Below are 72,089 nucleotides of genomic sequence, written 5' to 3'. Positions count from 1 at the left end.
GTACTCTTTACAATAGGTAGGACGTGGAAACAATCTAGATATCCACTGACAGATGAATGAATAAAGTTGTGGTACATATACACAATGGAATATTGCTCCGCTAAAAAAGGAATGCATTTCAGTCAGTTCTAATGACATAGATGAGCCTAGAGCCTATTATACAGAGTGAAGTAAGTCAGAAAGAGAAAGACAAATACTGCATATTAATGCATATGTATGGAATCTAGGACGGAGAAGGCAATGGCAAGCCACTCCACTACTATTGCCTAGAAAATCCCATGGATGGAGGAGCCTGGTAGGCTGCAGTCTGCGGGGTCGCTAAGGGTCGGACACGACTGAGCGACTTCACTTTACCTTTTCACTTTCCACTTTCACACATTGGAAAAGGAAATGGCAACCCACTCCAGTGTTCTTGCCTGGAGAATCCCAGGGACGGGGGAGCCTGGTGGGCTTCCGTCTATGGGGTCACACAGAGTCGGACATGACTGAAGTGACTTAGCAGCAGCAGCAGCAGCAGCAGCATGGAATCTAGGAAGATGGTACTAATGATCCCATTTGCAGGCCAGCCAAGGAGATAGACATAAAGGAGATAGACTTTTGGGCACAGTACGGAAAAGAGAGGATGGAATGATTTGAGAGAGTAACACTGAAATATATACATTACCATAAGTAAAATAGATAGTGGGAATTTGATGTATGACACAGGGAACCCAAAGCCAGGGCTCTATGACAACCTAGAGGGGAGGGACGGGGAGGGAGCTTCCAGAGGGAGGGGTCATATGTCTACCTATGGCTGAGTCATGTTGATTTATGGCAGAAACCATTACAGTATTGTAAAGCAACTGGATAAATTAAAAATAAAATAAATATATTTTAAAGGATGCTTTTTGCTTGGCTATTGTTTAAGACTAGTCATTTGTATTCTTTAGTTGTCTGAGCAGTTATCTCAAAATAAAGTCCTCTTATCTGAAAACACAGTACAAGGTGCATATCAGGAGACCCATTATCTCAGACCTGGGCTACCTAACCTCTTTGGCAATATGTCATCTCAAAATTATCACCATGCCTTGTAAATTAATCTGCCTTCTTCATGGTACATCTGAAGTCATTGAGAATAGGATTGCTTATGTCTGAAAATTTCCCCAGAAACTATTTTTTTTTTCTCCTGTGAAGGCTCTTGCTTTGGGATGGCAAAAATTTTGTTGAGGTCTTTATTTGGAATTTTAAGTAGAACTTCCTAGAAATGATAAAGATTTTTTATGACATCTTCTCTTCATATATTATGAAATAAACTCCAATAAGAGTTGACATTAAATGGCTTGCTATGTATCAACCACCGTGCTAAGCATTTTATATATCTCTCATTCAATTCTTACAATAAACTGATGAGGTCGGTGCTATTGTTACCATTTTGCAGGTGATGAACCTTAGAGATTCAGCATCTTGTGCAAGGTCCTAAAAATAAATGACCTGAAAAATAAATCCAGACCATCTGAAGACAGAGTTAATATTTCTAATCATAAAAATACATTATTCTTGACACATATATACAATGGAATGCTACTCAGCCATAAAAAAGAATGAAATAATGCCATTTGCAGCAACACAGATAGGCTTAGAGATTATCATACTTAGCAAAGTAAGTCAAACAGAAAGACATACAATATGATATCACATATGTGGAATCTAAAATACAACACAAATGAAATTATATATGAAAGAGAAATAGAGTCACAGACAAGAACAGATTTGTTATTGTCAAGGGGGAGTAGAGGTGGGAGGGATAGAATGGGAGTTTGGGGCTACCAGATGCAAACTATTATATATAGAATCAATCAACCACAAGATCATATTCTATAGCACAAGGAACTGTATTCAATATCCTGTGATAAACCATAATGGAAAACAATAAGAAAAAGGTGTAATATATATGCAAGAATAGCAAGGAGAGATAAGAAAGCCTTCCTCAGTGATCAATGCAAACAAATAGAAGAAAATGATACAATGGGAAAGACTAGAGGTATCTTCAAGAAACTTAGAGATACCAAGGGAACATTTCCTTCAAAGATGGGCAAAATAAAGGCGAGAAATGTTATGGACCTAACAGAAGCCAAAGATATTAAGAAGAGGTGGCAAGAATACAAATAAGAACTATACAAAAAATATCTTAATGACCCAGATAATCACAACGGTGTGATCACTCATCTAGAGTCAGACATCCTGGAGTCCAAAGTGAAGTGGGCCTTAGGAAGCATCACTCTGAACAAAGCTAGTGGAGGTGATGGAATTCCAGTTGAGCTATTCCAAATCCTAAAAGATGACGCTGTGAAAGCACTGCATTCAATATTCTAACAAATTTGGAAAACTCAGCAGTGGCCCACACGACTGGAAAAAGTCAGTTTTCATTCCAATCACAAAGAAAGGCAATGCCAAAAATGTTCAAATTACCACACAATTGCACTCATTTCACACATTAGCAAAGCAGTGCTAGAAATTCTCCAAGCAAGGTTTCAAGAGTATTTGAACTGAGAACTTCCAGATGTTCAAGCTTTATTTAGAAAAGGCAGAGAAACCAGAGACCAAATTGCCAATATCCATTGGATCACAGAAAAAACAAGAGAGTTCCAGAAAAACATCTACTTCTGTTTTATTGAATACGCCAAAGCCTTTGACTATGTGGATCACAACAAACTGGAAAATTCTTCAAGAGATGGGAATACCAGTCCACCTTACCTGCCTCCTGAGAAATCTGTATGCAGGTCAAAAATCAACAGAACCAGAAAAATGAGCTTGTTACAAATCGGGAAAGGAGTACATCAAGGCTGTATATTGTCATCCTGCTTCTTTAATTTATATGCAGAGTACATCATGAGAAATGCCAGGCTGGATGAAGCACAAGCTGGAATCAAGATTGCTGGGAGAAATATCAATAATCTCAGATACACAGATGACACCACCCTTATGGCCGAAAGTGAAGAACTGAAGAGCCTCTTGATGAAAGTGAAAGAGGAGAGTGAAAAAGTTGAGTTAAAACTCAACATTCAGAAAACTAAGATCATGGCATCCAGTCCCATCACTCCATGGCAAGTAGATGGTGAAACAATGGAAACAGTGAGAGATTTTATTTTCTTGGGCTCCAAAATCACTGCAGATGGTGACTGCAGCCACGAAATCAAAAGACACTTGCTTGTTGAAAGAAAAGCTATGATCAACCAAGACAGCATATTAAAAAGCAGAGACATTACCTTGCTGATGAAACTCCAGTAGTCAGTGTGGATTTGAGAGTTGGACTATAAAGAAAGCTGAGCGCCAAAGAATTGATGCTTTTGAACTTAGGGGTTGGAGAAAACTCTTGAGAGTCACTTGAACTGAAGGATATCAAACCAGTCAATCCTAAAGGAAATTAGTCCTGAATATTCATTGGAAAGACTGATGCCAAAGCTGAAACTCCGATACTTTGGCCAACAGCTGACAGCTGACTCACTGGAAAAGACCCTGATGCTGGGAAAGATTGAAGGGAGGAGGAGAAGGGGCCGACAGAGGATGAGGTGGTTGGATGGCATCACCGATTCGATGGACATGAGTTTGAGCAAGCTCTGGGAGTTGGTGATGGACAGGAAAGCCTGGCGTGCTACTGTCCATGGGGTCGCAAAGAGTCGGACACTACTGAGTGACTGAACTGAACTGAATATACATATATAGGTAAATAACTGAATCACTTTGCCCTACAGCAGAAATTAACACAGCATTGTAAATCAACTATACTTCAGTAATTTTTTAGAAAAGAAGAACATACATCACCTTTTGGCGTAAAACCAAGCATTGTTAAAGCTTCATTTTCCAACAAGAATAGAAAAGCAGTTCAAAATTCTTCTCTTAAGGGATACCAGTGGTTTTGATTTTGAGCACTTAAAATTATGTTATTTTGCCAATACACATTAGAAATTTTATTCCTAAAGACAGACCTGCTATTTTATACAATAAGCTCAACAAAGTAATTTACTTGTCTTTATGGGTTAGATGGACAGTACTGAGGATGTCAAACTGAGTTAATAGAAGACCAGATGTTGGCTGGCACAAATCGTGCCAGCCAGCAGCAGAAGTGAGGAAATTCTAGGTTCAGTAGGAACATTAGCCCAAAGATTAGTGCATAGAATCCCTTACACTTGGGGAAACTTCTGTCATAAATGAAGTTTAGGGAAGTTCATATTTCTCCATATCCCAGAAATATACAGTATAAGTAGTTACCTCAGAATGCAAATAAATATACCAGAAAATAAAGGAAAGATATATTTTGTTTAGGGCTTTCCTGTGGCTCAGATGGTAAAGAATCTGCCTGCAATGCAGGAGATCTGGGTGGGGAAGATCCCCTGGAGAAGGGCATGGCAACCCACTCCAGTATTCTTGCCTGGAGAATCCCATGGACAGTGGAGCCTGGCGGGCTACAGTCCATGGAGTTGCAAAGTCCGATGTAGCTGAGCAACTATGCACATACATTGTGTAACACAACGCTTATTAAGAAAACACTGCTGGGACTTCCCTGATGGTCCAGTAGTTAAAACTCTGGACTTCTAATGCAGGGCAGGGGGGTGTGGGTTCAATCCCTGGTTAAGGAACTAAGATCACTCATGCCTTTAAAAAAAGTGCTGATTAAATCCAGAAAAAATTACTGATCTCATAAAAACAGTCATTGCTTACTGCCATCTGGGTGGAAGAGATACAGAGAGTTTGATTTTGATTTCCCTCTGCCACAAACATATAAAAGTTACCTAAAACTTAAATGTTAAGAAAAATAACAAAGATATTTGGATAAAATTATTAAGGGAAAAAATAGTGTCTTCTCCCAAACTTTAATGTTCTCTGTATGTCGCTAAATAGAAAATTCTCTAATGATCTCATACACTCCTAACCCTGCTATGTTATTAAATTGGGGGATATGCTTTATAAGCACAGCCTCAGCCCCAAGATTATAACTGAGGATTCTTACCCTCTCCTCTGACCAGCCACCTGCTCAGCTCTTAGAGAATGAAGGAAACAGGTTTCAAAGGTGAAGATCTCACCATAGAACCTTTTCCTGAATTTCTAGCTGGGCCACCTCTTTCTCCTACTGTTTCTCCCGCCACACCTCCGTACAACTGAAATTTAAGAGACCCAGGAGAAAGAAGAAATAAGACTTTAAATAATTTATTTGGAGAAACAGTCAGTGAAGAGGAACAAATCATGTTTCGCTAAAAGAACGGGGACCTTTGACACTCCCCTTTTCGCTCCAGTACCTGGAGCTCTAGCCGGATTGCATTAGTGAAATTTTCATTTGATGGCATTTTAATATTCTGCCTTGATGACTTTTTAGCAACATTTACTTTCAGAGGTCTCGAGTGTTCCCTCGGAGGAAATGAAACATGTCAGAGCCCATTACAAAAATCAAAATTTAAATACCTTGACCACGTTAGGGCTCACACACAATCCCATCAGCGCTTAAGTTGAAATTCACAACTATTCATTCTCTTGCTCAATCAGTAATGAGTACATTTGATGAAGCATTCCAGGGTCAGGGAACACACGTTAGTGATCTAACTTAACCCGTTGATTGCTGGGCCACAAAGGATCAAGGCAGAACTTGATTAAATTGTAACAATAATTTCCAATATCACCAAAGTAAAAGTTTTTTCTTTTTTTATTTAACTATTGCAATTCTCATAAGCTATGGGAAAGGGATGACAATAAAATAGTTTTATATTATGTTCAACATTCTTTGGGAATTGCTACTATACGTCTCTATGTCCTACAAAATAACCTGTTTAATTCTCCTCCAACTATGGCCATAGTTACTCTGTTATTAAGAATTGTTGTCTTCTCTAATTGGAGGGACACTGTATTATTTTTGTTTGAGCAACTACCTTAATTATGCTATACTTTCCTGACTTGTGAACATATTCCCGGCAAAGAGGCGTCCCCAGGTTGTGATTTGACTGTCTATAGTATAGTCTATTCTAGTTGTTGGCTGCCCCCAGAGTCTCTTGGATATTGATGTGTGTATGTGCATGTGTGTTTGCGCACTTCGATGCTCAGTTGTGTCTGACTCATTGCAACCCCATGGATGGTAGCCCACCAGCCTTTCTGTCCATAGGGATTCTCTAGGCAAGAATACTGGAATGGTTGTGATGCCCTCCTGCAGGGGATCTTCCCAACCCAGGGATCAAACCCAAAGCTCCCCCACTGCAGGTGGAGTCTTTCTTTACCATCTGAGCCACCCGGGAAGCCCAAGAATACTGGAGTGCGTAGCTTGTCCCTTCTTCAGTGGATCTTCCTGGCTCAGGAATCAAACCAGGGTCTTCTGCATTGCAAGCAGATTCTTTAGCAGCTGAGCTACCAGGGAAGCCCCATTTATCTTGTACGTTAAAGCAGTGCAACACATGTTACCATCTGACATCACAGTAAAAGCTTCAGAAATCCAATTCAGTGCACTGTGGTTGTTCAGTCACTGAGTTGTGTCTGGCCCTTTGCTACGTCATGGACTGTAACACGTCAGGTTCCTCTGTCCCCATTCAGCTCTAACAACTGGTATTTTTTTTAACATAAGAAAGAGTCTCTCTTTCTCTCTCCTTTTCTCCTCTTCTTTCATTCACCCAAACTGAATGACATATAATCAAGTGGGGAAATACAACTACTTGGTATATAACTATGGTGAACTTCGAGAACTTTGTCACCGCATCTATAGTTCAGCCAAAGTCAATAGGTTAATATTGTTGTCTCATCTCTTCCTCAGAATTTCAGACCATGTCTTTCAGTGTAATCCCACCAGGGAATGAAGATTCCCTGTCTTGGCTTTCTCCTTAAAGGGAATTAAGGAATCTCCTTTTCAAGAGATAATTAAAAGTGGCCAAGGGTCTGAGAAGGGTCTGATGGCAAACTGGTGTGATTCTGCCTGGACAGATTTGACAAACTTTTCCCCAAAGTTAGCTAAGTACTCTATTTTCCTATCTATTGGAGTTCTGCAGCAGCAACCTAATGTTTTTGATCATTAAGGGAGGCCAGGTCTAGCTAAGAGAGGTGGGTATTTCTGTAGCCAAACCCACTGGGAACCATGGGAGATGTCTCTGCTATATCCCTCACTTGACATGACTGCATAATAAAGTTTCAGGCAATAACACTGCTCAGAAATGGTGTGGTTATAATTTGCAGGGGTTTTATCAGCCTGATCCGGGACCTGTATAAGCATGTTCAGACCCACTTCCTTCTCTTATCGATCTCCACTGTGCTCCTCATATACATTATAAATCCACCCAGTGGCATGCCACGCTGCTCTTCTGTAACATGAATTTATGCTAATGGCTGTCTGCATATGCTTATATCACAGATCTATATTAAACTTAATAGTCTGTTACATTGCTTCTTAACCCTGTGTCCACACTTGATTAACTTTCCTGATTTCTTTCAAAACCGCTATTAACAGTGTAGCATTTCCCTCAACATGTCACCGAGTTTCTCTGCCTAATGCTAGAGTTCCGGTGGTTATAAAACTCGTCAGCTTTTGCAAATAAAGAGGCATAGAAAGACTTAAGCGCACTTGAAGATAGGCTCTTTCTGGTGTGTGGGTGTGTGTACGACTTGAAGCTGGCAAGGAGATAAAGTCTAAGCTCTTTAGAAAGAAAGAGAACTCTGACTAGTTTTCCCCAAGTTAACAGAAGAGGGTATAGTGAGAATTTCAGTAAAAAAGAAAAAACTTACCCAGAAATAGAACACTGGGATAGTGCAGGTAGATTCATGGAAGAAGCTGCATCATACTTAGAGTCCTCCTTCCCTGAGGGATTTTTAAAGAATTTCATAATTCAGTACTAAACTGAATAGTTGATAGTAAATGATTAATTCTCAAACGTTTGGAAAATTCTTCCTGATTACTGTAGCATTTAGGATGAGTGCAGAGAGTATTCAAAGTATGAAAATTCTCAGGGGTAAAATCATCTTTGAAGTGTGTATCAAGAAATATTCCAGATGCATTTTCTTAATTCAATAAGCTTAAAATCTCCTTGAAGAGTACTTGAAAATCCTTAAAAGGTCAGTACTGAAACCATTTTTATAACCCCAAAGGCCTATAAGCAGTCAGGAATTCAAATTTTAGAGATTCAAGCATCGTAGGAAGTTGCCAGACATCAAACAAGCTATGGCTTATGATTTAAGCTAAATGTACTTTGTGTAGCGAGCATGCTTGGTCTGTTGAAATTAGTAAACTTTGGGCTGAAAAAAATTATGTATGAATGATGAAAGGACAAAAATGACTATGTTTTGTGTGTGTGCATGTGTATTAAAAAAAAAAAAAAAAAGAACCTTACGGGAATAACTTATTTGTACTTGTACTTTTTCCTGCCCTCATATACACATATGAGGATAATTTTCAAACATCGTCCAAAGGATAATTTTTAAATACTCAACAGTATGAGGAAATGGTACAGTAAGTTGCTGTATCCAAGTGTCTCTCTGGTGTCTAGTTCCACCATTTCTCTTTGTATACAGATGACATGTGCTCAGTCATCATGCTCAGTCACTAGATCATGTCCGACGTTTTGCAACCCCGTGGACTGTAGCCTACCAGGCTTCTCTGTCCATGGGATTTCCCAGGCAAGAATTCTGGAATGGGTTGCCCTTTCCTTCTTCAGGGAATCTTCCCTACTCAAGGATCAAACCCACATCTCCTGCATCACCTTCACTGGCAAGCAGATACTTTACCACTATGCAACCTGGTAGATAGATGACATAATGATCATTAACAATTGTGCCATAAGAATAAAACATGAAGAATAGCCAGTAAGTGATTAGGCAGATCTTGTATGAATCCAGCCTCTGACACTTGCTAGCTTGGTGATCTTGGACAAGTCACTTAACATGTTTAAGCCTTATTTCCTCGTCTGCAAAATGAAAATATCATCTCCCTTAATCTTGAATGCAAAGATCTCCCACACTATCATAAGCACAGTACCTTCCCCCCCGCTCACCCTCACCACTGCCCCGATAAATGGAAGAGCCACATAAGCCTCTGCCTCCTGAAGAACCCAGCTCCAAGCACTGTCAAGTTCTGGTCCACATGAGGACCACACTGCAACGACTCCTTGGCTCCATTCATGGCTCTCATTCCTGCCTGGTCCCACTCTCTTTTAAAGGGATATAGACTCTTTCCATTCATTCCCACAGGCCCCAAAAGGCATTCAAAAGGCTCTCATGTATTAACAGTCCTCAGCTCTGAGAGAGGACTGTTTTGGCATAAAACCAATTTGCATATCACACTTGTCCAAGTTTTCCAAAGCTTTTGCTGCTCAGGAAACATATCAGTTGGGTTTTTTTCTCCTTAGAATTTTGTCTACCCCCCTGGAAACCTTGGCCCTACAGAAACTCTTCTTGATCTACACTCAGCCTGATAGTCTAGTTTTTAAATTTTATTTTATTTAAGTATAGTTGATTTATGATGTTTTGTTAATTTCTGCTGTATAGCAAAGTGATTCAGTTATATATATATATATATATATAAAATGTGGGGCCAGGTAGGAATGAGAGCCGTGAATGGAACCAAGGAGTAGTTGTAGTGTGGTCATCATGTGGACCAGAACTTGCCAATAATATGTATATATATACAGAGAGGACCCTGCACTATATAGTAAGACCTTGTTGCTAATCCATTCTGTATGTAATAGTTTCTATCCGTTAACCCCAAACCCCAGCTCCATCCCTCCTCCACCCTCACATTCCCCTTGGCAACCACAGTCTGTTCTCTATGTTTATGAGTCTGTTTTTATTATGTAGATAAGTTCGTTTGCGTTTTATTTTAGATTCCATATGGAAGTGATATCATATGGTATTTGTCTTTCTCTGTCGGACTTATTTCATTTAGTAAGATAATCTCTAGGTCCATAAATGTTGCTACAAATGGCATCATTTCATTCTTTTTTATGACTGAGCAGTACTCCATTATATATGTACCACATCTTTATCCATTCCTCTGTTGATGGACACTTAGGTTTTTCCCAGATTTTGGCTCTTGTAAATAGTGCTGCTGTGAACATAGAAGTACATGCATCCTTTTAAGTTGTGATTTTGTCTGGGTTTATGCCCAAGAATGGGATTGCTGGATATGGCAACTCTATTTTGGTTTTTTGAGGGTCAAGTTGCTACTCTAAAACTCCACAATTCTCTGATCTTAATCCAAGAGCAATTTAACCCTCAACCTTTAAACCAGGCTAGGCATATTTCAAAAGCCCAAATTCAGTCATTAATTTTTCTCATATTACATTTTCTCTTCCTATTAGAAGAGCTGTTATTAATGACAGTCCTCAGATGGGCATATGCAGCCACATGAAGGGATATTCAGACATTTATTGTTATTAAGGGAATACTCAGTCTGTATTTAACTTCCCAAGTTGTTTAGTTGCTAAGTTGTATCCAGCTCTTTTGCGACTCCATGAACTATAGCCCACCAGGCTCCTCTGTCCATGGGATTTCCCAAGCAATAATATTGGAGTTGGTTGCCATTTTTTTCACCAGGGAATCTTCCCAACCCAGAGATCGAACCCACATCTCCTGCTTGGCAGGTGGATTCTTTACCATGCAGCAACAACAGAAGCCTGAATTTCTCAGGAGAAGACCTTGAATTGCATTTGTTCCATAAATATGTGTGCAATAATCATTGTAATGTCTTTTCCAGATTTTTTTTCGAGTATAACTCAGTGAACTTAGCCCAGAATGTGTAAGCACACATTTTTGCAGGAGTCAGATAGGTAACAGGAATATGATGAAATGAACAGCCATGTCTTTTCAGATGGGCCAGCTTATATGTAGTTTTTCTACAAGTGGTAGTCATGCCAATTGCTGCCAAAAGTACTGATGTTTTCCCAAAAGGGCCTGAAATTCTTTTTACATGAAGTGTTCTAATTTTTAAAAATGATATTTTACAACCAAAGGTAAAATAAAGCACTTTGAAGATGGGCTTCATCTCAAGGGCTGCCTTCAGCTCAACAGCTGCCTTGACTCATGTTGTCTAATGAAATCTCGAGATTGTTTTTGGTTGTCATTTGCAGAAGACCTCATGGGTCCCTCTTGTCTGCAGCAGATTTAATTTGAGATTAAATTCTATGTTAAACTGGAGTTTGAGAGAAAGGAGATCTAATGTCTGAGCTTCTTACGATATTTGAGGGACTGTATGATCTGCTGAGGGGCTTCCCAGGTGGCACAGTGGTAAAGGATCCACCTGCTGATACAGGAGACACAAGAGATGTGAGTTTGATCGCAGGGTTGGGAAGATCCCCTCAAGTAGGAAATGGCAAGCCACTCCAGTATTCTTACCTGGAAAATTCCAGGAACAGAAGAGCCTGGCAGGCTATAGTCCATGAAGTCACAAATAATCAGACATGATTGAGCAACTCGGCACACGTATGTGCGCGCTCACACACACACACACACAAGCTGCTAAATATCCCAAAGAGCTTTCATCAGCCTGAGGATCATAGATGGAATTTCCCATTTGTGTCTACTACAAGCAGCAATTCTTCATATGATGCTTGGTTCATTCATAGTTTTCAACTTCTGTTTCATGTTGTTTTATACCAAGAAATGTTCTGTTCTATAGATTTTTGTTCTTGATGACCATATTCTTATCCCTGAGACTGCTGAATATCAAGACTTGTCTACTGATGAAACATATCATAACACTGGTTATAAAGGGATACTATCACAGTCTACACTCTAAAATAAAAGTGTGAAAGTTCAAAGACTCTATGAATCTTTTAATAAAAAAATATGATTATGAACTTTGCATTTATCTTCATTGATACCATTTATGGTACAGAATACATACAACCTCCCGTGGTCATGTATGGATGTGAGAGTTGGACTGTGAAGAAAGCTGATCACTAAAGAATTGATGCTTTTGAACTGTGGTGCTGGAGAAGACTCTTGAGAGTCCCTTGAACTGCAAGGAGATCCAACCAGTCCATTCTAAAGGAGATCAATCCTGGGTGTTCATTGGAAGGACTGATGCTGAAGCTGAAACTCCAATAGTTTGGCCACTCATGTGAAGAGTTGACTCACTGGAAAAGACTCTGATGCTGGGAGGGATTGGGGGTGGGAGGAGACGGGGACGACAGAGAATGAGATGGCTGGATGGCATCACCGACTCGATGGACATGAGTTTGAGTGAACTCCGGGAGTTGGTGATGGACAGGGAGGCCTGGCGTGCTGTGATTCATGGGGTCGCAAAGAGTCGGACACGACTGAGCAACTGAACTGAACTGAAAACAGAACTTAAAATATATTTCATATTAAACAGGCTGATATAGACTTCTTATATGTTTAAAATATAAAATATAATGCAAAACACAGAACATGGTAAATCTGTTATTTAATACCTGCTGCTGCTGCTGCTGAGTCACTTCAGTCGTGTTCAACTCTGTGTGACCCCATAGACGGCAGCCCACCAGGCTCCCCCGTCCCTGGGATTCTCCAGGCAAGAACACTGGAGTGGGTTGCCATTTCCTTCTCCAATTTAATACCTAGTTAGATAGTATTTAGGGTTTCCCTGGTGGCTCAGGTAATAAAGAATCTGCCTGCGATGTAGGAGACCCACGTTCTGGGTCTGGAAGATCACCTGGGGAAGGGAATGGCAACCCACTCTAGTATTCTTGCCTGGAGAATTCCATGGACAGAGGAGCTTGGTGGGCTATAGTTTATGGGGTCAAAAGTGTAGGACACAACTAAGCAACTAAACACACACACACAATCTAGATAGTATTTATTTTGTTATGCATTTATATTTATGTCAAAAACATTTTTAATGCATACATGCTAAATAAATAAAAGAAAACATGTTTGTTATTAGATCAAAACTATCCTTGGTAAGGAAACATGCTTTCACTTTACCAAAGATGTTTTATGATACTTCAGAACTGAATTAATGATTCATGAAATCCTTCAGTTCAGTTCAGTTCAGTCGCTCAGTCGTGTCCGACTCTTTGCGACCCCATGAATCACAGCACACCAGGCCTCCTGTCTATCACCAACTCCCAGAGTTCACTCAAACTCATGTCCTTCGAGTCGGTGATGCCATCCAGCCATCTCATTCTTTATCGTCCCCGTCTCCTCCTGTCCCCAACCCCTCCCAGCATCAGACTCTTTTCCAGTGAGTCAACTCATCACATGAGGTGGCCAAAGTATTGGAGTTTCAGCTTTAGTATCAGTCCTTCCAATGAACACCCAGGATTGATCTCCTTTAGAATGGACTTGAGAGTCCAAGGGACTCTCAAGAGTCTTCTCTAGCACCACAGTTCAAAAGCATCAATTCTTTAGCGATCAGCTTTCTTCACAGTCCAATTGAGATATTCTCCAGTGAGCGAGTTAGCTTAGTTTCACATCTTCTTTTGTCACTGAAAGATCCACATGTACACAGCAAGACTGTATGTGAGACAAAACACATGGGAGGGTCTTTTTCACACCATGTTGTATTAATGAAATTATACAATTTTTAAAGCCGAGTTTTCAAATGATTGTTGCTAATTTCAAAGTGCCTTTCCCATTACCCATTTGCCTCATTTGTGACTCAGCTGCAAATTTGCCAGAATAAGAACAGTAGGAACAACTCCAATAAAAAGAATTTTGATGGCCCAGCAATGGGCTCAGTCAATCCTAGCAGGTATCTGGGCAATTTCAAATATAATCAGTGAATTAAAATGTAGGAAACATTTTGTTCAAAAATTAGAAGATTACTTTTATTTATTGTTAAATCAAAATGAACTCCTGATCTTTCCAACACATTCAGCTATGTATATATATTATTATTATTGCCCATATGGCACCATAGTTCCTCCATCAGGGATTGAATGTGTGCTCCCTTCAGTGGAAGCAAGGAGTCTTAACCACTGGACTGACAGGGAAGTCCCACATTATGCTATGTTTTTAATAGCTGAATATATTTTACATATGATGAAGAGTAATTCTGATAAACATGATATTAACCTAATATCCATTTTTGTTACAAGTTACAAAGGTCAAGAAAATACATTGATTTTATTACTAAAACACTATAAACATTTGTGAAATATTTGAAGGTAAGTTATCAATTAAAACTTGGTAGAGACAACAGATACAATAAGAGACAAGTACAAATTGCCATAAGGAGTAGTGAACTTTGACTCCTTTACCAGTAAACTCTTATGCTTCAACTTGTTCTTTAATTTACCCTTTTAACTAATATTTTCTTGATTAGACAGACACTCTGCTCAAGTGTGACGAGTCATTTAGAGCAACTCTTCCTAAAATAAGATCTCTAGGGAAGGGAAAGATTCTTAAATTCATTTAGTGATGATAAATACATACAGTTGGAATATCTCAATGGTTATTAGCATGTTAAGAGATGTGGAGAGAGCTATTTAATGTTACTTAAATCAGTGTGTCTTAAATATTTGACCAAGGAAATATAATTTTAAGTAACACTATTGGGCAGGAAAAGATTATCTCAATGACTTTGGGTTGCTCAAATTCACAACATTCTCAACATTGCAGTAATTCAAATCTATGCCCAAACTGCTGATGCCAAAGAAGCTGAAGTTGATCAGCTCTGTAAAGACCTTCTAGAACTAATATCAAAAAAAGATGTCCTTTTGATCTTAGGGGATTGGAATGCAAAAGTAGGAAGTCAAGAGATACCTGGAGTAATAGGCAATTTGGGCCATGGAGAACAAAATAAAGTGGTTTAAAGGCTAACAGATATTTGTCAAGACAACACACTGGTCATAGCAAATCCTCTTTTAAAACAATAAAAGAGATGGCTCTACACATGGACATCACCAAATGGTCAATAGTGAAATCAGATTGATTATATTCTTTGCACCCAAAGATGGAGAAGTCATCCAAAACAAGACTTGGAGCTGACTGTGGCTCAGATAATGAGCTCCTTATTGCAAAATTCAGACTTAAATTGAAGAAAGTAGGGAAAACCTCTAGGTCATGCAGGTATGACCTAAATCAAATCCTTTATGATTATACAGTGGAGGTGATGAATAGATTCAAGGGATTAGACCTGGTGGAGTGCCTGAAGAATTATGGACAGAGGTTCATAACACTGTGTAGGAGGCAGTGACCAAAACCATCTCAAAGAAAAAGAAAAGGAAGAAGGCAAAGTGGTTGTCTGAGGAAGCTTTCAAATAGCTGAAGAAAAAAGAGAAGCAAAAGACAAGGGAGAAAGGGAAAGATATACTCAACCAAATGCAGAGTTCCAGAGATTAGCAAGGAGAAATGAGAAGGCCTTCTCAAATGAACAATGAAAAGAACTAGAAGAAAACAATAGAATAGGAAAGACTAAAGATCTCTTCAAGAAAATTGGAGATATCAAGAGAACATTTCCTGCAAGGATAGACATGATAAAGGACAAAAACTGTAAGGACTTAACAGAAGCATAAGAGATTAAGAGGTGACAAGAATACACATAAGAACTATCCATATCAAAAAATTTAAAAAAAAATCTTAATAACCTGAATAAATACGAAGGTATGGTCACTCACCTAGAACCAGACATCCAGATGTATGAAGTCAAGTGGGCCTTAGGAAGGATTACTACTATGAATAAAGCTAGTGGAGATGATGAAATTCCAGCTGAGCTATTTAAAATTCTAAAAAACAATGCTATTAAAGTGCTGTACTCAATGTGTCAGCAAATTTGGAAAATTTCTCAGTGACCACAGGACTAGAAAAGGTCAGTTTGCATTCTAAGCCAAGGAATGCTCAAGCTACCATATAATTGCACTCAGTTCATATGCTAACAAGGTTATGCTCTAAATCCTTCAAGTTAGTCCTCAGCATTATGTGAACCGAGAATCTCCAGATGTATAAGCTGGGCTTAGAAAAGGTAGAGGAATCAGAGATCAAATGCCAACATTTGTTGGATCATAGAGAAAGCAATGGAATTCCAGAACAGCATCTACTTCTGCTTCATTGACTATGTTAAAGCCTTTGACTGTGTGGATCAAAACAAACCGTGGAAAGTTCTTAAAGAGATGAGAATACCAGACCACCTTATCTGTCTTCTGGGAAACCTGTATGTGGTTCAAGAAGCAAGAGTTAGAACTGGACGTAGACCAACAGACTAGTTCAAAACTGGGAAAGGATCACATCAAGGCTGTGTAAGTTCACCCTGCTTTTTTAACCTTTATGCAGAGTACATAATGAGAAATGCCAAGCTGTATGAAACAAATGTTGGAATCAAGATTGCCAGGAGAAATATCAATAACCTCAGATACACAGATGATACCACTTTTATGGCAGAAAGTGAAGAGGAACTAAAGAGCCTCTTGATAAAAATTAAAGAGGAGAGTGAAAAAGTTGGCTTAAAACTCAGCATTCAAAAAACGAAGATCATGGCATCCAGTCCCATCACTTCATGGCAAATAGATGGGGAAACAATGGAAACAGTGACAGACTTTATTTTCTTGGGTTCCAAGATCACTGCATATGATCTTGGATCATTACTTGCAGATAAAAAGATGCTTGTTCCTTAGAAGAAAATCTATCACCAACCTAGACAGCATATTATAAAACAGAGACATTACTTTACTGACAAAGGTCCATTGAGTCCAAGCTATGGTTTTTCCAGTAGTCATTATGGACGTGAGAGTTGGACTATAAAGAAAGCTGAGTGCAGAAGAATTGATGCTTTTGAAATGTGGTGTTGGAGAAGACCCTTGAGAGTCCCTTGGTCTGCAAGATCCAGCCAGTCTATCCTAAAGGAAATTAGTCCTGAATATTCATTGGAATGACTGATGCTGAAGCTGAAGCTCCAATACTTTGGCCACCTGAACTGACTCATTAGAAAAGACCCTGATGCAAGGGAAGATTGAAAGCAGGAGAAGAAAGGGACAACAGAGGATGAGGTGGTTGGATAGCATCACCGACTTGATGGACATGAGTTTGAGTGAACTCTGGGAGTTGGTGATAGACAAGGAAGCCTGGCGTGCTGCAGTCCATGGGGCTGCAAAGAGTCAGACATGACTCAGCTACTAAACTTAACTGAAGAGCAGAAAGTAAAGAGGAACTAAACAGCCTCTTGATGAAGGTAAAAGGAGAGTGAAAAAACTAGCTTGAAACTCAACTTTCAAAAAACTAAGATTATGGTATCCAGTCCCATCACTTCATAGCAAATAGAAGGGGAAAAAGTGGAAGGTGTGACAGATTTCATTTTCTTGGACTCCAAAATCACTGCAGATGGTGACGGCAGCCATGGTATTAAAAGACATTTGCTCCTTGGAAGGAAAGCTATGATAAACCTAGACAGCATATTAAAAAGCATAAGCCATTTTGCCAACTATGGTCCAGATATTCAAAGCTATGGTTTTTCCAGTAGTCTTGTATGGATGCAAGAGCTGGACCATAAATAAGACTAGGCACTGAAGAACTGATGCTGGAGAAGACTCTTAAGAGTTCCTTGGACAGAGATCAAATCAGTCAATACTAAAGTAAATCAACCCTGAATATTCATTGGAAGCACTGATTGAAGATGAAGCTCCAAAACTTTGGCCACCTGATACAAACAGCCAACTCAGTGGAAAGGACCCTGTTGCTGGGAAAGATTGAAGACCAAAGGAAAAGGGGTTGGCAGATGGTTAGATGGTTAGATAGCATCACCAACTCAACAAATTTGAGCAAACTCTGGGAGAGATAGTAAAGCACAGAGGAGCCTGGCATGCTGCAGTGCATGAGGTCACAAAGAGTTGGATAGGACTTAATGACTGAACAACAACAAAAATTGGGCAGGGAAAGATTAGCTCATGGATTTAGGTTGCTCAAATTCACAACATTCTCAAGAGAGATCTGTCTTCAGGACTGGCCATGGTTCACTCATGAGAAATAATCTCTGAGCCCTTGGATTATTCAACATGATGAGTGGTGTATACCTGAAGCCTTGAACCATCCTATACCAGTTTGATCAGATGTATTCATCCTAACACTAATTTATGACGTAGGCCTGTCTTATCCTTATGAAACTAGAATCTGAGCAATGAGGCTGCCCCATATGCATGGATTCCAATAAAAACCCCAGATGTCAAGGCTTGAGTTAGCTTGTCTGGTTGCTAACACTGCACACGCGTTGTCATACATCATTCCTAGAAGAATTAAGTGTGTCTTTGGCTCCACTGAGAGGAAACACTTGGAACCTTGCATCTTGTTTCTCCTGAACTTTGCCGTATATGTCTGCTGTAGGTTAAATGTCTGCACCCCTCTTCCCTCACCAGATCCATACGCTGAAATTGTAATGCCAATATGTTGGTACTAGGAGGTAAGACCTTTCGGAAGTGACCAGGCTGTTAGGGTAGAACCCTTTTAAAAGAAGCCCTAGAGAGATTCTTTACCCCTCCCATGTGAGAATATAAAGAGATCTCTGCACCCACAAAAGGTCCCTCATTGTCCCATGCTGATCTTGCACTTCCAGCCTGTAGAGTTGTCAGAAATAATTTCTGTTGTATAAAAGCCACCTAGTCGTTATCACTTTGTTACAGCCACCCAGATGGATTAAGACAGTGCCTTTTACCTTTGCTGATTTTAATCTATATCCTTTAGTTGTAATAAATTACAACCATAACTACTTTTCTAAGTCCTTAGAGTTGTTCTGAAAATTTATCAAACCTAAAGACTGTCTTCAAGACCCCTGACACACCTATTCATGGATATTGCACAGGAAAAAAAATCTGTAGGGATGGGAATGTTGAAGCCATTTGCAACTAATCGATCTCCTAAAATAATTTTTAAAGATAATAATGTTAATATTGAGTCCCTTCTGACGCAAACTTAGAAGAAAAAAATTAAAAGCTATCAAATGGCATTGATGAGCAGGCAGTCGATGATAGCTCTGACTGTGGCTTGTGGAAATTCCATTGATCAAATTGAAAGAAAGAAATCTAATCTTGAGTGTGTGCATTTGCACATGACATATACACACACAGATATACACACAACAAATATTCTTTCAATACATTTTTTTTTGCAATTTGGTGAACAAAAGCATATATACCAAAATGAAGCTTTTAATGTTTGATATCTGAATTACTATTATTTTGAGTTGACTGGTAAGATGGCAAATCGTTCTTGTTAAATTATACTAATTCCTCTCATTTAGCATCTGATCTAAAGACAAACACAAAGCTGGGAAATATGTCCCCATTGCTTGATATATACTGTTAAAATGGTAACTGAGGTATGTCAGATTTATTACAAACAAAAGAGTAAGTCAATTTTTTGACTGTTCACACAGTGGCTGAACAATCAGGAAAACCTTTTATCATTCAAACATGGAACAGGTAGGCCGCTCAACTGCTGTAACTCTTTTATTGGGCATTCTCTGGGATAAAAAGAACATTGGTGATGAAACCAGATAAGAACTAGATGAACTAATACAGCGGAATGTTAGACCCTTATGGGCACTGAGTGAACTGCACAGAAGAATAAAAAATGGAAAAGGAAATTAGACTTTTCACTAGTGGAAAAAAATGACTCGGCAACTCTGGGATATGTTACAACAAGCTCCTGAATAAAATAAATAGGAAGTATTTTTCAGGCTGTGGGGATTGAATGAATGCAATCAATCTTCCTTGTGCGGTAACGGCATTACTCCAACCCACAAGCTCCCTCTAGTGAATTAAAATCTCACAGCGACTCAACCGATAAAAAGTAGGCATGTGCAGTGGCCACGTAAATATGATGAGATCCTGCACATAACCAGTCAAACCTACAAATAACTGCATTTTCTCACAAGCTTCGCCTGCAGTAAACCACTTCAACCACACTGTTCCTTCTTTCCTATGTTAATTATATTAGACATATATACATGCTTAATGTCCCTACTTTGACCATACGAACACTGCATTATTTTTAGTATTAAAAAATTAACCTCATGTCTGCTTGTATCTGTATAGTACAGTTATCTGTATCTCTGGAAAGCTGACCTTAGTTAAGCATGGTATACATGAGGTTTATTTAATAGACCCAACACAAGTGACTGACTTTTGGGACAACTCTGTATCATTTCCACTCAACAAATGTATATTAGGCAAATAGTGCATATAAAGTAGTCCATTATGCCAAAAGATGAGCTATAAATTCCACTGGCTCCCAATAAAGTAGTAATCTTGCCATGAAGGAGCAATACATTTCATTATAATTAAAGACAAAATGTATAAGAAAATAGCAGACAAAAGTTGCAAATCTAGAAACAATCATAAGCATTTACAATAATCCATCTTCTTTCTGCTGAAAAAGAAGACATATCTGAATCAATGGGCTATAGGTTTTGAGCTGAGCAGTACAATGGAATATTTCCTCAATAGGAGAAATCCATGGAGGTCAAGTTGCTGAATGAGAAGGTATGAACAAAGATATCAAGATGCAAAAATAGGGGAGCAAAGGGAAGGCAAGGGTTACTTGAGAGGGGCAGGAGGTGAGGGAGCATGATGGAGAAAGGGAAAAAGTGGGGAAATAAGAATGATCTAGGCATTTTGCATAAAATAAGAAGCTAGAAAAGAGTATCTAAAGAGTATTTTAAAGATGGTTTGCTATGAAACTTCAATCACACTCCTGATTAATACTCACTAAACCTCTATGCTTCTTCAACAAAGTTGTCGGATATTTTTAATTTATTTTATATGCATTTATTATACCATATGTAATAGCTGCTCAATAACTGTTTACTGAATTGAATTCTCTTTGTATTCAAAGTCATGAAAAGCAGTTCAATTCTAAGTTTCTTGTGCTTAGCCTAGAAATAAAGGTAGGAAAATGCACTGGGGTGTTGTTCTTTGTTCAGTGAGGCACTTGGTGAATTTTTAATATTGCTTGGGTCAGCAGTTAACCTGGTGAATAAGAATACTTGTGGAATATTATCAGATGGTAGCCAGCTGGAAGCCATGTTCAAAATCACTTGGGCTATCTACTATATATGATATATATGTGCCAACTCAGGATTAACCATTTACTCAAGACTGATTCAGAGCAGAGGATTTGGAAGAATTTCTAGAAAGCTTTCTATATCAGGGATAAACAACTATTTTTTTCACTCCTAGAATCTCAGGTGTCTTTCTGGTAGTCCTGTCCAAGAACAGTTCCCTTTAAGCAATGCTGTGCTAGTAAGCCTGTCCTCTAAAAAAGAACAAAGAAAGAATTTAATAGTAAACAAACCATCTGAGCCACCAGGAAAGCCCAAGAATACTGGAGTGGGTAGCCATTCCCTTCTCCAGGGTATCTTCCCAACCCAGGGATCAAACCTGGGTCTCCTGCACTGCAGGCAGATTCTTTACCATCTGAGCTACCATGGAAGCCCAATAAACAAACAGGCAAACATAAATAAACATCCTGATTTGTGGAATTTTCCCACTTCTATGATGTAAATATTTCCACTCGGGCTAATTTCAAGCTATGGTTGGCTTAACAGCCACTTGCAGTCACAGACTAGCTCGAACCCACAACAAAAGGTAATCCCTGATGCTCAGAGTTGGTAAGAGGTACCCAAGCTGACTTGGAGCTCAGGTCTGGAGCCTCAGACAAAGCCTACAACTTTTCTTCACTGTGGTCCAACTTCTGTGACCCAACTCCTTCTTGGATGAAAGTCCTGGCCATGAGGACATTACTGTGGGCAAATACATTTTGCCATGACCAAGACAGACATTTAGACAAGGCTATAAGCAGAAGGCAAACATCTGTGGTCTGTTTACCACTGTCTTCAGATACTTTACAAATTTCTTAACTTCTCTGGTCATGTCATGGTGTACAAAACCAAAATAATGCTCTGTGGAAATTATGAGGTGGGCACATTAAGTTAGACTTAAAAAATAGCACCTTCAATCAGAAGATGTATTACAGTTTAATATCTGTAAAACCAAACTGTGCACAGATAATTGAAAACAAACTTATGGCTACCAAAGGGGAAATGTTTGGGTGAGGGATAAATCAGGAGGTTGGGATTAACATATACACACTGTGCGAGTGTGTGCTTAGTCATGTCCAACTCTTTTTGACCCCATGGACTCTAGCGCGCCAAACTCCTCTGTCCATGGGATTTCCCAGGCAAGAATACTGGAGGGGGTTGCCATTTCCTTTTCCAGGGGATCTCCCCCAACCTAGGGATCGAAACAACATCTCTTGTGTCTCCTGCAGGCGAAATCTTTACCACTGAGCCACCAGGGAAGTCCAACCTATGCACACTAATATATATATAAAATAGATAACCAGCAAAGACCTACTGTATAACACAGGGAATCCTATCAATATTCTGTAATAATCTATATGGGAAAAAATCTGAAAAAGAATGAATTTATATATATATATGTGTGTGTGTGTGTATGTATATATATTACTGAATAACTGTGCTGTATACCTGAAGCTAACAACACTGTAAATCAACTTTATTCCAATAAAATTTTTAAACATAATAATAAAATGTATAGACACATTTTAGCAGCAGTTCTGTGTCATAAGTGTCGGAGGATCACGGTTCCTTTAATCCAAGCTCCTACATCCCAAGACACCCATTAAGAAAATAAAGTCATGCCTTCCGGAGGAATAAACAAAACAAAAACCTGTGAATAAGTTAGAATGCCTCAAAAGGGGGATGAACTAGACATTTTCTCTGTCTTATCAGATAAAATAAAAAGATCTGAAAGACAGAAAGTTTTCTGAGGGCTGCAGGGAGGACTGGAGAGCTTGGGACTCATCGCACAGCTCAAGTGCAGGATCAGACATTTCAGTGGAAAGACGCCTTAGCTCTCCTCTTTCCAGTCCTTCTCATCTTCTCCCCCTTCAGCTGTGAACAGTGAGAAAAATGACTGGAAACAACACGCCACTTTACAGCATTTTACACTGAAGCTCTTTCTTCTTTGCCTTTGACTTGTGAATGACTGAGAATTGTTTTATTGAAAAGTTTCTCGGAGAACAGGACTTTTATCTTACCTAACTGTGCCACCCGGCAAACAGTCGGTGCCTTGTTTCCAGCCGCCACTCAGACATTAGAATTGTTAACAGGGTCCCTGGGCTGAGCAGTCTCTGCCTCTCCAGCTTGTCTGCTACTGGCTGCACATACATGAGGTGGAAACACTTCATAGATAAGCCCCTTGCTTCTTTCATTCCACCTTTGGTTGGTCAGGCAAAAATACCAGGAGCTTTTAGCATCAAAATGAGAGCCTCTTCTGAAAGCTTGATTCACAGTGGGGTTGGAACAGAGGGGAAAATAAAAAGTCCTGCAATTTACCCTCTTACATAATGAAGTGCAGAGACAGAAGAAAGGGGAGGAACGGAGAGTCACCAGGGGAAATCTCAGACACCGAACTCATTTGCACAAATGTTTTAACTGCCGATTTATACTTGATAGCAGAATGTCAGCCATTTACAGCTTAATCAGGCCTTAAAGAGATGGGAATACCAGACCACCTGCCTCTTGAGAAACCTGTGTGCAGGTCAGGAAGCAACAGTCAGAACTGTACATGGAACAACAGACTGGTTCCAAATAGGAAAAGGAGTACGTCAAGGCTGTATATTGTCACCTTGCTTATTTAACTTATATGCAGAGCACATCATGAGGAACGCTGGGCTGGAAGAAGCACAAGCTGGAATCAAGATTGCTGGGAGAAATATCAACCTCAGATATGCAGATACACCACCCTTACGGCAGAAAGTGAAGAGGAACTAAAAAGCCTCTTGATGAAAGTGAAAGAGGAGAGTGAAAAGGTTGGCTTGAACCTCAACATTCAGAAAACGAAGATCATGGCATCTGGTCCCATCATTTCATGGGAAATAGATGGAAAAACAGTGGAAACAGTGTCAGACTTTATTTTTGGGGGCTCCAAAATCATTGCAGATGCTGATTGCAGCCATGAAATTAAAAGACGCTTACTCCTTGGAAGGAAAGTTATGACCAACCTAGATAGTATATTAAAAAGCAGAGACATTACTTTGCCAACAAAGGTCCTTCTAGCCAAGGCTATAGTTTTTCCCGTGGTCATGTATGGATGTGAGAGTTGGACTGTGAAGAAAGCTGATTGCCGAAGAATTGATGCTTTTGAACTGTGGTGTTGGACAAGACTCTTGAGAGTCCCTTGGACTGCAAGGAGATCCAACCAGTCCATTCTAAAGGAGATCAATCCTGGGTGTTCATTGGAAGGACTGATGCTAAAGCTGAAACTGCAATACTTTGGCCACCTCATGCGATGCGTTGACTCACTGGAAAAGACTCTGATGCTGGGAAGGATTGGGGGTGGGAGGAGAAGGGGACAACAGAGAATGAGATAGCTGGATGGCATCACCGACTCTGTGGACATGAGTTTGAGTGAACTCCGGGAGTTGGTGATGGACAGGGAAGCCTGGCATGCTGTGATTCATGGGGTCGTGGAAAGTCAGACACGACTGAGCGACTGAACTGAACTGAACCCTTCCCTGCCAAAAGAGGCACTGGGGCGATAAACTAGAGCATAGAGGGAAATGTAGAATGAGCAATAGAGTCAACCCTATAGGAAAAGGTCAGTTAGGATCTTTAAAAGAGAAGAAAATGTGAAAATATTATGTCAAATGCTATGGTAACATTTGGTGTCTTCAGCAACCAAGGATAAAGATTTTCCCTAGAGAGTTTTCTTGCTTAGGTAACTAGAAAGAGTAAGTCCCTTTTAAGGTCGCCTTCACAAAATTCACTTGTTTTAATTAAGATGTGTTGATGCTGTTTGCGTATTTTAAGTGTATAGTATTTCCTAATGGATCTCATATAGAAAAAATGAGGAGATTCAAAAAATATAATTTGTTAAAAAGTAAAAAGACAATATTTCTAGAATCCCATTTAATATACTAAAGTGACAGGCAAAATTTTAAAATTTAAATAGTAAAAAAGTAAAGTATATAACCATAGACATCAAAAAAAGATATTTAATTTAATTAAGCTGATTTAGATAACTTGTGAACTTCTTTAATCTATTGCATGTGTGTATATGTATGGGTATACATTTAATTTATAAATAGACCTTTATGTTCAGTTCCATAGGAAGCTACAATCAAGCTTTTAGAAAAAATAAGTAAATAAATAAATTGACCATTTTAGTAGAGGGAGAAAACAGAAATATTATAAAATTGTTTAGAATAGGATCCTAAATCTAAGGAAGGAATTTTTTTTTTTATATTAAGGCTTATCTTCTATATTCGTGAAAGCAAATGTAGCCCTGCCTCTTTTTTTCTCGTGTACAGAAGATGCTTATTTTCCAAAATCATGACGATATACACACAAGGACACTTCCCATAGATATAAGCTCTTAAATAGCATTTACCATAAATTAAATGAAGATTTTTAAGTTTTTCTCACTGTAAACCAGGTCTCAGTGGACTGGTTGGGCAACTGACAGCAAGAGAGGGGTGGATGCAGATAACTAGGCTTCCCTGCTGGACAGGAGAGAATCCACCTGCAATGCAGGACATCTGGGTTTGATCCCTGGGTCAGGAAGATCCCCTGGAGCAGGGAATGGCTGCCCACTCCAGTATTCTTGCCTGGAGAATTCCATGGACAGAGGAGCCTGGTGGGCTACAGTCCATGGGGTTGCAAAGAGCCAGACATGACTGAGCAACTAATAATAATTAAAGCAAAAAGGAGTCAAGGTAAAGTGAGTGGCACCAACATCACAATTTTATGTAGAGGCAGAAATGATCTGTACAACATTCAGCCACCCTTTTATTTCTTTTTTTGTCGTTGTGTTCCCCAGCAGGAGCAAACATGTCATCACTATGGTTATTATATAGATATATTTTTGCACTATGCAAAACATGGAAAAATTTAAGAAAACCTGAAAATGACTACTTCTGAACTAGTCACATTAATATGCAAGTTATTTGCATAGAGATTCATTCTTCTTTAATTAAAAAAAATAATTCATCAGAAAACTATTTCATGCTAGGACTGTCTCAGATTCTGGAGAAACAGAAGTAAAAAATAAACAATCACTGCTTAGAGTCTCACGGAGGAAATATTATGTTCTAATTTTTATGATAGACACATGAATGAAGTGTCACAGGAGACCGGAGGAGGAAAAACTTTACTCTGAAGGCAAAGATTAAAATATACTCCATGTGCAGGAAAGATTCCATTAGTGACTCACATACTCCAAAACTTTGGATGAATATGAGGAAATTGCTAAATGAAAATTACTCCTGTTGTATTCTACTTCCAGTAATAGCAGAGAAAGGGACCACCAGACAGATGCAAATGCAAAAAATAAGTATAAAACTCTCATATAAGATTAAAACAAAACAAAACAGCAGACAGAGCCCAGGGAAGACTGTAGGAGACAGTAAGAGGAGGAGTGAATGAAATAAGTTTCACTTTTTCTCAGCCTTTGGGAAGATGAAGCAAAAGGGTTGCTACTTGGCTAACCAGAAATTGGAAACCAAAGAATCCATGACTAATATAAAGATTGGGGAAATAATGGAATGGAAAGAACTAGAAATGGAATCCCCAAATTCTCTCTACCCACATTTCTGACTGACCTTAAATAACGCATCCATGGAACAGACTGAAAGTAATAGAGAAAGCCAAAAGATCTGAGTAGAGACCAGCTCTAATTCCCAAAACTTTTGTAGTTGAAATCCAACCAAGACAATTCCCTGCTAAAACAATGGATACAACATTCATCAGAGAAAATTATGAACTTAAAATCTCCACATCTTAACACTCATAATTCTCAGAACACGGTCTAAAATTGTCTGGCATATAAAGAACCATGAAAATAGAAAGTGTGTTTAAGAGAAAAGAAAATTAACTGAAACTAGCCTGGAAATGACCCAGGTGTTGGAACCACCAAGCAGGAATTTTAAAATGTATGAAACTTTCCACAGTTAAGTAAAATTATACATGCTCACTGCAAATAAGAAATTTTAAAAAGAAAAGAATACAAAATGATTTCAGAGAAAAATAAAAGGTTAAAAAGAAAAACCAAGATCAAAATATAAGCTGCCTACAAGAGACACACTTGAAATATAAAGATGTAGATGGACTGAAAGTAAATGGCTAGATAGACAAAGAAAACAGTATATATAAGAAGAAAGCAGTGGCTATATTAATTTCAGAAAAAATAGATTTTAGGATATAAAGTATGTAGCAGAAAGAAGAAGGACATATACTAATGAAGAATAGATCAACTAAGAGGCCATAACAATTACATATGTAATGTGTATCAAATAAAATAAATTAAAAAACTAATACAACTTAAAAATAGAAATAAATAATTCTACAATTATAGTTGAAGATATTAATATCATTCCCTTATCAATTGACAAAACAAGGATACAAGTTCAACAAAGATTCGAAAAATGTTATCAACTACTTTTACTTGAGTAATATTTATAAAATACCAAAAACCTACAAACCTTGTATCTTTACAGGGGCACACACTATGTTTACTAAGAAAGACCATATGTTATACCTTAAAACGAATCTTCGTAAATAGTAAAACACTGAAATAATTTAGAACACATTTTTGACCAACAGGTTTTATACTAGAAATTAATAATAACAATAATAAGAAAGCAAGAGAAACACTAAATATATAAAAATTAAAAAGCACAATTTCAACAACATAAAAAAGATAAGAAATTACAAGTTTATCTATAATCTAGAGAAGAATTACAAGAGAAGTTAGAAAATATTTTGAACGGCTGTCCAGTGTGTATGGTCAATCCACTCGAGGTGATCTCTTCCTCTCTGTACCTCCCAGGCTTGACCAGTACCCGCTTCACCTAACTCTCCTTACAGGACTGGACATACTTGCCCCAGGCCCCAGTTTAGTTGTCGTTCTTATCAAAGGGGCAGTGAGTGGAAAGCACTTCTGCCAATTTCCCTGGTAACCAATGAGCTAATTTGAACTCAATTCCCCCTATAACTGGCAATCTCCTCTTCTCCCCAGAAATAGGTTGCAGCAATGCCCTGCCTACCCTCTGCCACGCATGGTGGGATATTGCCCCGGGGTTTTGCTTCAAGCATATAAGATCCCCATTCAGTAAACCACTGATGATGCTGATTCTGAGCTCTTTCTTTGAAGCTAATCAAAAGCAGGGCTTTTTGGCTTATGGGGTACAGCCTAACACAGTGTATCAAAATTTCAGGGATGAAGTTAATGCAGTACTTGAGAAATTGTTATAGCTTTGTTTGTATTAGAAAAGAAAGAAATATCTAAATCCAATCTGCTGAATTTCCATCTTAAGAAATGAGCAAAAAAAAAAAGAAAAAAGAACAACAACAAATTACTCCAGAGAATGGGGGTAAAAAGAAAAAAAGAAAAAAACTATAAGAACAGAAATCAATGAAATAGAGAAGAAATAATAGAAAAGTTATAAAAAACCAAAAGCTTGTTTAAAAATTTTTTTTTATATTAAAAAAACTAATCCTAGTTGGAAAAATAGAATTATCAAATTAAGAATGAAATAAGGTACATCACTACAAATCATGCAGATGTTACAAGGATAAGGAAACACTATGAATAACTTTATGTCAATAAATGTGACGATCCAGATTAAATAGACAAATTCACCAGAGAAAATTAAAGTTTTGTTTAAAACAAAAGCTACCAACAGAATTAAATTCTAAATTATAAATAAAGGGCTTTTCCCACTGCAGAATTTGGGGAGGAGGTGACACCAAACCACCCTCACTCTGAAATTCTGGTGTCATCAACTTCACCCTCAAATTTGATAATTGCTAGAAAGACTCACAGAGCTCACTGAAGCTGTTATATTTAAGATTATGACATACCGCATTGAAAGGATATAGGTGAAGTCATCCAAAGGGAGAGACCAACAGGACAGAATACAGAAAATTCCCGAAAGCAAGGCTTCAGATTTTCCTCTGCCAGTCATAGGCAGTGCTAATTTTTTCCAGCAGTGACATACATTGATATACATGGAGTATTGCCATCCAGGGAAGTTCACCTGAGCCTTCCGAATCCAATTTTATTGAGCTCAATCACTCAGATAGATGTGGTTGACCACTCAAGTGGTCATGTGGCTGACCTTTACTATAGCTCTTATAGAGTTGGAGCTGTTACCATGTAACACACAGCCTCACCATAAATTTCATTGTTAGAATGTCTGGTGTGACCCAAGACTTCCAGGTAAACAATGGTGCTCTTATCAGGCAGGACATTCCAAAGTTTAAAGATCACTTCCCAGGAGACAAGATCAAAGGCCAGACCTTTAGATAAGGCAAATCCTTTACTACACACCCATGAAGAAAACTTCAGATCCAGATATCTTCCTTAGTGAATTCCACCAAACACTTAAGGAAGAAATAATATTAATGCTACAAAATACTTTTTCAGAAAATAGAGAAGAAAATATTTACTATGCCATTTTATGAGGACAGTAGAACTCTGATAAAATGAAACAAAGATATCAGTTTTGGATATAGACACAAAAATTCTTAACAATATACTAGAAAATTAAACCCATCAAGACATAGAGGGTAATACACAATAGCCAAGTGGGCTGTATCCCAGGAATTCAGTATTGTTTCAACATCTGAAAAACCAATCAGTGTAACTATGCAGAATAAAGGGAAAAGTCATATGATCATTGAAATAGATGACCAAAAAAAAAAAATCATTTGACATAATTTGACATCCATTCATGGGGGGCGTGTAGGGGGGACAAGCAAACTAAAAATAGAAGGAAACTTACTTAATCTGAGTAAAAAGATATAAAAGAAACATACAGTTAAATGAAATGTGTAAGAAACACACATTCCTCAACAGTGAATGGACCCATGCAATAAGGTAGGGAAAAGGAAAAGGCACACAGTTTGGAAAGGGAGAAATAAAACTGACTTTATTTTCAGAGGGCATAATAATTTGAAGATAAAATCCTAAGAAATCTAGAAAAAATATTTTGAAATGAGTAAACTTAGTAAGGCTGAAGGATACAGAAATCTATATAAAAATAAAAACTAAAAATAAATTATATGTCTGAATACTAGCAATAAAAAATTTGAAAACAAAATTTTAAAAATATCTTCACTTATAATGGTGTTGAAAAAAATAACAAAAGATGTGCAATTCATGTACATTGAAAATTGCATAACACTGCAAAAAGAAATTTTAATAAACCTAAGATAATGGAGAAATAAACCAATTCATAATTAGCAAGGGTTGAATTAAAACAAGTGATTTTTGACAAAGATGGCAATAGGGGAAAAAAAGTCTTTTCAAGAAATAGTGCCGGAACAAATGAATATCTGCATAAAAAAAAATGTCAACTCTTTCCTCATATAGTGAACAGAATGAATCATACATTATAAAACTATCAAATATATAACTGAAAATATATAGAAGGGATAAATAGCAGGACAAAAAAACTTTGTAATATTGGGCTAGAGCTATATTTCATAAATAGGAAACAAAACGGAGAAGGCAATGGCAAGCCACTCCAGTACTCTTGCCTAGAAAATCCCATGGATGGAGGAGCCTGGTGGGCTGCAGTCCATGGGGTCGCTACGAGTCGGATGTGACTGAGCGACTTCACTTTCACTTTTCACTTTCACACATTGGAAAAGGAAATGGCAACCCACTCCAGTGTTCTTGCCTGGAGAATCCCAGGGACGGGGGAGCCTGGTGGGCTTCCGTCTATGGGGTCACACAGAGTCGGACACGACTGAAGTGACTTAGCAGCAGCAGTAGCAGCAGCAGCAGGAAACAAAAAGCACAACCCAAAAAGGTGAAGTTAATAATGATGATAATTGATAACCACATGATGAAAACCATTTGCTTTTTGAAAAAAAATGCAGTCAAGAAAACCTAAAAGGGAAACCACAGAATGGTGAAAATATTTGCAAAGCATTTATCTGTCAAAGACTTACAATGTCAAGAATTTGTGAAAAATAAATAAATAAATAAGATTTTTAAAGCTTTTAAAGCTGAATTAAAAAAGCAAACAACCAACCAAAATTGATCAAATGATTAGTGCAAACAGTTCACAAAAGAAGATAATTGACAAAAAACATGAAAAGACAGTGTTGCTACTCATCAACTCATCAAGGTGAAGCATACACATACATTCAATGGAATATTATCTATACAGTCTATGGAATTCTCCAGGCTAAAATACTGGAGTTGGCAGCCGTTCCCCTCTCCAGGGCATCTTTCCAACTCAAGGATCAAACCCAGATCTCCCTCACTGCAGGCGGATTCCTTGCCAACTGAGCCACCAGGGAAGCCCAGTGGGATATTCAGTTCAGTTCAGTCGCTCAATCATGTCCGACTCTCCGCGACCCCATGAATCACAGCACGCCAGGCCTCCCTGTCCATCACCAACTCCCAGAGTACACTCAAACTCATGTCCACAGAGTCGGTGATGCCATCCAGCCATCTCATTCTCCGTCGTCCCCTTCTCCTCCCGCCCCCAACCTTTCCCAGCATCAGAGTCTTTTCCAGTGAGTCAACTCGTCGCATGAGGTGGCCAAAGTATTGCAGTTTCAGCTTTAACATCAGTCCCTCCAATGAACATCCAGGATTGATCTCCCTTAGAATGGACTGGTTGGATCTCCTTGCAGTATAAGGGACTCTCAAGAGTCTTCTCCAGCACCACAGTTCAAAAGCATCGATTCTTCGGATATTATTCAGTCATAAAAAATGAGAAAGTCCTGCCATTTGTGATGACATAAAAATGGCCCTTAAGATATAGTACTAAGTGAAATGTCAGACAAAGATAAATGATGTATATCTCACTTAAATGTGAAATCTAGAACAAACAAAAACAAGGAAACAAAAAAACATTAGAAAGAGACAGATCAGAGATCAGATTTGTGCTTACCGGAAGTGGAGGGTGGGGAAGGGGGAATTAAATAAAGGTGGTCAAAAGCTAGCTGTAAGATAAATAAGTATTAGAGATCCAGTGTACAATATGATAATTATTTTAACACTGTTGTATGTTTTCTTATAAAAAGACAAGAAAATTATTAAGAGAGTAAATCCTAAGAGTTCTCATCGTGAGGAAAAAAATCTTGTGTTTTCATTTCTTTGTAACTATGTGAATCAATGAATGCTAACTAAACTTATTCTGGTAATCATCTCCCATAATATATGCAAGTCAAACCATTACGCTGTACATCTTAAAACTATACATAACCTAGAAACTACAACGAAACACCATTATACACTCGTATGGTTAAAATTCAAATCGAAAGATATGAGAAAAATTGGAACTCTCATATCTTGCTGGTGGGATTGAAAGATAGTGTGGCCACGTTGGAAAACAATATTGAAATCTGTTATAAGGTTAAACTTCCATACTTATATTTATTATACGACCCAACAATCTGACTCAAAAGTATTCATCCAAAGAAAATGGCAGCATAATTTCACAGGAATACTTCCACGTGTTTGTTCAGAGAGGTTAGATATATGAATGAATGAATCTCAAAAGCATTATGAAAATTCAAAGAAATCAAACTAAAGTTACAAAATATTGTATGATTCCAAGATATGAAAGTGTAGGAAAGGCAGAGAGCAGATCAGAGGTTTCCTATTCTCACAGGTCAGGGGAGACAACAGCCTGCAAAACACAAGGGAACACTAGGTATATGAACTTTCTATATCCTTTCTATATCTCGATTGTGATGGTGGTCACATGATAGTATACAGTTACCAAACACCATCAAATGTGTACCTAAAAACCACACATTTTGTTGTATGGAAATTATAACTTAATAATGATAAAAAATGGACTTCCCAGGTGGCTCAATGGTAAAGAATCTGCCTGCCAATGCAAGAGACGCAGGAGAAGCGGTTCGACCCCTGGGAGATCCCTTGAAATAGGAAACGGCAATCCACTCCAGGATTATTGCCTAGAAAATCCCATGGACAGAGGAGCCTGGCAGGTCACAGTCCATGGGGTCGCAAAGAGTCAAACACCACTGAGCAAACACACATACAATAATAAAAATAATAAATTTTGCCAACTGTCTAAAAGATTATTATACTCTTAGTGTCTGCCAAGGTAGATCTACTGTTCTTTTTTCACAGAGCCAGGACCCTAGCTTGGATAGCCAGCCATGAGACAACACTGCAGCAGGATGAAGAGAGGAACTTTCTGGGCAAAGCCTCCTATCCTTTATATTTTAAATTTTAGTCTGAAGGCAATTTCCATAGATGTAGCCCTCAGATCCTTCCTTGGATAGGCTTTGCTTCTGAGTTCTGTGTTGAACTCTTGTTTTTAGTTACTCTATGGGTCCAAATTATCCTCATGATTCCTTTCTCCAACAAAGCAACCACTAGGTTGAGGAAAAAATATATATATATCAGTAGTGAATTTGATTATGTCTTTCAGATAAATGTAATTCTCCAATGCAGCTATTTCCCCTGCATTTTTAATCTGTGGATCCCTGCTTCTGTCCTTTATACAGAGAGCTCTTAGCTAACTATTGCTGAAATTGGACTCTCAAAGGCAGCTCTGACTGAAAGAGCAACATTTCAATTAAATGAACAATCAAATTCAAAACGTTATTTGAATAATCTGTGTTCTTAAATTAAGCACATAGATTTTTTTTCTTTGCAAGTAGGCTGTAAATTACATTTTCCACTACATTGACAGTAAACGGGTAATTAATATCTCAACTTTTCTTTCTCAATGTTGATTTAAAAAATAAAATTAAAAATAAGCACAGAACATAAATCAGCACAGCTACCCCAGATTAGATGTGATTTCCCATCTCCTGTTTATCTTACTTTTTCTGAAGTGTGGTCATCCGTTTTGGAGAGTTGCCTGACCAAAGAGAGCATGTTACACATGAGACAAAAGTTAATATTATCAGGGAGGTGGCAACCGAAACTTGAGTAGCATAATAAAGTCTATTAAATGATTATTAGATTTTTTTCTACTCCAAATACATAAATAATTGTCAAATCAACATGGTATTTATATTTAATATGTTATTTCCATTGTGACTCACGTAACCATTAAGAGACAACAACTTACTGAGAAACTACAAGTTTCATCTTTCGGTTATACTTTCTACAGGTTCTATTATTTTGATAAGAGGGAACCATGAAGTGTTATTTTAAAATAGTCCGAGGAGGATTTTGCGTGTTCCAGGAAGTGTTGCAAATGTTTTAAACATACTAATTCATTTAAGTTTCACATGACTCCTAGAAGGATGTTACTTTTATCATTTCTATTTAATAGACACTAAGCCATGAAACACAGTTGACTCACTGGAAAAGACTCTGATGCTGGGAAAGGTTGGGGGCGGGAGGAGAAGGGGACGACAGAGAATGAGATGGCTGGATGGCATCACCGACTCTGTGGACATGAGTTTGAGTGTACTCCGGGAGTTGGTGATGGACAGGGAGGCCTGGCGTGCTGTGATTCATGGGGTCGCGGAGAGTCGGACACGACTGAGCGACTGAAATGAACTGAAGCCATGAAATTGTGATCCACACAGTCGAAGACTTTGGCATAGTCAATGAAGCAGAAATAGATGCTCTTCTGGAACTCTCTTGCTTTCTCCATGATCCAGCATATGTTGGCAATTTGATCTCTGGTGCCTCTGCCTTTTCTAAAACCTGCTTGAACATCTGGGAGTTCACGATTCACATATTGCTGAAGCCTGACTTGGTGAATTTTGAGCATGACTTTACTAGCGTGTGAGATAAGTGCAATTGTGCGGTAGTTTGAGCATTCTTTGGCATTGCCTTTCTTTGGGATTGGAATGAAGACTGACTTTTTCCAGTCCTGTGGCCACTGCTGAGCTTTCCAAATTTGCTGGCATATTGAGTGCAGCACTTTCACAGCATCATCTTTCAAGATTTGAAATAGCTCAACTGGAATTCCATCACCTCCACTAGCTTTGTTTGTAGTGATGCTTTCTAAGGCCCGCTTGACTTCACATTCCAAGATGTCTGACTCTAGGTCAGTGATCACGTTATCATGACTACCTTGGTCGTGAAGATCTTTTTTGTACAGTTCTTCTGTGTATTCTTGCCACCTCTTCTTAATATCTTCTGCTTCTGTTAGGTCCATACCATTTCTGTCCTTTATCGAGCCCATCTTTGCATGAAATGTTCCCTTGGGATCTCTAATTTTCTTGAAGAGATCTGTTGTTTTTCCTATTCTGTTGTTTTCCTCTATTTCTTTGCATTGATCACCGAGGAAGGCTTTCTTATCTCTCCTTGCTATTCTTTGGAACACTGCATTCAGATGCTTATATCTTTCCTTTTCTCCTTTGCTTTTCGCCTCTCTTCATTTCACAGTTATTTGTAAGGCCTCCTCAGGCTGCCATTTTGCTTTTTTGCATTTCTTTTCCATGGGGATGGTCTTGGTCCCTGTCTCCTGTACAATGTCACAAACCTCCATCCAGAGTTCATCAGGCACTCTGTCTATCAGATCTAGTCCCTTAAATCTATACCTCACTTCCACTGTATAATCATAAGGGATTTGATTGAGGTCATATCTGAATGGTCTAGTGGTTTTCCCTACTTTCTTCAATTTAAGTCTGAATTTGGCAATAAGGAGTTCATGATCTGAACCACAATCAGCTCCTGGTCTTGTTTTTGCCAACTGTATAGAGCTTCTCCATCTTTGGCTGCAAAGAATATAATCAATCTGATTTCGGTGTTGACCATCTGGTGATGTCCATTGTAGAGTCTTCTCTTGTGTTGTTGGAAGAGGGTGTTTGCTATGACCAGTGCATTCTCTTGACAAAACTCTATTAGCCTTTGCCCTGCTTCATTCCATGCTCCAAGGCCAAATTTGCCTGTTACTCCAGGTGTTTCTTGACTTCCTACTTTTGCATTCCAGTCTCCTATAATGAAAAGGACATCTTTTTGGGGTGTTAGTTCTAAAAGGTCTTGTAGGTCTTCATAGAACCATTCAACTTCGACTTCTTCAGCGTTACTGGTTGGGGCATAGGCCTGGATTACTGTAATACTGAATGGTTTGCCTTGGAAACGAACAGAAATCATTCTGTCGTTTTTAAGATTGCATCCAAGTACTGCATTTCGGACTCTTTTGTTGACCATGATGGCTACTCCATTTCTTCTAAGGGATTCCTGCCCACAGTAGTAGATATAATGGTCATCTGAGTTAAATTCACCCATTCCAGTCCATTTTAATTCACTGATTCCTAGAATGTCTATGTTCACTCTTGTCATCTCCTGTTTGACCACTTCCAATTTGCCTTGATTCATGGACCTAACATTCCAGGTTCCTATGCAATATTGCTCTTTACAGCACCGGAACTTGCCTCTATCACTGGTCACATCCACAACTGGGTATTGGTTTTGCTTTTGCTCCATCCCTTTATTCCTTCTAGAGTTATTTCTCCACTGATCTCCAGTAGCATACTGGGCACCTACCGACCTGGGGAATTCCTCATTCAGTATCCTATCATTTTGCCCTTTGATACTGTTCATGGGGTTCTCAAGGCAAGTATACTGAAGTGGTTTGCCATTCCCTTCTCCAGTGGACCACATTCAGCTGTGGTCCATGTGATCAGATCAACTAGTTTCCTGTGATTATGATTTCAGTGTGTCTGCCCTCTGGTACCCCCTCGCAATACCTACCGTCTTCTTTGGGTTTCTCTTACCTTGGTCGTGGAAAATCTCTTCACAGCCACTCCAGCAAAGTGCAGCGCTGTACCTTACCTTGGACGAGGGGTATCTTCTCAAGGCCGCCCCTCCTGACCTTGAAGGTGGAGTAGCTCCTCTAGGCCCTCTTGTGCCCGCGCAGCCACTGTCTATTGGACTTGGGGCAGCTCCTCTCGGCCGCTGGCCCTGGCCTCAGGCGTAGGGTAGCTCCTCACGGCCGCGCCTCTGTGCGTGGTCGGTTGCGCCGGGGCCAGCGTCTCCCGCGTCTAGAGCTATGTAATAGCTATATAACATATTACAGAGCTGTAGTAATTAAGACACTATACAACATGGCATTGCTTCAAAGGCAGACAAAATGACCAGGAGTTCCATACATATCTGGACCTTTGATGTATAACAAATACACGTTGGATCATTGAAAAAAGAAATTATTACTTAAAAAAATATACTGGCAGAAGATGTTTGCTCTGTGTGTGTGTGTGTGTGTGTGTGTGTGTGTGTGTGTGTGTATCATTGTTATTATTCAGTCGCCAAGTCATGCCTGACTCTGCAACTCCATGGACTGCAGCATGCCAGGCTTTCCTGTCCTTCACTACCTCCATGAGTTCATATATATATGAAATTAGTAAATATAAAGAATCTTAAAAGTCATTAACAAGGCAAGCACAGTACAAAAATTAACCAAAAAAAAAAAAAAAAGGGAGACATTCACCAAAGAAGAAACATCAGTTCAGTTCAGTTCAGTTCGGTCGCTCAGTCGTGTCCGACTCTCCTCGACCCCATGAATCACAGCACGCCAGGCCTCCCTGTCCATCACCAACTCCCGGAGTTCACTCAAACTCATGTCCACAGAGTCGGTGATGCCATCCAGCCATCTCATTCTCTGTCGTCCCCTTCTCCTCCCGCCCCCAACCTTTCCCAGCATCAGAGTCTTTTCCAGTGAGTCAACTCGTCGCATGAGGTGGCCAAAGTATTGCAGTTTCAGCTTTAGCATCAGTCCCTCCAATGAACATCCAGGATTGATCTCCTCTAGAATGGACTGGTTGGATCTCCTTGCAGTATAAGGGACTCTCAAGAGTCTTCTCCAGCACCACAGTTCAAAAGCATCGATTCTTCGGCGATCAGCCTTCTTCACAGTCCAACTCTCACATCCATACATGACCACAGGAAAAACCATTGCCTTGACTAGACGGACCTTGGTTGGCAAAGTTATGTCTCTGCTTTTTAATATACTATCAAGGTTGGTCATAACTTTCCTTCCAAGGAGCAAGCGTCTAAAGAAGAAACATAGAGAACCAATAAACATGTGATGAAATGTTCAACAGATTAACATCAGAATCATTAATCACGTAAGCGTAATCAAGAACAAAATGAGATGCCTTTTCACTATTATTTGTACTGTAAAAATTAAGAATGCTTGATAATGCCCAAGAGTTGGAGAGGATGTGATTCAGTGTTATCTTATAGCTTTCTCCCAGAAGCATAAACTGCTACAATCCATTTGGGAAATAATTTGGCATTATCTTGTAAAGCTGAATATCTGCACACCCAAAATTTTCACACTTAGGTAACAGAACAAAAACTTTTGCCCGTATGTACCATAAGATATGTATAGAAGTGCTTACTTTATCACTTTAGTCATGCGGAAACAACCCGAGGATCCATCCACAAGCAAATGGATGAAAACACTGAGGTGCAGTTACACAAAGGAGTTGTCATGAGAATAAGTCAAACGAAAGAAAATATGATGAAACACACCCACACTTAATATTATGAATGACTTACGCTGCAATTTAAATGAAAATGACAAAAGACTACCAACAGAATGATATTCTCCCTATATAAAGGTTGAAACAAGAAAATCCCACAGCGTCTTCTTCATGGAGCTCTATGTGCATTTGTGGGCAGTAGCTACCATGCTCTCCATGAAGGGCTGTGTGTCTTGGGCAGTGTCTCTCCTTTCTTCTGATCAGCAGAGATCACTCTCATGTATCCTAAGATGTCACCAGCCTTCTGTGAACTACCCGAGTAGCTGATGAAGGCATGGGAGAAGAGTTGGAGGATCAGTTCAGTCGCTCAGTCGTGTCCAACAGTTTGTGACCCCATGGACCACAGCACCCCAGGCCTCCCTGTCCATCACCAACTCCCAGAGTTTACTCAAACCCGTGGCCACTGAGTCAGTGACGCCATCCAAACATCTCATCCTCTGTTGTCCCCTTCTCCTCCTGCCCTCAATCTTTCCCAGCAGCAGGGTCTTTTCAAACGAGTCAGTTCTTCGCATCAGGTAGCCAAAGTATTGGAGTTTCAGCTTCAACATCAGCTGGAGGGTGGAGGCGGGCTTTCTGGGAGGTTGAGACACTGGAATTCTATTCTGTCCTGCCAGCCCACACAGAGTCATTAAAAGCCCATTAAAAGTTAGCCTGGTTTAACCTCACCTTGACCTGCTTGATCTTAAAGCTGCCTCAGGGATGACAGTGGCTATGAATCTGTTGTAATCTATGAAGGGATCTTTGCGTTTGAGAATTAATTTCATTTAGGTTTCTTTGTGTTCTTGGACCTTTGACGGTTTCTAAACAAACTATGATTTTATAGGCTATCCAGTTTGTTGTGTGTGTTGGGGTGAGAGCAACAGCCTCTTTCAATTTTTCCATGATGATGTTATATTGAAAGCTATAGATCACTTAAAGCGATCAGCTCCTATCGAATGTGTCATCGTCATTCATCTAACTTTGTCATTCATCTTTTACTTTATTTTCAAAACGTATTGACATTAATTTATGAATCTTTAGAAACATTCCTTATTGGTTTTATGTTATGCTTGGAAAGACCTTCTTTAGTTCTGGATTACTTACAAAAAATATCTTCTCATGTTTTCTAATAGTACTTTAATGCATTTATTTTTAGCTTAAAATCTCTGGTCCATCTGGAGTTTATTTTGGTGTTGGAAATAAAGTAGGAATACAATTTTATTTTTTTTCCAGATGGCTACTAAGTTGTCCTAACTCAATTTAAGGACAAAGATATGAGCAGAGTTTTTACATATAAATAATTTTTAAACATACTAAAAAGATGTTTAACTACAGTTACCATTTTTTAAGTTATTTATAAAGAATAAATATACTTAAATATTATTGACACTCTCTACCTAAATTAAGTGTATACATACCCTTTGATCCAACAATATTATTTATAGGAGATTAGCCTTTGATTTTTTTTTTCATGTATTCATAAATACACGCATATGTGGACGTTCATTGTTACTTTACAAATGGAAAAAAAAATAAGTAAAATCAACTAAGAGTTCTTTAAGACAAATTTGTTTAAAAAATATGTACATGTAAATAAAGAACTATGCAGATTATACATTTTTATTAGGATGTGATATGTAGACATTTTCTTAAGTTTAAAAAGCAAAATGTTTTTATGTATGTACCAATACTACTATTTTGCTAAAAAGAAACACACACAACCTATATATGCACACAAGTGTGTATACATAAACTATCTAAATGACTACCCAAGTACCTGGTAACAATGTTAGCTTTTTCAGAAGGAAGCTCAGGAAGAGTGTTCGAAGAAAGAATTTATCTCCAGTTATTCTAAAATAATGGGTATACTTCTGAACATGATTTCAGGAATATTGCTGGGGGCATACAAAATCAAGGCAAAGAATAGCAAATTCACCCTGTGAATAAAAAGGCCATTTATAAAAAGACTGTGAAAATCACAAGCCTTACTGGTTATTTTTTAAACAAAAGGAACTCCTGGTTTGTACTTTCAAATCAGGAGCAGTACAGGCTTTAAGTTTAACCTGCAAGTGAAATGTACTATAACACAAAGTTGCTCAATGCAAAAAGAAAAAGTGCCTTTCCAACACTTCTCTCCACCATCCCCACCATTACTAACAAAACACCCATACACATTCATTTTCTTAGCTAGTGATGGCGACTAGATATTTCACACATAGGTTTCAGACGCTGCCTTGAGAGGTGGAACACAAAAGAAGCTATGGTGACATTCTTCCTGCCCTCTCCTGTTCAACTAGAACAGCTTCGCAGTTGCCTTATTCACTCCCTTATAGATGAGGGGAAGTGAAGATTCTGGATAATTTTTGAGAAAGAGATCTTCAGTCAATTAAAAAAGAAATAAAAGCCGAATCTTCTCTGTTCTGCCATTTCAATCAACAGGATGCAATTAACCATAACTCAGCCTTGTAAACTTTCACAAACCTAGAAATTTAGGACCAGGAAAGACCTTACAAATAATACAACTATCCACTTATCTGACGCAGTAGGACAGTGATGTCACAGAGATAAAAGGGCATGTTCAAGGTCACACTTGGCATCATTGCTGACAGGTTCAAGATTCAGAAACCAAACTCCAATTTCTCAGGGTTTTCCTCTGCATTCCTCATTGGTAAATGATTATCCAGCCTCTCCATGCTGACATTTGACAAGGAATTTGGATCAACATTTTGCTGCTGTGACTAAAAGTTACTCATGTGACCAAACTCCTCATTTCCTCTCTTTGGTGAATTTGCCTTTAAGTTCAACTTTTTGAAGATTTCTACCCATCAAATTCTGCCCAGGAAAGACAACTGCTCCCACTGGTTGTCACCTTTGACAGCTATGTATAAACCCAAACCCAACCAAAGACAAAGCAACTCGTCCAAAAGGGAAACAATGCATCTTTAGAATAGGTCTGAAGGTAAAAGCCTGTGATCATTATATCTTTATCTGTGCGTTTGCATTATCATTTCATAAGGCAAAACAGAAGGTGGCAAAAGCCTACTGCCATCCCTTAGTTTTTGATGGAACATATTCATCAAAAAAGCATCCAGTCCCCTGAGCTTGCAACCATATGCTACAGGAAAATGTCACCAGTTAAAGATGTATTCATTTGCTGTTTTGAAAACTCTGTTTGATATTCATGCATTCCAAGTGTTTTGACCTAGATTTCTATGGAGGCATTAGATCCAGTCTTGTGCAGGCAGCTAGACAGCTGTTGCTTATGTAGTCAAAGGAAGAATCTAAAGTTAAAAAAAAGAGGGAGAATGAAAAAATGAAAACATTTATTAATGGGTGCCAACATTTTGCACAGCCAATATGTTTAATACTAGATTAACTAATATAAGCATATGGGGATGCATTTGTTGCAAAGCTTTAAAGAAAAGAACAAAGAAAAAAGTTGGAAGTAGCTAAAGTTCAAGGGGAATGGAATTTGCACTTTCTTCTGTAAATGAAAGCTTGGTGAAATGGCAACATACTTTAATTATAAGCAAGTGGCTAATGTCATAGCATTTAAGATATTTTCAGAGGAGATATATGATGCTCCATGCTCTGCTCACATCTTAGATAAACCTCAAGTCTATATATAACAACAGATCCTTGAAATCTTTTTTTGATATCAATTTTGTTTTAAGCCAAAGTTGTCTATTTTTTTATGTTTATCAGGTCTTCTTAATTCAACCATAAATTAATATTGAATAATTTAGTCCTAGTGATAATAAAAAGTATGACTACTAATTTCTCCTCTTCTCTATGTCCTCCCAGCAAGGAGAAGAAGCTATGTTACCAGTGTAACAACTCCCATATCACCATCTATTACAAATTATACCAAACCAGTCATGAGCACCTCCTCCCCATCTCAGAAAGATGACAGTAGTCAGTTGAGTTATAATTGCAGAATCATTTAGCTACACACTCCAAGACTCTATTCCTTTAACTCTTGGGCCAAGGTGTTGTCAAATATGTATTTATGTAGCAAGTAGAAGTGTGAATCCTTCAAGTGTCTACCCACGAATATTGATCCCCTGTGAAGAGCAGACACTGTGTTAGATTCTGAGAACACAGAGATGAAAGGCAAAGTCCTTATTTTCTGGTGGGCAAGGGAATCACAGATAATTACTCCACAGAGACACAAAATGATTTGACGCAATCAGGTCACCAAAACAGATTAATTTGGTGGAAGTTTGAATTTGTTGGAAGCAAATGGAGAGATGATAGAAAGTTCATGTGCCATGTTGAGTTGCTCCAACCATGTACCTGGGATCTGACAGAGCACAGCATTTAGGTGGACCATAAACTATGTATTTTTAATCACTGTTTGTTGCTGCCTTCTTCCCAATTCACTATGAGAAATTGACTGAAATGCTCTCTTTCACACCCAGATATTCATTCATTCAAAAAACACTTATCTGAGTGTGTACTTTGTCAGACTACATGGACACCCTGAATCCTTGCCTTTAAGATGTTCAAAAGGGAAGATAAATAATACACATCTAATTACAAATACAAAGTAATGAACACGGCTTAACACAAAAGTAATAAACATGTTATTGAGATTTATACAATGTCACAGAGTTTCAGACTTGAGAATGATTATTCATGACCAAAGATGTAGATTATGAAATAAGTCATAAAAGACGTGTATAACTTGGCTATTAGGAAACTTGGGAAATGGCATTTCAGGCAAGAATAATAGAATGTTCTTAGACAGAGAGGCTCGAATGAGTGAGGTATATGCAAAGAACAGATTGATGACAGGTCAGTCTGAAAGGAAGAGGAAATATTATAGTCACCCTGTAACTATTGAGAAGAGGAAGGTGAAGGAGGAAGAGGAAGAGGAGATGGAGGAGGGAGAGGGGGAGGAGGGAAGCGAGGGAGGGGAGGAGGGGGAGGAGGGCAGCGAGGGCGGGGAGGAGGGGGAGGAGGGCAGCGAGGGAGGGAGAGGGGAGGAGGGGGAGGAGGGCAGCGAGGGAGGGGAGGGGAGAAGGGGGAGGAGGGAAGCGAGGGAGGGGAGGAGGGAGAGGAGGGCAGCGAGGGAGAGGAGGAGGGGGAGGAGGGCAGCGAGGGAGAGGAGGAGGGGGAGGAGGGCAGCGAGGGAGAGGAGGAGGGGGAGGAGGGCAGCGAGGGAGAGGAGGAGGGGGAGGAGGGCAGCGAGGGAGAGGAGGAGGGGGAGGAGGGCAGCGAGGGAGAGGAGGAGGGGGAGGAGGGCAGCGAGGGAGAGGAGGAGGGGGAGGAGGGCAGCGAGGAAGGGAGAGGAGGAGGAGGAGGAGGGCAGCCAGGGCGGGGAGGGGAAGGAAGAAAATGATTGGCTCTTGGTTGCTGAGACTGAGATGCCCCAACACATTATGACCATGCTCCTTGAAACCCCTACAGGGACAGGGTGAAAAAAAAAAAAAACAAATCCAATCTTAATTTTCACAAGTTTTTTGAGTTATTTGAAAAAACACTTCTGTAAATCTCTTGAGGACCTGGTGAGATCCTAAGGGCATGCTCAATGAAGAAGAAGAAAAAAAAATGATCTTATTGGTATCCTAAAGCAGAGAGATGTGTCTGATTGCCTAGAGTAATAGGAGAAGAGAATGAGGGGAAGAGAAAGAAAGAACCCTGAGATGATAAAAAGTTACACTGAACACTTATTTTGTACCAGGAATGGTCTATAATCTTCATTCATGATAATTCATTTACTTTTCACAACCACCCTTTGAAATGGAGCTTACTTGTATTTCCACTGTAAAGGTGAGGAAATGGAGGCACCTAGAGGTCACACAGATAGGAAGCGGCACTGCAAGAACCCCAATTCCAGAGTCAACCCTTTTAACTTCTATACTCCACTGTCTGAGAAAGCTGTGAGGTACATGACGGATGTTTACCAGGATTAAAACTTCAGGAAGGCCTGGCGAAGTGGGCTTTTGGTGGAAGAACCTGAGGAACTAAGGTTTGCAGCTAGATTTGTGTGAGGCAAGTGAGTGGAAGCAAATGAGAAAACAGGAGAAGCTGTTTCGCTGCTGCTGCTAAGTCGCTTCAGTCATGTCCGACTCTGTGCAACCCCATAGACGGCAGCCCACCAGGCTCCCCCATCCCTGGGATTCTCCAGGCAAGAACACTGGAGTGGCTTGCCATTTCTTTTGGGTGGTCTTAATTCGGGATATCCTGTAGTCATGGGACTGAGACAAAATAACTCTATCTCCACTTTGCAAAATATATGCAATAAAACATAGGTGGAATAGACCACCTTCAAAAGTGAGTCTAACCGTCTGTCCTCCAGATTTTTTAATAAATGGGAAAGTGTGAAGTACAGTGTCAGTTGCTCAGTCATGTCTGACACTTTCAGACCCCATAGACTGTAGCCCACTAGGCTCCTCTGTCCACGGAATTCTCCAGGCAAGAATACTGGAGTGAGTAGTCATTCCCTTCTCCAGGGGATCTTCCTGACCCAGGATCGAACCTGTCTCTCACATTTGCAGGCAGATTATTTACTGTCTGAGCCTCCAAGGGGAAAAAAAACTACATAAGTCTGATTGTGAAGTAGTCAAAGTTATTTATTAAAGGAGAATCTTTTCAACTGAATAGGTCAATTTGCCTATTTGAGATGCACAGTGTCATGACTAAGAAGTCTCATGCTGCATCAGCCAGCCCTACTGTTACCTGACTCAGGTTGTGTGGGCTGCCTCTGATGAAACCAGGAAGCACTCCAGCTTCACCAGGTTCCATGGTGATCTGTAGAGGGAATTCTCCTCAAATGGAAGTCAAACCGACAGATGGGCTCTTGCCTGAAGACCATTAGGTGCTGATGCAAAAACAGAGTATATTCAAAGGGTATGGTTTCCTTTGAATTTCAACAAGAAATGGAGCATGTCTACTCTTCCTTTGTCATGACTTGATACTCAGCTGTAAGGCAAAATGAAACTGAGATGGACCCATAGACCAGAAATTATTCACAAAATTGATTTATAGTGAGCCACTAGTGGCTCAGCTGGTAAAGAATCTGCCTGTAATGTGGAGACCTGGATTCAATTCCTGGGTTGGGAAGATCCCCTGGAGAAGGGAAAGGCTACCCACTCCAGTTTTCTGTCCTGGAGAGTTCCATGGACTGTGTAGTCCATAGTGTCGCAAAGAGTCGGACACGACTGAGTGTGTTTCACTTTACTTTTCACTTGTAGATGAAAAGCTGGAATAAACAAATTTCAAGGTTTTAGAATTGGTAGCTGTTGATTCCTCTGCCAAAGTGTATTTGAAACCACCAAATCACCACAGCAATAAACTCCCTTTAGTTGTGTTAGGTAGTTAGAATAGAAAAAAGGAGTCCAGAATGGCGGTAGCTAAAAGACAAAGAAGGGAAAGGCCCATGAAAATAGAACAAAGTAATGTCTGAGGACCGGGATAGAGCCTTAGGTAAAACAAACAGCTCTTCTGGCTAGCCCAATTTACCTAGGGCAGGCTCAGGGGAAGGAGAAAAATATATATAAAAAAGGAGCCAAAATTGAGCAGGAGGCTTCTTTCTCTTTGTGTTTTTTGGGTCAGCCTGCCTTCAGTCTTCAAGGATGTATTTTCCTTTGCTTGCCAAATAAAACTGAACTGTAACATGGAGCTATAACACTGGTCCGTCTGTTGCTTCAAACTTTTGCTGCAGCAAGACAGAACTGAGGAAATTACAAACTCCCCTGACAGTTGGAATGAGGGCATTTATTTAATATAAAAATATTACGTATGTAATAAAGTTGAATGTAAAAGTTATGTGAATGCATTATAATCAGACAAAAGACTTGAAATAATTTTTGTTCTGTGGGAGGCTACAGCACATGCCTACCCACACCTTCCCTGCCTTCTTGACTCCTAGAGATTCCTCTGCTATTAGAAGCATTTTAGTGGAAAAGATTGAGACTGTCTGCTGAAGAACATTTGATTTCTGCAAGGAGTGAGTGTATAAAGGAACTGGCAGGAGCAATGACATAGGAGCTGGCTTCTCCATCTGATTTTAAATACTTCTGGAGCTGGTGGGTTCATTAACACTTTCTTAAAGGAGATCTACTAACTTTATTATTGTCAATAATGAATTAACCTTTGATCAGAAAATGAAAGGTTCCTGTACCCTAAGTCACAGCTTTTCAAGGATGTAATTAACAAAAAGTCTCAACCCTTCTGCAATAAAAAATAAATAAATCCCTCAACTACTGCTGATAGTCTAAATTAAGGAGATTTTCTTCTCTTGTACAAGTGACAACATCAATTTTATTGAAGTCCTTCCACCAATCACAATTAGAACAAAATAATTAAAGCATGCCAATTATGTGTGATATTATTTTCAGTTCAATAAGCACTGATTGATTTGCCATCTGCCCTGTTGATTTGATAACAGTGCCCTGTGATGTGTGTATGTGTGTGTGCATGTGTATCTATGTGTACACATTCAGTTCAGTTCAGTTCAGTCGCTCAGTCGTGTCCGACTCTCTGCCACCCCTTGAATCGCAGCACGCCAGGCCTCCCTGTCCATCACCAACTCCCGGAGTTCACTCACACTCATGTCCATAGAGTCGGTGATGCCATCCAGTCATCTCATTCTCTGTCGTCCCCTTCTCCTCCCACCCCCAATCCTTCCCAGCATCAGAGTCTTTTCCAGTGAGTCAACTCGTCGCATGAGGTGGCCAAAGTATTGCAGTTTCAGCTTTAGCATCAGTCCTTCCAATGAACACCCAGGATTGACCTCCTTTAGAATGGACTGGTTGGATCTCCTTGCAGTCCAAGGGACTCTTAAGAATCTTCTCCAACACCACAGTTCAAAAGCATCAATTCTTCGGTGATCAGCTTTCTTCACAGTCCAACTTTCACATCCATACATGACCACAGGAAAAACCATAGCCTTGACTAGACGGACCTTGGTTGGCAAAGTAATGTCTCTGCTTTCTAATATGCTATCTAGGTTGGTCATAACTTTCCTTCCAAGGAGTAAGCGTCTTTTAATTTCATGGCTGCAATCAGCATCTGCAGTGATTTTGGAGCCCCAAAAAATAAAGTCTGACACTGTTTCCACTGTTTTTCCATCTATTTCCCATGAAGTGATGGGACCAGATGCCATGATCTTCGTTTTCTGAATGTTGAGCTTCAAGTCAAACTTTTCACTCTCCTCTTTCACTTTCATCAAAAGGCCTTTGAGTTCCTCTTCATTTTCTGCCATAAGGGTGGTGTCATCTGCATATCTGAGGTTATTGATATTTCTCCCAGCAATCTTGATTCCAGCTTGTGCTTCCTCCAGCCCAGCGATCCTCATGATGTACTCTGCATATAAGTTAAATAAGCAAGGTGACAATATACAGCCTTGACGCACTCCTTTTCCTATTTGGAACCAGTCTGTTGTTCCATGTCCAGTTCTAACTGTTGCTTCCTGACCTGCATACAGGTTACATACACACAAACAGCATAAGTATTTTTCAAAATGAGAAAGAACATGTGTGTGCAATTCTCATTTGAGTAATTATTAATGAGCACATTCCTTGGTTGTTTTTCTCTTTCTTACAAAATTATTAGAGTTTTTTGATGTGACATACAGAGTGGTGTCCTTTGCTTTTGGGTTTCACAGTCTTGGTACATGAAGCCTTGAAGAAGCAATATTCAAGCATATTCATGTTACTATAGGTTTCATAATGCAGGAGACCCAGGTTCAATCCCTGGATCGGGAAGATACCTTGGAGGGGGACATGGCAACCCAAGCCAGTTTTCTTGCCTGGAGAATTCCATGGACAGAGGAGCCAGCAGTCTATAGTCCATGGGGGTCACAAAGAGTCGGGCATGATTGAGCAACTAACACTTTCACAGATAAACACATTTCACAAAACATTTTAGTTCCATAGTTATATGTTTGTCTCAGCACCCAGTAGGGGTATTCTCAGAGAGACTAGTTTCTGCTCTGGCAACAACTCCTCAGACACCCATATGGAGTCTACCAAAGAGTCACGGAGCTAAAACACCACACACAGTAGGCACAGAACAGGGAGGATGAGTTGTCAATGTGCATTTGCTCCTGGCCATTGCATATGTACACTTGGGAGGCAACTTAAAGTAATCAGGATTGCTGATCCAACAGTGTCCCTAAGAGCTGCCACATTAGGTTAAGAAATGAGGATTACTTAAGACCAAATGTTTCTCTCTCAATTCCAGAGGATTAATTTACTTTTTTCTCCTTTTCAAACTTGGCAAAGGAAGTTTGTATAAAAACAGAAAGAAACTAAAGAATTTTAACCAATGTATCTTAGTTATTCATCATAAAGGTAACAATCTCTGCATACTCTGTTTGGGACTTCTGAAAAATGGAAGTGGTTTGGTGTTGTTTGAGTTCTAACTTGAAGTTAGATTTCCCACAGATCTTTTTGACTGTGACTCTCCCACCCCTAGTAGCCCAGATTACTGTATTAAGGAGCTATGGGATTGTGCACGTTTTTTGTTTGTTTGTTTGTTTCTTTTTTTCATTAGTATCATCCCTATTTTGAGCCATAAAGCTGCATGTCCTAATGTGCACCAATTTAAAACCCATTTAAAACTACAGGCAGCTAGCTGTATTACAGCCAGTTTAAACAGATGGATTTAGGAGAATCAGAGTCAAATATATTTCTTTTAGAATTTGGCTGCTGTAAGTCACTCACTTTACTGTTACAGAGAGAGCTGAATTACTGAGGCTGTCAGATGTTTAGTCTTTTGCAAAGCTCTGTAGTAGGGTTCCCTTACTTCACTTGTAAGTAAAATTACTGAACAGATGAGTCTACTGGGAGAGTTAAAACATTTCCCAGGATATATCCGTTTCTCTTGAGTATCTGGTATAGAAGTGAGTGTGTATATATGCCCAGCAGGAGGTTGATGTGACCCCAGAAACATTGCAGTAGAACACATGGATCAACAGGAATATGGGCATCGAGAGACAGAAAATATGCAGGGTTCCAGAAGCTGATAGTGGATAGAGTTAAACCCAATTGACAGGCCGTGGGTGACAGGGACCATAAGCAAACAGGGCAGCATGTGGACCACTGGGGGCTGCAAACTCAAGACAAGGCTCGAGGAAGTGGTGAAGGTTTTACGATAAGGCGTTGGATAAAGACAGAAAAGAAGGGAAGCCTTTACTAGAACTGGGGGAAAATGCTGAACAAGACTGAGAAAGGAGTTGTATCAGAAAAGGCCAATTTGGTCAAATGGAAAGTCAAATGGACCTAATGTCAATCAGGACTGATGCTAACTGAAGTCTGTGCCAGGAAATCTTTAAAATATGGCAAACACCTATTCACATTGTACTGAAGTTTTTATATTTGGAATTATTTGCTATAACTATTTAGATATGCTATTACATCTTACAAGAGCATTAAATTCCAAAATGTGCATGGAGGTTGAAAACCATCTGCTGTAGAAACCATGGTTGAGAATCCCTTAAATTGACCATATACAGTCTAAGAGAAATCTTCATGCACATTAAGCTTGAGAACATTAGTTAGGCTATGCGTATGTGTGTGTTAAGTCGCTTGTCGTGTCTGACTCTTTGGGACCCTATGGACTGTAGCCCACAAGTCTCCCCTGTCCATGGGATTCTCCAGGCAAGAATACTGGAGTGGGTTGCCATGCCCTCCTCTAGGGGATCTTCTCAACCCAGGGATCAAACCTGCATCCATCACATCTCCTGCATTGGCAGGTAGGTTCTTTACCATGTGCGCCACCTGGGAAGCCCATTAGTTAGGCTATAGATAAGAATAAAAGGAAAGTCTCTCTATATATGGAAATATTAGGATATTCAAACCACTCTTCCTTTAGATAACTGGCAAATCTCTCTTGGCAATTAAGCAATGCAGGAAGAGTTCTAAACCTGCTTACAAGGTTATGTTATTCATATGTTACTATGAAGCTTCTAGAGCTTGAACACACATAGGTTTGTGTTTTTTATGAGTAACTCAGCTGGTAAAGAATCTGCCTGCAATGCAGGAGAGCTGGGTTTGATCCCTGGGTTGGAAAGATCCCCTGGAGGAGGCCACAGTAACCCACTCCCGTATTCTTGCCTGGAGAATTCCCATGGACAGAGGAGCCTGGATGGCTACAGTCCATGGGGTCACAAAGAGTTGGACATGACTGAGTGACTAAGCACAGCACACAGCACATGAGTTAAGTAAGATAATATAGCTGTATCTTACAATGAATCAAGAGCCTGAAATCTATGGGAAACCTAAAAACTAGGAAATGTAATGTAAGTTCTTTCAGGTTCCATTGTTCCTTTTAAAAATAATATGCAACAAAATAGTCTCAATGCCTTGGGCAGATATATTAAATACACTCATTAATTTAATCCTACCTGTAAGCCTTAAAGTTTGACATTATTATGCCTATTTTACAGATAACATTGAGACTCAGAAATACTGACTTTGAAGTCCCTATAAAATAATATGTAATAAATTTTTATTTTTTATTTATTTTTATTTTTTTAATTTTTTTATTGGCGGCAAATTACTTTACATTAATATATTGGCTGATTTTGCCATACACTGACACGAATCCGACCCGGGTGTAAATGTGTTCCCCGTCTTGAAACCCCCTCCCACCTCCCTCTTCCCCATATCCTCCTTCCAGGTCATCCCCATGCACCAGCCCCAAGCATCCTGTATCATGTGTCGAACCTGGACTGGTGATTCATTTCACATATGATAATATACATGCTGCAATGCCATTCTCCCAAATCATCCCACCTTCACCCTCTCCCACAGAGTCCCAAAGACTGTTCTATACACCTATGTCTCCTTTGCAGTCTCGTATACAGGGTTAAGGTTACCACCTTTCTAAATTCCATATATATGCGTTAGTATACTGTATTGATGTTTTTCTTTCTGGCTTACTTCACTCTGTATAAATTTTTAAAATGATTTATTAAAAAAAAACTATTCACCTCTACAGATATTTTCATTTCATTTGAAGATGTCATTCAATGTCAATACATACATTTCATGACAGTCTCATAAAATGTCCAAAGAACTCCTCCATCAGGTTTACATTAAAAAAGTCAAGCTGCCCAAGAACCATTATATCCTCTTTGGAAATTTTTTCCATCTCTCTAGAATCAAATTATCAGAGAGTGAGTGAATGAAATTCAGTCAGTCGTGTCCAGCTCTTTGAGACTCCATGAACTTTACAGTCCATCAAATTCTCTAGGCCAGAATAATGGAGTTGGTAGCCTTTCCCTCGGAGAAGGCAATGGCAAGCCACTCCAGTACTCTTGCCTGGAAAATCCCATGGATGGAGGAGCCTGGTAGGCTGCAGTCCGTGGGGTCGCTAAGGGTCAGACACAACTGAGCGACTTCACTTTCACTTTTCACTTTCACACATTGGAGAAGGAAATGGCAACCCACTCCAGTGTTCTTGCCTGGAGAATCCCAGGGACGGGGGAGCCTGGTGGGCTTCCGTCTATGGGGTCACACAGAGTCGGACACGACTGAAGTGACTTAGCAGCAGCAGCAGCAGCCTTTCCCTTCTCCAGGGAATCTTTCCAACCCAGGGATCAAACCCAGGTCTCGCACATTGCAGGCAGATTCTTTACCAGCTGAGCCACAAGGGAAGTCAAGAATTATTGGAGACCTGAGAGATGAAACAGACTAAACATTCATCTCTCTTACTCTCTCTCAAATAATACTGATGATTTTAAAATAAAATGAAATAAAATTTCTTTTTTTGAGGACATGATTTATAAACCCTCTTAATTTCATCCGGCTAATTAACAGAAAAGATAATGAAATTCATTTTTAACTGCTCTTTTAATGCCTTTCCCACTATGCCAAATGACTTCCAGAAAAAATCTATATGAAAAACAAATTCAGTGACAAAAATAATCAATAAAGTGGTCAGTAAAATTCTTTCCTTCCTTGCAAAAAATGAACAGGGGATCAGAAAATACTTCGTGATTCGATCTGAATATTGGTTGATGAGACTCAACTTTCTGATTTCTATTCAGTTCACTTGGTTTTTTGTTTGTTTGCTTGCTTATTGGGCTTAGAGGATTTACTTTTCTCCTAAGTCCTTTACAAATGCAGAACTTTATTTTCAAGAATATATATGTCCAAGTTGTGCCACTGTCTTCTAATTTCATTAATCCAGCAAAACAAGGGATTAACCAACCTAGACCTAGAGGCCCAGCATTCTCTTTTCTTACCTGTCTGCCAAGGCAAAGGTAGGTTTATAAATTCAGCTACTGTGATGGACCAGATGCCATGTTCCATGCAGGGCAGTAGGGGATGGGTATTTGCATGGGTGGTAAAGGAAGGTCTCTCTGAGAAGAGATCCTGTGAGCAAGGATCTGAAGGAAGGAGAGCACAGCCTCTCTGCTCTGAAGGTGCACATAGTTCACAGATGAGCAGGCTAAGATTCAAAGAGATCAAGCAAATCGCTCAAGATCTCAAAGCCATAGAGTGGAAAAGGTGAAAGACAAGTCTGTCTGACTTCAAAGCCAGTCACCTCGGCACCATATAAAAAACACAAGTGTGAAATGATTCCCAGAGAAACAGACATGTTGAGAAGATGCTCACATGTATATGCAACTTGAGACACTTGGAAAGGTTATCTTTGTTATCTTTGTTTCTTCTATCCTAATGCACGGGACATGCTTTTAGCTCAGAGAAATTTGTCTCCTATCATCCAAATACAAGAGGGACTATGCAGAAAGACCCAAGTCATCAACAACCAAAAGGAAACTGAAAAAGTTGCTCTTCTCTAGCAAATTGGCTCTGGTTTTTCTAATATATACAAAAACAGAATGATAAAAAAGGAGGAATTTAGACAAATATTTATACATATGGTGGGTGAGGACACCTGGCAGAGCAGGTGAATCAGCGACAGAACGATATGCTGCCTACAGATTCAACCACGAGGAAAAGTGACACATTTTACAGTTAAATTTAATGCAAACCTGTTCTCCAAATTAGCCTCCGAACTCAGTAGAAAGGAAGGATTCTTTTGTTTTCTTTTACATGCACAAGGAGATTTTAAAAAATCAGCTGTTTGTGTGGACTGACCCTCCATTCTACAGAAACTAATTTATGAGGACAGAATTCAAAATTTCTGCATCTTACTCAGATTTGGGATGACATCTATAATCATCCCAGAATAAAATCCAGCCTTTGCAAGTATAGCTCTTGCCATTAGTATAAGCACAAATGCGAACAACTGTAATGATGATTTAATTGAACATAGATGTTGGCTGAATACCAGCGCATAACACCATGCATTTTAAATCAATCACAATCCATATTAGTTCAGCACTCATAATAGTCTATTTCCTATAACAAATGTAAAAGGACAGAATCTCAGCCTCATGGGAGTTTATAACCTACACAACCACATATCTTACATTTAAACCTTTGATATTTTATCAGAAGGCAAGGGGGAACTGGACAAAAGTTGTAATTTGGTGTCAATGAGCAATTTATTTTTGCATAATGAGTTCAGTGTTTCTGAGGAATAATTTAATATTCTGCAGTATCATTAATTACATTAATGGTCATTTTTGCACAAATATTTATTGAGACATCCACTATGTTTTTGTTGTTGTTGCTATTGCTCAGTTGCTAAGTCATGTCTGACTCTTTGCTACATGAACTGCAGCATGCCAAGGCTTCCCTGTCCTTCACTATCTCCTGGAGTTTGCACAAAGCCATGTCCATTGAGTCGGTGATGTTATCCAACCATCTCAGCTTCTGCCACCCCCTTCTCCTTTTGCCTTCCATCTTTCCTAGCATCAGGATATTTTCCAATGAGTTGGCTAAAGTACTGAAGCTGAAGTTTCAGCATCAGTCCTTCCAACGAATATTCAGGACTGATTTCCTTTAGGACTGATAGGTTTCATCTCCTTGCAGTCCAAGAGACTCTAAAGAGTCTTCTCCTGCACTACAATTCAAAAGCATCACTTCTTCGGCACTCAGCCTTCTTTATGGACCAACTCTCACATCTGTACATGACTACTGGAAAAACCATAGCGTTGACTGTACTGGCCTTTGTCAGCAAAATGATGTCTCTGCTTTTAAGTACACTGCCTAGGTTTGTCATAGATTTCCTTCCAAGGAGCAAGCATCTTTAAATTTCATGGCTCGAGCAGAACATAACTATTAAACTGATGCTTTATTCTTCTTCATCTGTATCTTTAACTAAATTTGAATAGAGTTGTAATGGCATGGTTGTGTTTTAACAAACACGGACTTCTAATGCAGAGTGAGGGATTTTTTTCAAGAGACTGAAAAATGCTCTCCTACACTTTACAGAATGACTTGACTTTTCACAATGCATGTTTCAGGAAGTATCAAATGTATACGATGTCCAAGCCCTGTAACATACATTATCAGTTCTGTTCAGTTACCCAGTCACGTCCTACTCTGCGACCCCAAGGATCGTTGTCCATCATCAACTCCCGGAGCTTTCTCAAATTCATGTCCACTGAATTGGTGATGCCATCCAATCATCTTATCCTCTGTCATCTTCTTCTCCTCCTGCTTTCAATCTTTCCCAGCATCAGGGTCTTTTCCAATGAGTCCATATTTCACACCAGGTGGCCAAAGTATTGGAGCATCAGCTTCAACATCAGTCCTTCCAATGAATATTCAGGACTGATTTCCTTTAAGATTGACTAGTTGGATCTCCTTGCAGTCCAAGCGACTCTCAAGAGCCTTCTCAAACACCACAGTTCAAAAGCATCAATTCTTAGCACTCAACTTTCTTTATGGTCCAACTCTCACATCCACATATGACTACTGGAAAAACCATAGCCTTGACTAGACGAACTTTCGTTTGCAAAGTAATGTCTCTGCTTTTTAATAGCCTGCCTACGTTGGTCATAGCTTCTCTTCCAAGGAGCAAGCACCTTTGAATTTCATGGCTGCAGTCACCAACTGCAGTGATTTTGGCACCCAATAAAGCAGAATTAGTTACTGCTTCTATTGTTTCCCCATCTATTTTCCATGAAGTGTTTAGGCTTTGCAACACTCTGTGATGTAAATGCTGTTTTTCATTCTAGAACTTTCGAACTTTCTATATTATAAGGTAAATAAATTGAAGCTTAGAGATCTAAATAGCTTGCTGATATTCATTATTAGTAAGAGGCTGGCCTGACACATGAGTGAGGTGCTCTTTCTACAACATTTTAGCTGTCTCCCTTAGAAAGAGTAGAATATCTCAGGTAAGAAGAAGAAAAAACGGGAAGAGTGAAAATGAGGGACCAAAAATGAGTCACACACTGTAGAAAACATTCTGGTTTTTCCTAAAAATTAAGTATAGGATTGTTGTATGACACAGTCATTCCACTACAGGAAATATATCCAAAAGAACTGAAAAGAGATATTCAAACAAATCCTTGTATATTGATGTCCACAGCAGCATTATGTCTATTTGACTAAAAGTGAAAACAACCAAACAAATTGTGGTATGTCCATGCAATGAAATATTGTTCAACTGCAAAAGAAATGAAGCACTGATATGTTACAACTTCTAAGAACCTTGGAAGCATTGTGCTAAGTGAAAGAGCCAAGAGGCCACCTATTACATCATCAAATTTATAGGAAATATATATTAATATAATAGGTAAACCCAGAGAAATGGGAAGCAGATTGGTGGGTTTCAAGAGTTGGCCAGAAGAAAGAAGGGGAAATACATGTTTATTTTGTAAGAGGTTTCCTTTTAGGGTGATGAACATGTTTTGAAAATTGATAGAGGTTGTGCTTGCACAGCATCATGAATGAACTAAATGGTACTGAATTGTTCTCTTTAAAATGATTAATTTTATGTTGTGTGAATTTCTGTCAGTAAATAAAAGGAGTAACGAAGGAAAAACAGACAAATAAGTAAAAGGAAGGAAATGATTGATTCAGGATCACTCACAGGTGTTCAAAAATGGCAGAACACAACAGAAGTGGAGTCTATGTTGTGCTCCCCTTCAACTCCATCCCTGCCTGCAGTAGCTCCGTGTTTCATTGTACAGAACCGTCACAGCCATATCTATCTTGAGTTGTCTTTACTGTTGTGTTTTATAATTCAAATGAAATAAATCTTATTATTTAAAAGTAGTGCCCAAATGGTAAAAGAAAATCCTCCCCGATTTTCACTCCTCAGCATTTTTTTTTTACTGCTGTTAACAATTAACTGTAACTTCTTGTTTCACTGAGTGACACAGGATTAGAGGTCTTGCTTCAGGAAACATCGTCATGGTTTAAGACAAATGATACTTCCAAAAATTTTACTATATTGTCTGAACCTGAATAGGGATTGTTAAAGAATACCTTTTCTATAAGACGTATTTTCTTCCCACTAGCGAAAGAGTTCTATTTCAATGAAAATTTTTTTAAAAAGAAGAAAAAAGAAAAAAAGACAACCTCTGCCATAACCAGCCATTGATCTGGTTAAATGAACTGTGTGCTACAGGTTAAATTAGATAGACTGACATTTCACCGTGCTGGAGATGACAAACCAACTGAAACTGAAGGAGACACAACGAAAGTAAATGAGCCCAAGGAGCTTGCAAATAAACTGCTTCACCTCATCCAAAAATACACGAACTTTCAATATACCATTGCCTTATTGAATATTGATATTTTTGACCTGCTGTATCATAAATAAGGTCTTATCATCAGAATGATCAGTTTTTGATGATCTCCAACCCAAGAGTTTCTCCTTCCAAGAAGAGAAGTTAAGTGTATAAAGTAAAATAAAATATCTCCCATTACTATTAAGTTCAGTTCAGTTGCTCAGTCATGTCCAACTCTTTGCAACCCCATGGACTGCAGCACACCAGACTTCCCTGTCCATCACCAACTCAAGGAGCTTATTCAGACTCATGCCCATTGAGTCGGTGATGCCATCCAAACATCTCATCCTCTGTCATCACCTTCTCCTCCTGCCTTCAATCTTTCCCAGCATCAGGGTCTCTTCCAATAAGTCAGTTCTTCACAACAGGTGGCCAAAGATTTGGAGTTTCAGTTTCAACAGCAGTCCTTCCAAAGAATATTCAGGATTGATTTCCTTTAGGATGGACTGGTTGTATCTCCTTGCAGTCCAAGGGACTCTCAAGAGTCTTCTCCAACACCACAGTTCAAAAGCATAAATTCTTCTGAACTCAGATTTCTTTATAGACCAGTTCTCACATTCATACATGACTACAGGGAAAACCGTAGCTTTGACTAGATGGACCTTTGTCGGCAAAGTAATGTCTCTGCTTTTTAATATGCTATCTAGGTTGGTCATAGCTTTTCTTCCAAAGAGCAAATGTCTTTTCATTTCATGGCTGCAGTCACCATCTGCAGTGATTTTGGAGCAAAAAATAAATAAATAAATAAATAAAGTCTGTCACTTTTACCTCTATTTCTCCATCTATTTGCCATGAAGTGATGGGATCAGATGCCATAATCTTAGATTTCTGAATGTTGCATTTTAAGCCAACTTTTTCACTCTCCTTTTTCACTCTCATCAAGAGGAACTTTAGTTCTTCTTTGTTTTCTGCCATAAAGGTGATGTCATCTGTGTATCTGAGGTTATTGATATTTCTCCCAGTATTCTTGATTCCAGCTTGTCCTTCATCCAACCCATTGTTTCTCATGATGTACTCTGCATAGACGTTAAATAAGCAGGGTGACAATATACAGCCTTGACGTACACCTTTTCCTATTTGGAACCAGTCTGTTGTTCCATGTCCAGTTCTAACTGTTGCTTCCTGACCTGCATACAGGTTTCTCAGGAGGCAGGTCAGGTGGTCTGGTATTCCCATCTCTTTCAGAATTTTCCACAGGATTTTGTGATCCACACAGACAAAGGCTTTGGCATAGTCAATGAAGCAGAAATAGATGTTTTTCTGGAACTCTCTTGATTTTTTGATGATCCAGCAGATGTTGGCAACTTCATCTCTGTTTCCTCTGCCTTTTCTAAAACCAGTTTGAACATCTGGAAGTTCATGGTTCACATATTGTTGAAGCCTGGCTTGGAGAATTTTGAGCATTACTTTACCAGCGAGTGAGATGAGTGCAATTGTGAGGTAGTGTGAGCATTCATTGACATTGCCTTTCTTTGGGATTGGAATGAAAACTGTGGCCAGTCCTGTGGCCACTCCTGAGTTTTCCAAATTTGCTGACATATTGAGTGCAGCACTTTCACAGCATCATCTTTCAGGATTTGAAATAGCTCAACTGGAATTCCATCACCTCCACTAGCTTTGTTCGTAGTGATGCTTCCTAAGGCCCACTTGATTTCACATTCCAGGATGTCTGGCCTTAGATGAGTGGTCACACCATCGTGATTATCTGGGTCGTGAAGATCTTTCTTGTACAGTTCTCCTGTGTATTCTTGCCACCTCTTCTTAATATCTTCTGCTGCTGTTATGTCCATACCATTTCTGTCCTTTATCGAGCCCATCTTTGCATGAAATGTTCCCTTGGTATCTCTAATTTTCTTGAAGAGATCTCTAGTCTTTCTCATTCTGTTGTTTTCCTCTATTTCTTTGCATTGATCACTGAGGAAGGCTTTCTTATCTCTCCTTGCTATTCTTTGGAACTCTGCATTCAGATGCTTATATCTTTCCTTTTCTCCTTTGCTTTTTGCTTCTCTTCTTTTCACAGCTATTTGTAAGGCCTCCCCAGACAGCCATTTTGCTTTTTTGCATTTCTTTTTCTTGGGGATGGTCTTGATCCCTGTTTCCTGTACAATATCATGAATCTCCATCTTTAGTTCTTCAAGCACTCTATCAGATCTAGTCCCTTAAATCTATTTCTCACTTCCACTGTATAATCAGAAGGGATTTGATGTAGGTCATACCTGAATGGTCTACTGGTTTTCCCTGCTTTCTTCAATTTAAGTCTTATTTTTGCAATAAGGAGTTCATAATCTGAGCCACAGTCAGCTCCCGGTCTTGTTTTTGCTAACTGTATAGAGCTTCTCCATCTTCGGCTGCAAAGAATATAATCAATCTGATAATACTGGTAGCAAAAAATAAGTAAGAAACCCAGAAGTAAATATAATCAAACGTTCAAGCACTGCTTTTACTGTTATGTCAAATTTTTATAATATATTAAATTTAATTTGAATAGTATACTCAACCAGATGAGTTCTTCCAGTTGCCTTGATCAATGTATACAAAGATGAAACTTTGGTATGTCTCTCCCCACAGAAATATATCATGAAATATATACTTTTATTACTATTCTTGAACATAGTTATCACCACTGTAGGTGTATTACCTAACATAGGTAATTATACTATTACTCTTAAATTCTAGTTTATTTTTCAATACACATTTACCTAATGTCTTTCTAGTGATGATTTGCATAATCAGTCAGCACTCATGATGACCTTCAATGGAAGTTATGATAACACAGGTGAGTATGTCACATGGTACACATGTCACATGGAAGAAATATTTTTTTTTTCTTCCATCTGTAAACTGGCTGAAAATTATTTTTAAGCCATTGACCAAATGGCACAAATGCCTAAAATTTGTTTTTGTTATAAATTTTACCCTCAGCCATATTGAACACTTTGCTTAATATATGTGTCCATGTACCTTGATATTAAAATATGTGAAGAAACTATGTGACTTTGTTTGTTTCTTAAGAATTGCAAGAAACTATTCTTACTTATCCAATCAGTGTAAGATTTTTGTATAAACTGCAGAATTTAAGAGGCAACTGGGCTCTTATTAATATATTTGATAATGTTCTCAGAAGATGAACTAAAAACACTCTCTTAAGGACCTAAGCCCTGATATAGTTGAATCCTTTAGCAATTTCTGTATTGAAATCTAGTTGGCTCATTATGAATTTAGTTTTCTGGACCCTTGGATACTATTTTCTAACAGCAAAATAGAGCACTTTTCAGAAAAAAAAAAATAAAACAGTAAGAATGACAATGCTTGGCAAGTGATTTGCTAACTTAGACAAAAATGCTTTAAACTGAAACCTGAGAGTACAAAAGAAAGCCATTATATTAAATAGAAGGATTTAAGATTAGCAAAGATCACAAGTGAGACATGGAAATAAACTATAAATGTGGTTCTCAACTAGTCAGAAAATAACTGGGAAGTTTTAAGAAACTGAATTTCCATGCAGGAACCTGAAGGTGGGATTCTGGAAAACAGTTTTTAAAAAGCTCCTCTGGTGATTATTATGTGAAGTCAAGTTTGAGAACCACTGAACTATAGTTATGGATAAGAATAAATTCAGATGTTGATATAATGATACGGAGCATATAAGCAATAAAGTAAACATATGGCATCGAGATTTCATCAGATCAGATCTTCCAGGAATATTAATCTCTTCTCCCATTGTGTTTTCAAAGAAGCCACAAAACCAAGATGAGATAAAGACACTGGAGGAATTAGAAGTCTCTGGTGCCTATAAGTACAACAAACAGTAAAAGCAATCCATTTCTTATCTAGATTGACATGAATCCTCACACTGTGGCCAATTTTTCATTCCAATCCCAAAGAAGGGCAATGCCAAAGAATGTTCAAATTACCACACAATTGTGCCCATTTCACATGCTAGCAAAGAAAAGAAAGAAAGTGAAGTTGCTCAGTCGTGTCTGTCTCTTTGCGACCCCATGGAGTGTAGCCTATCAGGCTCTTCCGTCCATGTGATTTTCCAGGCAAGAGTACTGGAGTGGGTTGCCATTTCCTTCTCCAGGGAATCTTCCCAACCCAGGGATCGAACCAGTGTCTTCTGCATTGTAGGCAGACACTTTGCCATCTGAGCCACCAGGGAAGTCACATGCTAGCAAGGTCATGCTCAAAATACTTCAAGTTAGTTTTCAACAGTACGTGACCTGAGAACTTTCAAATGTACAAGTTGGATTTAGAAAAGGCAGAGGAACCAGAGATAAGATTGCCAACATTCGCTGGATTATAGAAAGAGCAAGAGAATGCCAGAAAAACATCTAAATTTCTCCTTCATTGACTACACTAAAGCTTTCGACTGTGTGAGCGAGTGAAGTGAGTAAAAGTCTCTCAGTCGTGTCTGGCTCTGGGTGACCCCAGGGACTATACAGTCCATGGAATTCTCCAGGCCAAAATACTGGAGTGAGTAGCCACTCCCTTCTCCAGGAGATCTTCCCAACCCAGGGATCAAACCCATTGCATGTCTCCGGCATTGCAGGTGGATTCTTTACTCACAACAAACTGTGGGAAACTCTTAAGGAGATGGGAGTACCAGACCACCTGACCTGCCTCCTGAGAAATCTGCATGCACGTGAAGAAGCAACAATCAGAACTGGAAATGGAACAACAGACTGGTTCCAAATCGGGAAAGGAGTACTTCAAGACTGTATATTGACATCCTGCTTATTTAACTTCTATGCAGAGTACATCATGCGAAATGCCAGGCTGCATGGAGCACAAGCTGGAATCAATGATGTCAGGAGAAATATCAATAACCTCAGATACACAGATGATACCACCTTAATGGCAGAAAGTGAAGAGAAACTAAAGACCCTCTTAATGAAGGTGAAAGAGGAGAGTGAAAAAGCTGGTTTAAAACTCAGCATTCAAAAACCTAAGATCATGGCATATGGTCATCACTTCATGACGAAAAGATGGGGAAAAAATGGAAACAGTGACAGATTTTATTTTCTTGGGCTCCAAAATCACTGTGGATGGTGACTGTAACCATGAAATTAACAAGCGCTTCTTCCTTGAAAGAAAAGCTATGGCAAACCTAGACTGTGTGTTAAAAAGCAGAGACATCATTTTGCAGACAAAGGCCCAACTAGTCAAAGCTATGGTTTTTCCAGTAGTCACATATGGATATGAGAGTTGGACCATAAAGAAGGCTGAGCACCAAAAAATTGATGTTTTTGAACTGTGTTGCTGGAGAAGACTCTTGAGAGTCCCTTGGACTGCAAGGAGATCCAACCAGTCCATCCTAAAGGAAATCAGTCCTGAATATTCATTGGAAGGACTAATGCTGAAGCTGAAGGGCCAGTCCTTTGGCAACTGACTCATCAGAATAGACCCTGATGCTGGGAAAGATTGATGGCAGGAGGAGAAGGGGGCAACAGAGGATGAGATGGTTGCATGGCGTCACTGTCTCAATGGACATGAGTTTGAGCAAATTCCAGGAGATGGTGAAGGACAGGGAAGCCTGGTGCTACGGTTCATGGGTTGCAAAGAGTCAGACACGACTGAGCAACTGAACAACAGTGACTGTGAACATACATTTGAAACCTTTGAGAGAATACAGCACACCGGGGAGATTGCCATCATTATAAGGAGAATAATTCCCTATGTCTGGAGTGTACTTTGGAATCATGGACCTTAAACCCAAACCAATCAAAATCAAATATGGCAAAGAAGGATCCCACTGAAGGACTCATCTTTTTAAAGTGGCGTGTTCAGTGATTTTATGTAGCTATGTTTCAACTTCCCTAGAAGTGTCATTCAGGCACAAGTGGTGTTGACTACAGCATAGACATCTTCTTGATCACCTGAGAGATAATCTAGGGCTATTCCTATTATCAAGAACAACCTTGGGCAGTCAGTTTAAGGAATTTTTTTCAACAGTTATTGCTTTAGTAATAGATTCCATAATACTTTCAAGAGTCAAAGAGAGGTTCCTAATTATAGTTTCATTTGTACTCACTCCTAAGCACAGAAGTAGGAACCTGCCAAAGGAAGAAAATTCTAATCATGAACTCCTCCTGGTAGGTTCTTTCTAATTTGATGATGTAAAGTCATATCACAGTTTAATTTTGAATAGCTCAGAGCACAGTTAGATAACCTTAATGACATTGTCCAAATAAAGGTTAGCCGTCTAGGCATTTACAGATCTAAGGAGAATGATAACACAACAAAGATAAATCCTATAGGGGCCAGGTGACTCCTGCTAAGATAGTACAGTTTCTGGATTCATTCACAGGGATTGCTGCATTTACCCATTCAAGCCAGGGATCAGATAGGTTTTCAGCACATTCAGGAACTAAATCTCCCAGCCCAAAACTAAAACATTTTGGAAATATCATGGCATTCCAGTGGTTAGGATTCCACACTTTCACAGCTAAGAACCTGGGTTTAATGTCTTAGGAAAATAAGATTCTATTTTTTTCCTGTTGGTTTTGGCCACGCCATGGACAGCATGTGGGATCATAGTCCCCTGCAGTGAAAGTACAGAGCCTTAACCATTGAACCACCAAGAGAAGTTTCTTATCTGTCTTTATTTTCTATGTTTTCCTTTTCTTTATTTCAAAATATATCATTTACTCTGTTATTCAGATATCAAACTACCTAAAATATCCACCTGCAATACAAAAAAAAAAAATTCATCAATAGCAACATCTAGCATGGGTGAGTTATTTCATAATGTGTACCAACATTCAGGTTTTTATGTAATAAAAAAAAAAAAAAACAGGAATAAAGGATAAGCTGCAGTAGTGGGTAGAGTGTCCCATATGTACGTGGAGATTTTTGAGGGTTAGAAAACAGCTGGGGTGGAATTTTAATGGAACTATAAAGAACTGGGACACCTGGATAAGAAGAGAATCCCATTCCAGGCAAAAATACCCATGTTTTCTAATTTCAGTTTATCCCAACATCCAAAAGTTAGTGCTTTTCCTCAGTCCCATGGGTTTACTGATATGACACTAGTCCCAGAGAAGTTAACCTATTAAATTAAATTCTGTCTTTTAGAATAAAATTCATGGGGAAAATTTTTCTGTGTGTGAAATACTTCAAAAATAAGAGTGTTTACATTCGCTCTTGCTTTTTCTCAAAAATCGATTTCGGTAGAGGCAAGATGAGGGGAGCAGAAGAGTCAGAATGTTTCCAATTTATCCTCCATCCTCTTAAACGCCCAACTGCTTTGACTGTCTCGCCTTTTCGTTAAGCTCCTTTCATCTCTGTTTGCTGACAAATCGACTAGCCTGAATCACTTTATCATCAAAGTGAGAGCAGTTGGCTGGCACTCTTCCATTTCATCCTAAAAGCTATGGTCATCATGGGTTAATTCAGGCTGTGTTTAGGTTATCCAGCAGCCTGGACTCTCCACTTCCTATCCTCTTCCTCCCATGACCATGCTTTCTCCTCTACTTTATTCACGCACTGCATCGCTCATTCTCTGGACCCTGAGATCACCTATTGTTGCCAAGTAAGTCATGTTCTCTCTAACATTACCTACCCTATTAGCACATTTCAGGCTAACTACAACTACTGTAACTTCTCTTTGACTTCATTGAACCTCTCCCTTCTACTTTTGCATCAGCCCTCTCCTTTTAACTCTTTCTCCTCAACACCTTCTATAACATGGGAAATACCCAAACCCCTTTCATCTCCAGCCTTTCAGGAGCCTGATGATCTGAGTTAATGGAGAGCTGTTGTTGATAGTTATAAAACAGAGTTGGCTATTCACCATCAATAATTCCAAATCTTCTAATCCAGGCTGCCCACCTGCTCCTCTCCCAATGAGAATAATACAGCAAATAGACAAATCTACCATATCTTCACCCCACCTCTTTCTCCTCTTTTAATACAGGAGAGGAGATGTCAGTCCTCTATGTAGGGTCAATCCCATCCCCCAACCTACCTGTGATTCTCTACTTGATGACATCTTAATGACTCAAAGGCTCCTCAGACTCAAATTCCTAAAACTAAACTCATCACCATCCCTTCCAAACCTGACTGGTTGCACATCCCAAAATTTCAAGGTCGTCAAGTCTCATCTTTGTTCCTCCATCTCCCACCATATTCTGTCTACTTGACCTCCTGGATACCTATTTCTCTAATCTGCCCCTTCTTTGTGTTTCCACCTTCAGCACTCAAATAGAATCTGCCATCGTCTCTGAACTGAACTAATACGATAGCTTCACGAATGTAGGGTACCTCTCAAATCGATTCTCCATATAATAATCAAAGACACTTTTGAGGATAGAGATAAATATACATATTTTTTCCAATCTCTTTCTAAACTTTTAATAAAATAGAAATCCAAATGTCTAATACAGCCTATAGCCTGTGCCTGGCACTGCCCTGCCTGAACTTCAGTCTCATCTTCCAACTCTCTCTCCCACTTACCCCAGGAGCTGCAGCCACACTGGTCTCCTATCATTCCTCCTGAGCATCACAGTACTACCACCACAGTAGCAAATTCGACACATTACTTTTCCTCTGCCTGGAACATTTTCCTCTCCCATACTTTCCTGTCCTGACCCATTGCAATCCTCCTATTTTTATACCTTAAAATATTATGTACTTCCTATCATAAAATCCAGTAATTGTAATATTCATACAATTATTTAACCATTTCTCTTTGGATACAACTTAATTTTAATGCATTAGAAATCAGATGGATTTATGGGCATATAAGTGGATATATTCTCATAGCTATTCTTGCCAAGTTATTATTTTGCTCTGTTACCTCAGATAGAATTTTATTATATTTTATCAACTTTACACATATATTCTTTCAAAATTTTGTTTAAAAGTATATGAACATTTTGACAGAATTATTAATGAACACCCAGTGCTGACATCTAGCAGTTTTACTTCATTCATTTTTTAAAGGTTATACTCCATTTTAGTCATTATAAAATATTGGCTATATTCTGTGCATTGTACAATATATTCTTGTAGCTTATTTTATACATAATAGTTTGTACCTTCTAATCCCTTAGCCCTATATTCATTTCTAAACTTCCTCCACTAGATTATGAATTTCATGTAATCAGGATCTATCAGTGTTATATTTTGTTTTATTCTGACACAACGTCTCCACAATAATAAGATTCAATAAGTAGGTGTTGAATGAATGATTTCTTTTTCAGTTCACTTATAGAAGATAAGAGTGTTTTGAAGCATTTGAACCACTCTGTAGCATTCTGATCCCCAGCATTAAGTATTGATCTTTCATTTGTGTTCTTCTTCCATAGCACTTACCATAACAAATGTATTGTTATTAGCTATTATCATTCCTGGTTAGCCAATGAGTTATTGCTCTAGGTATGAAGAGTGTCTTATTCATTTGGGCATCTTCTTCCCCAGAGAGCATCTGGACCTTCCTGAGAACTCAGTGCATGTTAACTGAAGTGACCTCTGCAGGCATGGGCTTCCCTGGTAACTTAGAAGGGCAAGAATTTGCCTGCAATGCAAAACCCATGTTTGATCCCTGGCTCAGGAAGACCCCCCTGGAGAAGGGAATGGCTCCCCACTCCAGTATTCTTGCCTGGAGAATTCCATGGATGGAGGAGCCTGGTGGACTACTAGAGTCACAAAGAGTTGGACACGACTGAGCGACTAAAATTTCACTTTAGCCACAAGTATAAGAGGCTGACTTGAACCATGTAGAAGGCTGGCTGACATTTCTCTATAAAAACAAACAGTGCCCAGATTTACACAAAATAGATTCAATCACTTCAGTTCAGTTCAGTTGCTCAGTCGTGTGCAACTCTTTGTGACCCCATGGACTACAGCATGCCAGGTTTTCCCATACATCACCAACTCCCAGAGCTTGCTCAAATTCATGTCCATTGAGTCAGTGATGCCATACAGCCATCTCATTCTCTGTTGTCCCCTTCTCTTCCCGCCTTCAATCTTTCCCAACCTCAGGGTCTTTTCCAATGAGTCAGTTCTTTGCATCAGGTGGCCAAAGTGTTGGAGTTCCAGCTTCAGCATCAGTCCTTCCAATGAATATTCAGGACTGATTTCCTTTAGGATGGACTGGTTGGATCTCCTTGCAGTCCAAGGGACTCTCAAGACTCTTCTCCAGCACCACAGTTCAGAAGCATCAATTCTTTGGCGATCAGCTTTCTTTAAGGTCCAAGTCTCATATTCATACATGACTACTGGAAAAACCATAGCTTTGACTAACCAGACCTTAGTTGACAAAGCAATGTCTTTGCTTTTTAATATGCTATCTAGGTTGGTCATAGTTTTTTTTCAAGGAGCAAGCATCTTTTAATTTCATGGCTGCAGTCACCATCTGCAGTGATTTTAGAGCCCCCCCCAAAATAAAGACTCTCACTATTTCCGTTGTTTCCCCATCTATTTGCCATGAAGTGATGGGACCAGATGCCATGATCTTAGTTTTTTGAATGTTGACTTTTAAGCCAGCTTTTTCACTCTCCTCTTTATCAGTCTCTTATTAAAAGGAAGCTGAGACCCCAGTTACCCAACGTGGATAAATCAGAAAAATGAAACTCTGGCTTAATTGTCCAAATTAATGAACTGGTTTCAAATTTACTGGTGCTCATTTTGCTTTATTTTCCAACGCTTTTGAACACTTACCATAGAAATGACAACATGCACTTTTCACAGAAAAGACAAATTCCACTTAAATTCCACAACCCATCATCAAAAACCCAGAGAGCCTGAGCCCTAAACAGTGCAGAAGCATGAATAAAGAAAAATACACATTAATACTTAATGAAGTTCTTTACCCTCTCTGATCTTCTGTAGAATTCTGCTTCCTCACAAGGTTTCCTAAACGTCCAGTTGAGCAAGCACATACACTGGAGAAATGTCATTTATTTCAGTGATCCATATAAATTAAAATCAAAACCATGGCATTCCAGAGCTTAGAAGTCTGGATTCAGGAACCAGGAGCCTCGCTTGCCAGGCTGGAGTCCCACCTACCAGTTTTGTGTGTTCCTAATTTCCCTCTAAGCCTTTCTTCCCTTATATGAAAAATGAAAATTAAAAATATCATTCATTCATGGGGCTGTCAGAGTGAGTAAAGAATTAACACATATAAAATGCTTAGGAGTGCCCAGCACATTTTCAGAGTAGGTGCATGTTGGTAGTAGAGTCAAACTTTTCATCAGTGTCCTATTAGGATCTTCGGAATGTAGCCTCTTAAATGTAAAGACCATCTTCTAAAAACGGGGGGGAAGGGGTAATAAAATTTTTAAAAGCTCAATTACAGTAGCGTGAGAACTATAAATGACAGAAGGCAGTGTCAAAACAAAGAGGCGGCCGTCTAGGATGGGCCTGAGAGAGAATTCTTGGGCCTGGTCTTCCCATTGAGAAGCCGCCCGGTGGACAATAAGCCTGCTGTTTGTTTGGCTGTCGATGGGTCGATAAGCAGAGGCAGGATGTGTTAATTTCTTGTTAAGCGCGTGTGGCCGGGCCCTCGGCAAACAATGGGCTCCGAGGCGGGGAGCTGCGCCCGGCCGGCCCCCACCGGCGCCCAGTTTCCGGACTCCCGGCCTCCCACATCCCCCCTTTGTTTGCCCGGGCCCGGTCGCGCGTGTCGTCGCCGCGGCCACCCCACCTAGCCTTTCCGCCGACCGCGCCTGGCCCGGGGGCCGCGGGGTCGCGGGGAGGAAGCGGCGGGCGGCGGCGGCGGGGGCCGGCGGGCGGCCGGGGCCCGAGGAAGCGCCGCCGCCGCCCGCCGCGCTCGGGGAAGGCCTGCGCGCCGCGATAAGGCGCTGCCCCGGCCCATTGTCCGTGCGCCGCGGCCGCCCAGTGAAAGTTCCCGGGCCCGCGGGATGCGCAGCCCCACCCGCACCTGGAAGCCGCCGCCCTGCGGAGGCGCGCGGGCCATTGTGATGCCCCGCGCCCGGCCCCCAGCCTCTGATCGGGAAGGGTGGAGGTGCCGCCCCGCGGGTGTCACCGGCCGCCGCACTCCAAAGGACTCTTGGAGGAACTTTGGCACACATTTGCCGGGGAAAATGACCTTGGCCTGGGGCCACGGTAGGACCTCTCAGTTCTCAGTTCTGGGAGACTCAGGGCCACTGAGAGTGATGAGCCTCCTCATCAATAAAATATTTTAAAAGATCTGTTTTAATGCAGCGCCCCACCAAAATGGTGTTACGTTCTACAAAGGAACGCCTTTGTTAGGTACACACCAAGGGTACACAGCGATATAATGCTGCCGTTTACAATTACAGAACTTCAAATATTAATAATATCCATTTTTAAAAAAATTCTATGCAGGAGACCTGGGTTCGATCTCTTGGTTGGGACGATCCCCTGGAGGAGGGTATGGAACCCACTCCAGTGTTCTTGCCTGGGAAATCCCATGGACAGAGGAGCCTGGTGGGCTACAGTCTGTGGGGTCGTGGAGTTGCACACGACTGCGACTGAAACTTCAGCAAACAATTGTGACTGGAAATGACACGCACATTGAAAGTTGTATAATGAAATTTTTCTTTCTTTAATCCATTTAGTTTATAACTGTGGTTTTTCAACTTCATGTGGAGACCATTGGGATTTTAAGTGTACCTTTGAGACCCTTTAGGGGTGGCAGGCTAATGGCCATGGGGTTCTTAACCTCCTCCTCCCCAGGCCAGAGGCAAAATGGCTTCAAATGGTTCTTCAAATGGTTCTGAGGGAGTTAGGTGGTCTCATCCAGGGAAGAAGAATTTCAAGCGCGATCTCTCTGATTAGGTAGGTTTTTCTGTTTGTCTTCCTCCAAACCTACCGGGATGTTAATTACAGCCACCATCAGCCAGAATCAGGGAAATAACATAGAAAAGAATAGCCCATTCATTTCTAAATCTATTCTGTGTGTGACTGTCGACTTATATTTATTTGAAACTGCCTACTTATTTTTGACTATATATAACGCCCTAAACGAGCTTCTCAAAACTACACTAATGGCCTGTAGGGGGGAAAAATGTGTTTCAATGGAAATAAATGCATAATGAATAGTACATCTTTCCTGGCTTCCCATTTCTAACCTTACTGTCTTTGAGCATTTGGCAACTCTTTGAAAACTGATAATAATATATACTCTATCCTGTTTAGTAAAGATTTCATTGAATACCTCCACCTCCCTTGGGGAAAAAACTAGTTTTGTTTCCAATTGCAATTCATCTCAATATTCTTTTATACATCAGTGAATATTGTAAATATTCCATATACATGTGTACTCTTGGTTTTTCCTTTGCATTGGTTGTAAAACCTACCTATACAGGGAAAATAAAAGAAGAAAAACAAGTTTTTGAATGGGTGTTTGTATTTATATCTGGAACTCATGATTTACTTTCTCTAAAAACTATCTTTTATCAAGCCTCCCAATTAAGAGTAACACAAATCAAAAGGAAAGCTAGAAGGAAAGGCAGAAAAAAAAAATTAGTGACAACTTTAGTTCACCAGTAGACTCAGGAGGTAAATTTATTATTCATTACATATATGGAGACCTAACTGAGAGCATATTAGTGGGAAGCTAAGTGGCTCAAATGGTAAAGTATATGCCTGCAATGCAGAAGATCTGAGTTTGACCTCTGGGTAGGGAAGATCCCCTGGAGAAGGGACTGACTACCCACTCCAAAATTCTTTCCTGGAATATTCCAGAGACAGAGGAGCCTGGCAGGCTACAGGTCATAGGGTTGCAAAAAGTTTTGACTAACTGAACAACTAACACTTTAAATCACTCAAAGTAAAACAAGGGCTTCCCTGGTAGCTCAGTGACAAAAAAAAAAAATCCACTTGACAGTGCAAGATATGAGGGTTCGATACCTGAGTCAGGAATTTCTCTTGAAATGGCAAGCCATTCCAGTCAGTATCCTTGCCTCTGAAATCCCATGGACAGAGAGGCCTGGCAGGCTACAGTTTAGGGGTCACAAAAGAATCAGACAAGACTTAGAGACTAAACAAAAGTAAAACAATTATTATCTCTCTGAGTTAGTTTTATTAACTAGTGAAGAAATTGAGGAGAGGTAGAAAGACTCTCAGAATTGGGGCCAGAATATCTGTGTTTAAATCCTGGATGCTGCCACTTAAAGATGGCAGCCCAAGGAAGTTACTCTGAACCACCCTTTCCTTATCTATGAAATGGGACTAATAATGTTTACCTCCCAGGGTTGTTGAAGAAATAAATGAGCTGGTCTTTGTGACAGAACTACCACTGTTCCCAATGTTCAGGAAATACTGGTTAACTCTACACTGTGGCACTCTGTTAATTATTTTGGGTAAAGATATAGGAAGCAACAAAATGATACAAGAGACTCATATTGAAGGGCTAACTACAGAGTGGGAACAGGGTATAGAAGAGAGCTAAATTTAGTAATCAGGCCCTGTGTTTAGCAGTGGGGCCTCCAGCAAGTAATATAATCTTTCTGAAGCACCACCTCTTCATCTGAACAGAGATGAAAGCACCCACCTGGGAAGGTTGTGGGAACACAAACAATGAATGTAAAGTTTGACTGGGCACAGTGCCCAGCATGAAGATCAGACTCTATGACTGGTACATTATTAGGCAGATCAAAATAATTAAACTCAACATCTCTCTAATTATGACCATTATTCTTGATTTTTAACAACACATTTCATAAGCAAGCCATTACTAGAATTCCTTCTTTTTAAAGAAACTGCCCTGACAGGATCTGGTTTCAAATCGAGAAAGGAGTACGTCAAGGCTGTATATTGTCACCCTGTTTATTTAACTTCTATGCAGATTACATCGTGCGAAATGCCAGGCTGGATGAAGCACAAACTGGAATCAAGATTGCTGGGAGAAATATCAATAACCTCAGATATGCAGATGACCCCACCCTTATGGCAGAAAGTGAAGAAGAACTAAAGAGCCTCTTGATGAAAGTGAAAGAGAAGAGTGAAAAAACTGACTTAAAACTCAACATTCAGAAAACTAAGATCATGGCATCTGGTGCCATCACTTCATGGAAAATAGAGGGGGAAATGAAACAGTGTGAGACTGTTTTGGGGGCTCCAAAATCACTGTAGATGGTGACTGAAGCCATGAAATTAAAAGATGCTTGCTCCTTGTCAGAAAAGTTATGA

This window comes from Moschus berezovskii, chromosome 21 (genome assembly GCF_049115385.1).
Source record: "Moschus berezovskii isolate FMDL1 chromosome 21, NW_MosBer_1.0, whole genome shotgun sequence".
Taxonomy (NCBI): domain Eukaryota; kingdom Metazoa; phylum Chordata; class Mammalia; order Artiodactyla; family Moschidae; genus Moschus; species Moschus berezovskii.
Note: the sequence above shows the minus strand (reverse complement) of the source record.